At 41.0% G+C, this 60,948-nt stretch overlaps 2 protein-coding genes and 1 long non-coding RNA gene across 8 annotated transcripts in view; 2 read left to right on the forward strand and 1 right to left on the reverse strand.

Moving 5' to 3' along the window:
• The window catches only part of LOC113014567 (deleted in malignant brain tumors 1 protein-like), a 4,642-nt gene extending 345 nt beyond the window's left edge, over positions 1-4,297 (reverse strand). The window contains exons 1-3 of the mRNA XM_026156199.1: positions 4,249-4,297; positions 1,507-1,893; positions 932-1,363 (exon numbers count right to left, since the gene is read on the reverse strand). Coding sequence (XP_026011984.1) covers positions 932-1,363; positions 1,507-1,893; positions 4,249-4,297 — 868 coding nt within the window. The remainder of the gene's footprint in view (positions 1-931; positions 1,364-1,506; positions 1,894-4,248) is intronic.
• A 31,602-nt stretch (positions 4,298-35,899) lies between these two features.
• LOC113019497 (uncharacterized) lies at positions 35,900-48,996 on the forward strand. Of its 6 annotated transcripts, none has more exons than XR_003272025.1 (4): positions 35,900-35,979; positions 36,280-37,510; positions 45,462-45,803; positions 46,418-46,456. XR_003272025.1 is itself a non-coding variant. In XM_026163255.1 (3 exons), exons 1-3 carry the CDS (start codon positions 36,291-36,293, stop codon positions 46,630-46,632), a joined length of 633 nt encoding a protein of 210 aa, XP_026019040.1. In that variant the 5' UTR covers positions 35,986-36,290; the 3' UTR covers positions 46,633-48,697. The 6 variants fall into 6 exon arrangements, 1 of the variants encoding a protein (XP_026019040.1); XR_003272022.1 differs by lacking the exon at positions 35,900-35,979 and adding an exon at positions 48,967-48,996 and having other exon boundaries at positions 35,986-36,366; positions 46,418-48,374; XR_003272023.1 differs by lacking the exons at positions 35,900-35,979; positions 36,280-37,510 and adding exons at positions 44,245-44,576; positions 48,967-48,996 and having other exon boundaries at positions 46,418-48,374.
• An 11-nt stretch (positions 48,997-49,007) lies between these two features.
• LOC113019498 (uncharacterized) lies at positions 49,008-51,971 on the forward strand. Its single transcript, XR_003272027.1, has 3 exons — positions 49,008-49,040; positions 49,247-49,331; positions 51,832-51,971. It is a non-coding gene; the product is annotated as an uncharacterized LOC113019498 (long non-coding RNA).
• Positions 51,972-60,948: the final 8,977 nt, after the last annotated feature.

Raw genomic sequence — 60,948 nt, forward strand, 5'->3', positions numbered from 1 at the left:
AAAATATTTTGCAATATTCAGATTCTGTACATAAAGTTAAACTTTATCAATATTCATTTTATCTAATATCAAAGTCTCGCACTCAGTCTTTCTCTCATTTCAGTCAGTTTTATCGTTGACAAAGTGAACGGTTTGTATTACAGTCTAGTCCAATTTAACTGAATGCAACCATCTGGTACAATTATAGCTATTCTGAACTAAGCAATTTATGAAAACTATGAGGCCCATTCAGCAACTGAAGAATTTGAAAGTAAATTAAAACAAAATATAAATTTAGATTAAATAAAAAAGTTTTAAACTTAATTAAAATAAAACATGTCTTAAATTAAAATAAGTAAACTGTCATGTTTATTGCTGCCAAAAAAAAGTTAAACACATTTTGACAGTGAAGGAATGTCAGGATTCTTGCTCAGAAAAAGGATCAACATGCTCTGAGCACAAAAACCTTTTTTGTAACAAAATATCGATTTCTGCTGTCCCTGTATCGATACATTATTAGCAAACAAAATATCACGATACTACACAGTATCGATTCTTCCCCCACCCCTAAAAAGCAGGTACATGTTGGATAACATATATTTGAGTGGAGCAATATCAAGTGCTGTGGAAACACATTGAAAACTGAAAAGCCTCCCAATTTACCATCACAAAGAGCTGAAAGAAGAGGTGGTTCAAGTGCAAAGCCTGTAAAGAGTAAAAAATCATCCAAATTTGCATTTTAAATGGAAAATGATGGACCTTTGGTTGGGTTTACAGTAAGGCTTCAAGATATTGTCTGTAAATAAAATATTCAATGTGAAAGAGCTTGTGGGCAAAACAGTGTAACATAAGTCAAAGCTATCATAATCGTTGACTGCAAACCTGTCAGCTAAACATCCTGGACATATAATCAAGCAGTGGGACTTCAGTGTAAGCAGCTGCACAAATTTACCTTCACAGATGACACCAGCGTCCTCAGAGTGTCCACAGTTGTGAGATCCAAATCCTAAGTGCTGGCACTGAGTGAGATTTGATTCACTGCCTGAGCAACTGACATCATCCAGCCAGATGGGTCCGGTGCCCTGACCAAACTGAGCATTTGCTGGTGCTGAGACGACCCTGCCGCAGCCCAGCTGTCTACACACCACCTGAGCATCCACTAGGTCCCATAGATCATCACACACCGTCCCCCACTGCCCACTGTGGAAGATCTCCACCCTGCCAGAACACGAGCTGTTTCCTCCAACCAGGCGGATGCGCCCCTCCACTGCTGCACTGTTGCTCACTGCTGTTGTAGAAGTGAGCCTGACCTGATTGGCTGTAGAGGTCTGCGGTATTGGAGCAGGTGTGGTTGAAGAAAGTGCAGATGTTGTTGTGTTCACCTCTGTTTACAGTCAATACATAAATGAATAAGTGAGAGTACTGCGGTAAAGCTGAGAGCATTTTCCTTCTGAACAGTTGAATTTAGCGGCAGGATGAAAAAGATGAATTTGTTACAGTGTGATCATGCTTAGAGGGCAACAATACCTGCACAGTACGCAAGGTGGCACACAGATGGCCTCTCAAGTTTGTAGACGTAGTAGTTTCCATAGCATAGTTTGACTTGGATGGTGTGTGATGGAAACTGGCAGCAGCTTCCAGACCAGTTGTTGCACACAGTGCGAGTTACAGTTTCACCTGGCTGTGAGGGATGAGGTTGTGTTATCCACAGAGGAGCATGGGTTCCACACCTGTTTGAGTCTATACACCTCTCGGGAATACGAGCATTGGAGCTCCCCAGAAACAGGCGGTACCAGCCTTGCCAGTTAATAGATTGATCACAGTGTAGGTCCTGAGTGTTTGTGTTGTTTGTTGAACGCCATTGATCATTCAGCACAGTGTAGTTGTAACAAGGATCGACACTTTGGGAATATCCTGAAGGATGAAAAGAAGTCATCTTTACTTCAAGCAAATTCCACTGATTTACGTGAAATTTACATAAGTCATACAACCCTTTTTCTTATGCTTTAAGGATAGACCATATTCAGACAGAATGTGATCAGATAGAGTATATTCTGTCTGATCACAATACTTTTTTACCCCGGTAAAATATAATGTAATTTGCTTATATATATTCCCTAGGTAGTGATGGCCAAATTAAGTTTTCTGATGCATTTAAGCTTGTATTGAAAAACAGTTCTTCACTAGAAGCTGTTCAGTACAGTCTTTGGTGACATCTGGTGGTCACAAATATGAAGAGCAGCTTGAACCTACAAATTGGAATGCACTGCTTTATTAGGACTGCCCCCCCCCCCCCCCCCCTCCCAAAAAAAGGACTTCCCACTCTATACAGCTGAATTGACAGTGACGTGCCGAATGAAGTTTCGGACATCATTGATCACTTTGTTCAGACAAACCAAGCTTCAACACAGTGTTTCTGAAACAATGAGTTGATTTTTTTTGACACTTACACCAGAGCTTCAGCTTTAAATTGGCCATCACTACTCCTAGGCCCTAGGTATATAAATACAATATACCCTAGGCCCTAGGTTATATTGTATTTATATATCTGTTTAACGTCATTCGGTGTCCAGCATTGTATTTACCAACAGTGTTGGGAAGGTTACTTTTAAAATGTATTCCATTACAGAATACAGAATACATGCCCCAAAATGTATTCTGTAACGTATCTCGTTACGTTACTCAATGACAGTAACGTATTCTGAATACTTTGGATTACTTAATATATTATCATGCTTTTTACAACAACGTGAATGTACTATTGCTGTGTGATTTATTACTATTACTGAAGGTCCGCGACTCCGAACTGTAGTAAAGGGACCTCTGACTAATACGGCGGGGTCCCTGTCGGCTCGTAGCCGAAAAATAGCTTTACTTTGTTGTGTGGGTCAACTTTTCTTGCGAGAGACAGAGAGAGGCGTTGAAAGACTGCTCCAACAGAACTTATTGTTTTCGGAGGAAAACACGAACACGGTGTACAGTCGAGTCTTAATAGCTTACTTACAACTGGGCTCGTCAGGCACTCTTCTTGGCTGCAGTGGTTATTATTATATTTACATGCTTCCAGCTCCCGTTTTTCCTTGACGACAACTCGTACCTTTCCACTCCCCTTTTTCTCCCTCCTCGCGCTCACAGACCCATAACGTGTATGGCAGTCCATTCTCCCTGCAACACGGACTACACTGCCCATGATGCTACATTCTTTAGAGCTATGCTTGTAGCATTCTGCCTGTTAGCTTAGCACAACAACAACAACAACAACAACGACAACGAAAAGGCGCTCTCTCACCCAGGAAACACACAGTCGAAGAGAGAGAGAGAGAGAGCGTCGCCCTGTAACCATGGAAACCGTAACGCTGTAGCTGTCAAACAAAACCCAAACAGTCCTGACCCGCGACAATATGAAACAGGAAAGTACCGCAGTGTAATCCATTTATTTCAACAAAGTAACTGTATTCTGAATACCACCTTTTTAAACGGTAACTGTAACGGAATACAGTTACTCATATTTTGTATTTTAAATACGTAACGGCGGTACATGTATTCCCTTACTCCCCAACACTGTTTACCAAGGACTTAAGTTGTTGTTTAAAATTTGCAGGATGGTTGGGGTTAAAGGCTGAATGACCTCACAGGCCTAAGGGTTGCCATTTATGGTCTTTGTAATGTACTTTGTTTGGTTGTTTCATGTAACCTTGACAGGATCCCACCTGCGATACGGAGTGACTGCAACTCAGCCATGAAGTGGTTGACCACACAAAACAGAGCAGTGTCAGTGGATGGTAAATGGTACTGAAAGCAGCTGTACATAATTGTCACAAATACTTTTTCCTTGATTGGTTTTATGTGTGAAGAAATTCACGAAGTCCTTGCTAGTTAATGTTAAAGGAATGGTTTGCTCAACATAAATGACTTTTTGACAGTTTGGTTACCGTGCTGAAGAGAAGACACTAAGATTTTTTTCAGGGTAAATGAAGATCTCCTAAATACATGAATAGGACATGACTTTCAGTATAAATTCAAATGGAGAATGATCAAAGGTAAATGATCGAGGTAACTTCCTTCTGAAGAGGAGTGATTTTGGTCTTTGTGTGAGACCCAGATAATCATAACAGACACACATGCAAAATATCACACATTATTGTCAGGTCCTGATCAACCTATTTTATCACAAAGATCAAATATTCTTTTAAGGAAAAAAAATGCCGGTCAAAAACTAAATGTCACCCCCAAATGGCTTTTAATTGACTGCCAGCTGTTTTAGCTTACCTGCTGTCAGCAAGCTGAGAAGAGACAGGATGAGCAGGGGGTGGAGCATGTTGCAGAGAGCCAATCAGGCGACGGAGCTGTAAGACACACCACACACGTAGTTGGATATCTCTGATTGGATAGAAAGTCACAATCCCATTCTCCCATCATCAAAACTTGGTATTCATCCTAATATTGTACATCATCCCACAAGGTGGATGAGATGTCTGTAAGTTTCCATTTGTTTATCTAAATGTTTGAAACCCTCACCATCCAAAGAAGAAAATATAATCATTTGTGACTTGATATATGGACTGATAAATACCATACATTATTTCCTTTTGATATGTACAGTTTGCTATTTGCCTCGAGCGTAATAACTTGTGTGTGTCTTTGTGATACAGTGCGGTTGTGGGTGATAGGAGTCACTTTTTAATTCTGCTTAAAAAAGTATTACAGTTTTATTGAGTCATTTAATGGACATCTAAAGTTTGAACAAACCTGTTTATTTTTGAAGAATTTGGTACCAACAAAAATGGAAATGTGGAAGATTCCCAACAACCAAAATTTGGTTAAGACAACAATGTAGTAAAAATATCTCCAAAAGTTGATTCTGTTCATCTGGACGTAACGTTTTGTGGGAGAAACATTTGGTCACTCATCCAAGTGACTTCTTCAGTCTCAGCTGACTGCAGGTTTCCCCAATCGTATAAACAGTACATTTGCATAATGACTGAAACCAGCTCAGTGAAGGAACAATGGGCTGTGAGGTCAGTTCCTTAACCTCCTACCTGCCGTCCACATACGTGGACATCACATTTTGGGTTATTTAGACCAAAATACTCAATTTTGCTCTACAAGGGCCTGATATCCACTTACGAGGACACTATACTGCTACTGTTCTATCAAAATTTTAATCAAATATCCTTATGTGGCTCTGATTTCTCTTAAAAACAAAAATAAGGTAAAAAAAATGATCTGGTAATTCTTTGTTTTTACATTCATCGGGCCCCAATATGCCCAAATATCAAAGAGAAATTAAAAATGTATGCCATGGAAGAGTTTGGATCTTAGGAGGTTAATCTTAATTATGCAAATTCTCATGACCATTGATCAACAACCACTGACCAAAACCCACTGATCAAAGTCCACTGATCAATCGCCATGAGTCCCATTCACAGAGAGTTGGGGAATGGCTGCAATCACAGCATTGTAAGATGGTGAAAGATGTACCCTTAGGCCCCCTCCTCGATTCAGAGGTGGTCTTTCCCTTTTCACTTAAATGGCCTCCTTAACTCTGCACTCAAACCAGCGTTCCTCCCTGTCCAGGATGTGTACATCCTCATCCTTGAAAGAGTGTCCACTGGCCTTTAGGTGTAAACAGACTGCAGAGTCTCGGCCTGACACGGTAGCTCTTCTGTGTTGTGCCATCCGCTTCGCCAGAGGTTGTTTGGTTTCCCCAATGTATAAATTCTGGCAATCCACCTGGCACTTCACAGCGTACACTATGTTGCTCTGTTTGTGTCGGGGGACCCGATCCTTGGGGTGGACCAATTTTTGGCGCAGCGTGTTTTGGGGTTTAAAAGCTACAGAATGCATGTTTAGAAAAATGCGTCTCAACTGCTCTGATCCTCCTGACACATGCGGGATCACCATCTCTGAATTGAGGAGGGGGACTAAGGGTACATCTTTCACCATCTTACAATGTTACAATCAATGTTGTGATTGCGGCCATTCCCCAACTCTCTGTGAATGGTACTCATGGTCATTGATAAGTGGCCATTGATCAGTGGGTTTTGGTCAGTGGTTGTTGTGGTCATGAGAATTTGCACAGTAAAGATTAACGAACTGACCTCCCAGCCCATTGTTCCTTCAGTGGGCTGGTTTCAGTCATTATGCAAATGTGCTGTTTATACGATTGGCGAAACCTGCAGTCAGCTGAGACTGAAGAAGTCACTTGGATGAGTGATGAAACATTTCTCCCACAAAACGCTACGTCCAGATGAACAGAATCAACTTTTGGAGATTTACTTACCTGGATGATTGAGACGTAGTAAAAATATGCTGTTATAATATTTAAAATAGCAATGTTGATATTCACACAATAAATGTTCTATATGAATTCAGCACAAATTTAAGGTGTTCTATTCACAAATAAAGAATTAAGTTAATACCGTTTGCCCTATGCTCTAGTAAGTGTTGAAAGATGCAGCTTAAGAGTTCTGAAGCATGTCTTTATTAAGTAATAACATGGCACAAAACAAAGGAGACAGGGATTCCTGGTACTGAAAAACCTTGGTAACCAGACACTCGTGGAATAAGTTGATGTCTTTTGTAAAGAAAAATGTGGGTAATCTGAGACGCCATTGATATTCAAGGACTTGCAAACCTAGTTTTTGGGTAAAGAAGAAAGAAAAAGGTCTTAGCTTTTAAAGCCATATGAGAATAAGTATAAGGTGATTTAAAAGTGATCAGGACGTCATCACAATAACAGGTTTTGAGTATCTTACAGTCAATCCAATTAGGACAAAAGCACAAGAGGAGTGATTACTATGAGCCAAAAACACTGAATTTATTTTTTAAATGAAGATAAAAATAAATAGTTAAATGAAATGAAAAAAATCTAAAGTTTATGTTTGTGTTTCCTTAACTTTATCTGTTATATCTGTTGATAAGGCCTCAGAGCTGCATGTTGATCTCAAACTGTTTCTGTATGTGTATTGTCCAGCTTATGCAGCTTGTTAACAGGCATAAAATTGATGTGTGGTATCTATGCCAGCTGAGCAGTCCTGTTGGAGCAGGGGTCTCAAACTCCAGTCCTCGAGGGTCGGTGTATTGAATCTTTTCAATGTGTCCCTGTTGCAACTTACCTGAATACAATTAGTATGTCATTAGCAGACTCGATAGAACTCTACTGCATGCTGAGGTGGAAATTCAGCCATTTGATTCACGTTACAGCAGCTCATGAGTGAATGAACATGGTGCAATAAAAGTACTTTTAGAAGTACAATTTTCCAAACACTTACATTTATTTAAATTTAATTGAGTAGCGTTAGGGGTTGCCACTTCAGCATGCAGTCAAGTTCTATACTCTTGCCAATGACCTACTAATTACATTCAGGTGTGTTGCAACAGGGACACATGGATATGTTTCAAGTCACCAGCCCTCAAGGACTTCAGTTTGAGACCCCTGTGTTAGAGGAAGAATAAGAGTACAAGTGCGCAGCTCGTCTTACCTTCTGCAGCTCTGATGGAGGATGAAAGCTGATGTTCAGGAGACTATCTGGTGGATCTGCAGTACTTGGACAGATCTGTCTGTTGGTGTCTCTGTGAGGACACCACTCTGTCTCTCTTTATGTACATCCGCTCCACTCTCCACACCCAGGAGGGGTGGATACAGAGGCGGCATCTACAGTTGAGCTACCTGATAGCTCCACTATCAGAGTTAATATAAAATGCAGCACAGATGGAAGACATGCAAAAAAAAAAACAACCCCAGCTTCAGTATTACTCAACCCATAGCCAAGCTTGTACTTACATAGCCAAACCTTCTCCTAGGATAAGCCAGGTATGGAAACAACGTGATGATACCCTTTGACATTTCTCGAAGGACTTGTCCTACACAGACAAACACAAAGTGCAACCACTGTTAAAAGTCTAAATGCCACCTTCAGCAAAATAAATGTGGGAGATGCATAAAAAGAATTTATGAGATATAAATGTATGAAATAAGTATATCAGCATACCCATGTCGTACACGTGTCGTATGTGCCACCAATATCTTGACCATCTGCTATCCGTCAGGCTTTATATCCGAGCATACTGTATTAAGTTTGAACCGTCAGCTCGTTCAAACACACGTTAAAGTCCGTTTGGCTCGACACCACCGAACAGAGGCAGCAATATAACATAGCTAACATTAACAGTGCAGTGGATCCTGCTTGTGCCGTGATATTCAGGACTGCAAACCGAGCAGCATCACTGACTTTCAGCTTGTTGTGTTTGTGGATGTATGACTGACTTTAATTATCCACAAAATCGTCAGATTCTCTGTAAGATTGAGGTCGACTATCTAACGGCGTATAAAGCAAAGGCTTTAAAAACCAAGCTGACGCTGAAAGTACAAACATCACTAATGTCACATAACTTTGCCGACATGTGGCCAACAGTAATGTTTTAATGTTCTTCGTTATTAAACATCGTCGGGTCTGCCGTGATATGTTTACAGTGGGACTTCTGCTCATGAACCTCTACGCACAGTGTTAGCAGACCGGGGCTGTACGAAGTCACTTTCATCTTTACGCAGGACAACCGCAGTAGATGTGCACGGTGTGAGGTCTCGCAGCAAGCTATCAAATATGGCGCATTTCTCGGCTTTAAAAAAAACAAAAACACTATGCGTCGCCAGGTGTTTCATCGGATTTGAGGTGTTACCTCCTTTGACAGTATCACAGTATCAGCTTAAAGTACTTGTTGCAGGCTGCTGAGTTTGCATATTTTGCTGTGAAGTACAGCAAGACTTTTGACCGCTTCGTCTTGGGCATTTTTAATCTGTAGCTCTGCTCTAAAAGAACGTAGGTACCTGGACCCGCCTACTATCCTCGGAAATGTAAAATTATTGGCTAGAATCTAAAGTGTATAACAGCTCAGGAAAAAAAAGCACCGAAATAAAGCACCGAAATGTGCGCTGCTTTTCGGTCTGGTTACTACCGTTTATGTCAGAACCGGTCCCATCATGGCACCGGACACCGGTGCCCATCCCTACGCAGGACTGTAAGCTGTCGTCTGTGAGGCGTGAGCGGTTTTTGCTGGGGAATAGCTGCTCAAATACGTATGTGGATCCTGTTAAGATTAGATCATTTGCAGTGCCTCAATAATGCTATGCTTTTTATTAATAAGTATTATAAAGTTATATAGTGTAGTATAAGTGGGCACAGCCCTGAAAAATAAAGGCATTACACCATGTGTCCTTGGGGATACAGTCTTGTGTGTTATGTTAGTGTTTTCAGTTTTGTGTCTCGGTGTTTGTGATTGCTCCCAGCTGTGCTCTCCTCCTGTGTCTTGTTCCCAGATTATCCCTCTGTTTCTTCAAATCATTTTTTCTCACTTTAAAAGTATGTCAGCTAACTGCCAACAGTCCATTGAGTTTCGTTTCCAACTTTCTTCACGTGAGACATGATACGTGAGCTGCTGAGTGAGTGAAATGTCCTGGTTGGTTGTCTGTAGCCTGACAGTCCAGGATCAGGGTGATGGTCCATCACAAATACAGATGATAAGCAGATAGGAGGAAGAAGTTGTGTGTGTATATCTATCTATCTATCTATCTATCTATCTATCTATCTATCTATCTATCTATCTATCTATCTATCTATCTATCTATCTATCTATCTATCTATCTATCTATCTATCTATCTATCTATCTATCTATCTATCTATCTATCGTCAAACTCTTACCCACTTTATTCCCAGTGTGAGCGGAAATCAGCATTATGACTAATAAAATGAATTCCAGTTTATTCAATAAATATCCATCTTTAAACACTGACCTGTGTTCATTGTGGAGCTGCTCAGCTTCAGGACAAACTGAGCAGTGACAGGAAGCTGCCAGGAGGTGGCAGCACACAAAAACAACTGTGCCAGAGGAGCTTCAGTGGAGTCAAAAACAGGTGTCACACAGCTGGCAATGTGATGGCTGTTAATTTCATGTCTATTTCATGGTGAAACTGGTAAAACCAAGGTTTGGAGGCCTATCTCCACCCACCACCACTTCCCCTGCCGGTGGCGGACTCCCTCAGGTGTCGGTGTGTTGGTGGTTCTTTGTGTCTGGGGGTGGGCGTCCGGGTACACACCGGCTCACTCCTTGGCGGCCGCTTGTCGGGGCCTGGGGCTCGCTCGGGCCCCTTTGGGGGTGGGGTGCCCCCGGCCTCTCGGCCTGGGGCCCGGTCACTCAGGCGCAGCTGGGGGCCGGCGGAGCTCACGGGCGCGTCACTGCAACTCCCCCTGACTTCTGCTCCGCGGCTGCTGGGCGAGCCCTCATCTGGGACTCTCCTCAGCTCTTACTGGAACAGTGGCGCGGCTGCCCCTCTGTTGGTCTTCCATGGTCTCTTGTGTTCTGGGGGCCTCTGGATGTCTGGAGTTTTGATCTCCTCCATACCCGCTTCACACCCTGGAGGACGGGGCTGTGGCCCCCCCACACTCCCTAGCAGATCATTACATGGAGAAACCTTTGGAATGCAAGCATGCTGATCCACACAGGTATGCACACATGGGTATTCACAGACGCGGACTAAAGCTTTCTTGGCTGCTGCCTCAAAGCACACTGTGCGCTGTCTATCTTGCGTGCTGCACAATATCATTTATTATTTAGTAAATATTGATATCTATGACTAGCTAGTTTATTGTGATGGTGCTTTGTTTTCTCTATTATTATGTTGCTCTTTGTTGTTTGCTGTCTCCTCTGTTTGTTTTTTTTGTTTGTTTTTTTTTTTTCTCCATACAGGTGACCCAGGAGTTCTTTTTTTTTCTCTCTCTCTTCCCCCCCCTTCTCACCGTCTCTTCTCCCCTTTGGTTTTCTTTCTTTCTCTCATTCATTCCCCCTGTCCTATTTATTTAAAAAAAAAAAAAAAATGACAAAGGATGAACTGAAGCTCTGCCATCATGTAATGTCGCATATTGCTGTTTCTGATGTCATTTAAAAAAAAAAAAAAAAAAAAAAAAAAGAAACTGGTGAAACAAAAACCTTCCTGTTGTGTTAAAAAACCCTGCCCAGCTTTTAGTTTTTAGATGCATAAACGTCTCTTTTAAATTTGTTTATTGGACCAAGGTTTTATTTGACTTTGTCAGGAATCTCTAATTAGACAGAAAGACACAAAAAAATAGAATTTCACTAAATTATAAAATGCTCTGGTGAAAGTCATGATGTTTGTGATGAGTATGAAATGGGGATCATATCTTTGCTGAAGATGAGGAAGAACCAGAACAGCAAAGCAATATGGATGAGCATCTTCCTGAGGACGATACAGATCCACTAGTGGACAAAAATACATCTGATGAGTCTGAGGAGGTCAATCCCTGGACATAAACCTTTCCTTCGGACTGAGAATGATCACATCCGTTGTGAAACAGATGTACCAGTTTGGCTCTGACCTTCCTAAATCTTGATTAATCATTAGTGTTATGAGCAAGCGCTTTGGCAACAATGGCAAGGAAAAACTCCCCTTTAACAGGAAGAAACCTCCAGCAGAACCAGGTTCAGGGAGGGGCATATGGGCTCAAAATGTGGTCATAAATATTTTGTACTTGTAAAAAAGATTTGTGTGTGCGTAAAAGAGATTTGTATGTGTAAAAAAGATTTTTGTGTGCGTAAAAAAAATTTGTGTGTGCGTAAAAAAGATTTGTGTGTGCGTAAAAGAGATTTGTATGTGTAAAAAAGATTTGTGTGTGCGTAAAAGAGATTTGTGTGTGCGTAAAAGAGATTTGTATGTGTAAAAAAGATTTGTGTGTGCGTAAAAGAGATTTGTGTGTGCGTAAAAGAGATTTGTATGTGTAAAAAAGATTAGTGTGTGTGTAAAAGAAATTTGTATGTGTAAAAAAGATTTGTGTGTGCGTAAAAGAGATTTGTGTGTGCGTAAAAAAGATTTGTGTGTGCGTAAAAGAGATTTGTGTGTGCGTAAAAGAGATTTGTGTGTGCGTAAAAGAAATTTGTATGTGTAAAAAAGATTAGTGTGTGTGTAAAAGAAATTTGTATGTGTAAAAAAGATTTGTGTGTGCGTAAAAGAGATTTGTGTGTGCGTAAAAAAGATTTGTGTGTGCGTAAAAGAGATTTGTGTGTGCGTAAAAGAGATTTGTGTGTGTAAAAAAGATTTGTGTGTGCGTAAAAAAGATTTGTGTGTGCGTAAAAGAGATTTGTGTGTGCGTAAAAGAGATTTGTATGTGTAAAAAAGATTAGTGTGTGCATAAAAGAGATTTGTATGCGTAAAAAAGATTTGTGTGTGCGTAAAAAAGATTTGTGTGTGTAAAAAAGATTTGTGTGTGCGTAAAAGAGATTTGTGTGTGCGTAAAAGAGATTTGTGTGTGGACTTAGAAAAAAAACCCCTGCAAGTTACAAGTGCGAATTTTGACCCTATTTTTCTGCCTTTCATCTGATTGGTCAATGTCATGTCAATCACAAATGTAACAATCCAATCAGAGAACAGATGGGTTTGACTGTCGGAGGGGCGCTTTTTTGAACTGCAGGTCCTTGAAGGGAATAAATGTCCTTTTATATGCTTTTTTTTACGCACACACAAATTCTTTTTACACAAATCTTTTTTACAAGTACAAAATATTTATGACCACATTTTGAGCCCATAGGGGCGGCCATCTGACTCAATGGGTTGGGGATGAGTAGATATTACTGGAGCATTTTGCAGTGTTTTAGCACTCATAAGTAAATAATGTGACTGTTTCTTCCTAGTGGAGAGTTCACAAGGTTGAACTCTAGAACTAAGGTTCTGCACAGATGCCCAGTACAAAATAAAGGAGGATTATTTTCAGTTCTGAGTCATGCAAAGTTACTCCAGCAGAGCCAAGGAATTTTAAAAAATTATGGCAGTGGAAAATAGCGGCTTATTTTGTCGAGCACAGTGGACAGTCACAGGCTCTACTTCGAAGAGTTTTTACAGAGGATGATTGTGCTTATTTAAAGTAACGTAGCTGCAGGACTCCCAGCCCAGCAGGGGGGCAGTTTTAAACCTGCAGCCAAGTTTAGAAAGCATTTTTCTGAAAAGCCTGTAGAGGAGCAAAAACCACAGAAACCACAGCAGATGTTCTGAGGAGGAGTCACAATGTCCGTACTTTGAAAGCCTGAAACTCTCCACAAGCGTAAAGGAGCACATATAGTCTTTGTTTTACAATTTAGGAGGACAGAGGCATCATGTAAAGGAGATCTGAAGCGTAAACCCAGACTTCGGCTTCACGGGCTCAGTGTGTTGAGTCTGCAGTGTTCAGTAAAAGTAAGCAAAAGAACAAAAAAACAAACTCAAAGAGGATGTGAGAATGTGTCGCCCTGTCAACCACAGCCAGACCACAATAAGCACACGGACTTTCCATCTAACTGATGAGTGGAAAAACACTGTGAGTGCCTCTTTATTGAAAAAACAAAACTTTATTTATTAGATGAATAAAAGCATAAATATAGCATATACATATATATGTACAGTGTTGGGAAGGTTACTTTTAAAATGTATTCCACTGCAGATTACAGAATTCATGCACCCAAATTGTCACGGCGGGGTGCGCCGATGTGTGATGAAACAGGACCCAAAAGCAGATGACGACGAAGAGTAGTAAGGTTTTAACAGAAAGGTGAGGCTTTATTAGATGACTGCAGAAGTAAACCAGGAAACCAAAGTAAACTGACAAGACACTAAGAAACAAAATACTAAAACGGTACTGAGACCAAAAACTAGAACTATGACTGAGGTGAGGTAAACAGGCGACCCGACAATAGCATGCAGAAAACAAAGGGCTTAAATACATACATGAGGTGATCAGGGGAAGTGGAGACACATGGGGGAAACAGCTGACAGACATAAACCTAATGACAGGACCAGGGCCCTGTTTCAGGAAGCCGGTTTAGTGGAAAAACTGACTAAGTATACCCTGAGTTAACGAAAACTCTGGGTTTTCGGTTTCACAAAGCGAGTTCAGCTGCAGCCTGAGTGAGTCACTATGACGACACACGCCGTGAAGCTAACCTGCCCCCTAGCAGGTTTACTACAACTAACCCTGACTGTCTCCGCCCCTTTGTCGGAAACCTGACTGTAGGAAGTCTCAGACATGGCGTGCCACTTCCTTGAAGAGCCAGTAGATCGTGAAGCCCAAATTCTCCGCAGAGCTCTCCGCCGGGAGAGAGTGATCAGAGCGCGTTTGGACATTTTATCATTTCCTGATGATTTCTGTGTGAACGTTACCGTTTCTCAGCACAATCTATAATTTATTTGGATAACATCCTCAGGCCATATATTACGCATGTGACACATCGCGGACATGCTCTCAGTTCATTACATATTATTTGTATTGCACTTCGGTTTTTTGCAAACGGGAGCTTTCTGTATAATATTGGTGACGCTGAGCACGTTTCCAAGGCTACCGTCTGTCGGGCAGTCAGGAATGTTACAGTTGCACTGAAACGTCTCCTGTACTCGTTTGTGGTGTTCCCCGGTCATAGACCCACAAGATTTATCAAAGAGGGATGCCACAAAATTGCAGGTATCAGGATGACCAAAACTTAATTTATGATGTGGTGATACTTGAACTACTACTTAAATTTTACATTTATTTTCAGGGTTCCCAGGCGTGATTGGCTGTATGGATGGTACTCACATTCCAATCATTGCTCCTTCAGTAAATGAAGGAGACTATGTGAACAGGAAGTCTTTCCACAGCATTAATGTACAGGTACATAGTTCCCTGTAGCATGTCAAACTAACAAATTATTTCATTATAGTAATGGATGCTAATTTGTGTTCTCTGCACTGTGAAGATCATATGTGATGCTGCCAACATTATCACAAATGTGGAAGCCAAGTGGCCAGGCTCTGTCCATGACTCACAAATATTCCGTGAATGTACACTGAGCACAAAATTTGGACATGGTGAGTTGAGAATACTTTAAAATATATAAAGACCAATTGCTTCAGGGACATTTGAACTGAAGTGTATCCTTCTGTCTTAGGAGAGTTCACTGGCTACTTGCTTGGTGATAGGGGGTATCCATGTTTACCCTATTTGCTTACCCCTTACCCTGACCCTGAACCGGGCCCACAGCAGTGATATAATCTGGCTAATTGCAGGACAAGAGCCAGAATTGAAATGACTATCGGAATGCTTAAGGCCCGGTTCCAGTGCCTGCAAAGACTCAGGGTCACCCCAGAAAGGGCATGTGACATTATTGTGGCATGTGTGATTCTTCACAACATTGCCACAATTAGAGGAGAACACTGTCCTTCTGAACCAAACATCAGCAGTGATCCAAACCATGAACATCCTGACCCTCCCACGGACATACAAGATGGAAGAGCAGTCAGAGACACCATATGTCACAATCATTTCTTTTGACCCATCACCTCAACATGTTGAAAGAAGAATAAACAGATTTTTTGTTCAACTGGCTTTATTGGTCGCCTGTATTTCCTGTACACAAAGTATTAAAAGATGTAAACCTCATAAAGTGTCTCTGTTGCTTCCTCCTCTGTAACAGCTGTCAATGTTTCTTCATTATTTTCCTGTAGTAAAGAAATAGACAACATTGCTGTTCTACTGTAACCTCATATAATCTGTGGAGTATTACTCACAACTGCATGTTGGTCTGGCTCAACAGGAGGCTGCACCAGATGCAGTACACCATCACCATCAACTGATAGAATATGAGGTTTATACAGGTCACTTATAACTTACAAGGGACCAAATGGCAATTAACAAACATACCAATCACCTTACACTTCATTGTCATTATGCTCTCAAAGACAACCAAGGCTGAGGGAAGGCAAAATCAGTCGGAAAATAACTTCACTACAAAATAATTCATTATGGTAAAGAGTTTATCAAATGAATGAGTAGCACTGCAAAGGTGACTGTGAAGAAAGGATGTATGCACATCATGTATTATTTTGAATTTACCCCCTATGTAGGACTCAGAGGATGTCCCCACAGAGATGCCTTCGGCCACAGGGCGCCCACTGTTTTGGCTGAGGGCCAACTGCTCAGCCTCTGTGAGTGGTGGTGGTGGAGGACCCCCACCTGTTTTTCGGGCCTCCGCTTTTTTTCTGTTGGCTATAACGGGCCACATTTGAGCATACAGAGTAAGCAAATATGTACTTGTAATGTGCTCAGATAATTTCAATAAGTGCTTACAGAAAGAAAATTAATGTAGCCTCTAACTGCAATTGATTTACATGGGACAAACAGACCAAGCACTATGGCTCATAATACAATTACACCTTACCTGTTTGGACTATATTTTTATATTTCATTTTTACTTGCTGCCAGGAACGTTTGGGGCCTGTTGGGTTGCACCTGCGCTCACATCACATCACAAAATAAAATGTATAAAATAACAAATAAAATAACATATGATAAAATAACGTGTTAAATGGGTGGAAATCCCTCGATCAATGTTTAAATTAACACTCACGCATTGACTCTGTCGGCTATGTTTTGCCATGCATGCTTTTGCAGCTGTGGCTGTGTTACTTTTTTCTGCGGAATTTGCATGTTATCAGCATATGCTGCCATCAGAATTTCGGCCTCAAGCGCTGTGAAATACATTGACCGCGCCTTCTTTCCCTCCGTCTCCATGGTGACTCGCTTAATCTGTGCTCCGCTTATCAGGGCTTTATGTATCCTCGTCCGCGCGCTTCACTTGGGGTTAAAGCAACTCCGCGTTGACTGAACTAATTGTTATCAGCCTTTCTGAAACCGAATATTCCGAGTTGGACAGTTCGGGGTTACTCAACCGTGAGTGTCGTTTTTCACTCTGAGTTTTCCAAACCGGCTTCCTGAAACAGGGCCCAGGAGAGGAACGCTAAATACAATGAACAAAGAACATATGACACTGTCAGAATAAAACAGGAAACACTAAACCTAGACATGACAACACAAACTTAACAAACCTAATGCGTGATGAATAATACAAGAACCCAAAACATAGAAAACCAGAGGAACAATAAACAATAACTGCCCAAACTAAAGACAGATAGGAAATGACACAAAACTAATCACATAACAAAATGAGACAAATACAAACATGAACTCAGAGCGCTGGGTCAGAGACCCAGCCTGTGACACAAATGTATTTTGTAACGTATTTGGTTAAGTTACTCAATGAGAGTAACATATTCTGAAGACTTTGGATTACTTAATATACTGTCATGCTTTTTACAACGACATGAATGTACTACTGCTGTGTGATTTATTAGTATTATTGAAGGCTACTCGCCACCCCACTAACATTGTTAGCTGCCGTTTGCTGAGGTTAGTTCATAGACCGCTTTCAGAACTGCACATGATTATTTGCAGCTAACAGGTTGTTAATCCTATCCATCAAGTCTGACAGTCTGCAGTCTATGAACTAACCTCAGCGACACTGTCGCCAAATTGCTTGCTCATAGGAGGTTATCTGATTGTTGTGGTTTTCTCTCTTTTCTCTGTATTATTGTACAGAGAACATTCATTGTACTTACAATATAAAGCACCTAAAGGCAACCTTTGTTGTGATTTGGTGCTGCATTAATCAAACTGAATTGAAAACGTAATTGTTTTTATGCCAATAAAGGGCACTGAATATAAATCCTAAAGAAAACAGAGGTCCCAACGGTTAAGTATTCATAATAATAATAATAATAACAATAATACATTTTATTCAAAATGTGCCTTTCAAGACACCAAAGGACACTGCACAATAGGATAAAACACATAATAGAACAATGACACAATGAAGAACAATAAAATAAAAGCACAAGATAAAATGAACAAACAGTGGATTCACAGTGAATATGCAGATTTGAACAGACGGGTTCTGAGCTGAGATATAAGAACCAATGTTTCTTATATCTGGGGGTAGAGAGTTCCACAGCCTGGGAGCAGAGCAGCTGAAAGCTCTGCTTCCCATGGAGGTGAGGCGGAAAAAAGGCAGGTCAGGTGCTTAACAGGTCAGAAAGATAAGGAGGAGCAAGGTTATGAAAGGCCTTGAAGATGAGCAGAAGAAGTTTGTACACCATCCGGAGTTTCACTGGGAGCCAGTGAAATTCCTGGAGCATGGGGGTGATGTGCTGGTAGAAGGGATTTTGAACCAGTTGAAGCTTCTGGAGGGATTTTTGGAGGAGACCATGTAAGAGAGAATTACTATAGTAAATGAAGGAGGAAGGAAGAGAATGAGACTATGGACTAGAATGGACGTAGACTGGGTGGAAAGAGAAGGACGTAATCTGTTAATGTGGTGTAGATGGAAATAGGCAGAAAGGGTGAGATTGCTGATGTGAGATTTATAGGAAAGTGAACTGTCTACGATGACACCAAGGCTCTTATACTGAGGAGAAGGGAAAACTGTGGAGTTATCGATGGTGAGTGAGAAATGATTCGCCTTCAGTAGGTTGGATTTGTGCCAATAAGGAGGATTTCAGTTTTATCCTCATTGAGCTTTAGAAAATTAGAGCTGAACCAGGATTTTGTTTTAGATAAGCATTCTGTAAGAGGAGAAGGTGGGAGGGAGCAAACAGACCTGCAGGATGTCATCAGCAAAACAGTGAAAGTGAAGATCAAATTTGCGGAAAATGGTACAAAAAAGGAGGATGTAAATTATGAAGAGAAGAGGGCCGAAGACTGAAACTTGGGCACACCAGAAGTGAGCACAATATTCATCAATTAAACACTCATGGACATAAAAAGAAGAAAACAAAACTCTCTCTCTTTGGTGAGTCACATATTGATCCTAAGAATGTATTTAAGAAATTTTACGAGTGAAAAGCAACAAAAACAACTGCTATTAATGTTTTTAAAAGGATTTATGGAAAAAGCCTGACGTTAAGACCTAACAGGGGAAGATCAGGAAGCAGACATATCTTTGTACAAAGAGTCTATGTTGACTTTTCTAAGCTGCATCTCACACTTGATGCTCAGTGGTCAGTCAAACAAGTCGTCAGGCAACTTCTGTCCAGTGCAGGTAGGTGGTGCTGTTACCAAAGAAACAAGGAGCGCCTGTTGAATAAGTTAACCCCAGATCGAGCTTTAAAAATATTCGAGGGGAATCAAAGTGTTACCTTTGGCTCTGCGTCGACATAAAGACACCATGAGGACAGTGGCAATGAAGTATGGACAGAACACCAGCAGGTGGAAAGGCAGTCTGAACTCAAGCTGGAGGGAGGGGGCATCAGGGTGTGAAGCTGATCCAGGGGTGAGGGATGTAAAAGTGGGTGGTGGGGGTGTAGATGTAGGCAGGACTGTGGTTATTGGATTACCTGTAGAGAGAATCCCACCTGTTCAGTGAATATGTGGATGAAATCAGAGCTGAAATCAGAGTGAAGCTCCTCACCTGTGACAGTGATCCAGCTGGATGGAGACTCTCCATGACCGCTGATGTCACACTTGTAGAGGCCTTCATCAGACCTGGAAACATGCTGGATGGTCATGTGACCTGTAGTCTCACTCCCAATGAAGACACCATCTTTATAGAAAGCAGCTGGGAGGTTGGAGGGAGTGGTCTTCGTTTTACAGAGCAGAGTGACGTCATCTCCCTCCATCACAGGGAGGACAGGACTCTGCAGGATCACTGATCCACCTCAACACAGAGACAAACTACAGCATTTCATCCATTTACACACAGCTTCATCAACACTAACTCCACACACTCAGCTTACCAGTGACTGTCAGGTTAACCATGTTACTGATGGCACCCTCTCTGGACTCACACCAGTAAGCTCCACTGTCCCATGGGAGCGTCATGCTGATCTTACAGGAAGAATTGGACCATCTTCCCCACGTTTCTCCACAGTGACTCTTTCCTTCAAGTGTGCTCCTCCTCAGAGTCCATCCAGCAGAGTTTTCGGCCCCCTCACAGCTCAGAGACAAAGACTTTTCTTTGAAGAACTGAGAGCTGTTTGGGTTCACAGTCAGACGAACTGAACGAAACAGGGAAAAAATACTTGGATATGAGAAACTGTCAACCTGAGCACTGATCACAAAGGTCAAGCAAGTTTCCACCGTAAATATTGAATTTTTAACAGTATGTAAGTGATCCAGTTTTGGCAATCACACTGATCCAGGTACAGACTTTTAAGGTTTATCAAATCTGGATTAGCAGGACTCTATTTGGGATTACTGGCAGTGCCGAAATTCATTCAAAATAAACAATGTTTAATTACCAGTGTTAGGTTTAAAACTAAGAGGTATTTCATTAGCAAGGCATTAATTTTTTTTTACACACAGCCATGTTTACCTTGCATACACAGTGACACAGAATCGCCTGTAGGACCACAAAAGCCACAAGTCGGAGAGAAAAAGTTGCCTGCTGCTGTTAGCTAGAAGAGCTAATAAATAACAAATGCTTCCAATTCGAAGCACCAATCTTTCCAGGCTTTTGTCTTCATGCCTTTACTCCACTGGCTGTAAACATTAAGACCATATGAACAGATTCTTATCTCAACTCTAATCTACTTGTGAGCACCCTTGAATGACTTAATTCATAACACATTTTTAAATGAATGTCTTGACTTTACCAAACAGTTAACAGTTTGTCTTTATAATTCTAATGAATAAAAACTTATTTATATAAAGAAAATATTGCATACAGTTAGCATTAGCCAATAGCTTAGCATTGACCTCTCACCCAAGTACGGTCACTTCAAAGTACGATGTTCCCGATTGAAGCTAAAGCTTTAAACAGTTCACTAATCATTAACATACTGTTGTTCCATTTGACTTCAGCCATCTTTTATATACAGTTTATAGTCCCAGACTGCACAGATAAACAAGCTCTGGTCACCTGCTGATGAATTTTCTACTCTCATGCTCCGATCACTGCCTGTTTGTCTCTGTAACAGCGTCACTTCCTCCTTTTCTGCTTTCATTATCAGTGAGGCCACCAATGGGAGCTCTTGTTAAAACCATCTCCTCCCTTTGTAGCTGTTTGTTTCCTTTCCTTTTATTTTATTTTTTTCTCTTGGTACAACACGAGTTTGACCTTTTTCATGTTTTATACCATCATGTTGCCCTGTGAAGCATCGGGGTGAAGCAGATTGTATGAAATGAGAGTTTAAGCATGTCATCAGTGAGTAATAATAATCAAAACTTTTCCTTAAACCAACACCTGAATGCTTAAATTAAGTTTTTACTAACAAAGACAAAGCTCACTGACCTTGGTTTGTCGTGTAGATCAGCAGTGAGGTCAGGACTGAAGACAAATGACACTTGGGTTAGTTTTTAATTTGAGAGGTTTAACGAAGTGATCAGAGGGCAAAGTGAAAAAAAAACCACTGAAGAAAAGTCAGCAAAGGAAGGAGAAAAAGTGCTGAAAACAAGGAATTGATTCAAACGTAAAGAGAATTTAAATACAATTTCAACGTTTGTATTTGTTACGGCCCTAGCAGGACGTAACAGTATTAAAATGTATTAAAATGAAAAACATGCAAACTTCCTGTAGGAGTATCATTACGACCTTTCTGAGTAAGTCTCACAAATTAATCGTAACAAAGCCAAACATCCCTAAAAGCATTCTTCGGAGAAATGTTTTTGTTCCCTTTTGCAAGTATCTTTAACTAAACTTTGTAGAAACAGAGGGAACTTACAGAGCAGCCACAGCACAGAAACTTCCCCCATCTTCACACTTGGTAAGTTAAAAGTTTATAAGTGATCAGTTTCTATGCACACCCTCCTCTTCCTCCTCCTCTGTGACTGTGGTTTCCTCTTCACTCATCAGTACGAGGCTTTTCTATTAAATCAAAGCTCTAATATCTAATATGAAGTAAATATGAATGTGATTTTATTAACCATGAGCTCTTTGATTCCCTTTCATGGGGAGAATCAGAGAGCTTTAATGGACAATGATTGATGAGGTGATGACCTGTTATGTCAGAACATTAGGTTTTGTTTTCCTGATAGTGAGAGCAGTTCACATGAAAGGAAGTGAGATGGAGGTAGTGTTGTGCTTCTCTCTCTTTTAACCACAATCGGGTGGTTTGTAAATGTGTTATTGGCGACTGTCAAGCCTTTGAGTCGCCGAGCAGCTGAATAGGGGAATAATGTTGACGCGCCCACTGTTTAAAACGTAAGTCAAAGTTCCAGGTTAAAACTCCTTTATTTGTTATCAAATCCTTAAAATCCGTAGAAAAAACAATCAAAAACATTCTAAACTTGAACAGTCAGCAAAAGTCGACTTCCCCCATCACCCACTCATTCACAAAAATTCCCTCGGGACGTGAACAGGTCATATAGCAATCACTATTACAGACACCACGTGACCCAAAGCTATGCCTATCCACAACAGGTGTCATTAGACAAACTTCCTTATGCCCTTATGCAGTAGAGGTTTTTGATACAGGCGACATGGGCAAAAAAAAAAAATTTAAAAATTGCTGTACTCATCCTGCCCCCATGTCATGCCAGCGCATATTGGGAATGGCATAGGCACCGATCGGTTTTCTGCCGCCCATTTGCTGGGAGTAAGGGCGCCCTCCGTTTGCGAAGTGCGCCTGCTGCTTGCTGCACAGGGAGGAGAGGGCGGGGCGGCGGGGGATTCTCTGACTGGCTGAAGCAGCATCTAATAACTGTGTGTCTTTGTCCTGTTTCCCTCCCCTCACCCCCAACCAGTCACACGAAATAGCTGCCACTGAGTGTGAATCTGTCAGGTATTTCTTCCTGTTAAAAGCTAGTTTTTTCTTCCCACTGTTGCCAAGTGCTTGCTCACAGGGGGTTGGGCTGGGTTGTATTATTGTTCGGTCTTTACTTTACAACATAAAGCACCTTGAGGCAACTGTTGTAGTGATTTGGCTATGCATTAATAAAATTGAAATGAATTTCAATTTATTATTTATTGATTTATTATTTATAAATCAATAAGTTATTACTACAGGTGAATACTACTAGGCTGAGCTATGGCAGAATAATGAATGAGAAATCCATAGAAGTTGAATAATAGTATAATAATTCTGTTTTCTTTTTATGGCTAAAAAAAAAAGACTTTTCTGCATCATTTCACATGGAAAGTGTTTTAGCCCTTCAAATTGAAAAAAGTGTGAAAAGTTTTTTTTTTTTATTGTGAAATACTTGCAGGAAGTCTGAAATATGAAAAAATGTTAAACTGTGAAACATCAGGAATATAGTTTCATTCTTCACACCATAAAAATGAAGGTTTATTGACATCTAGTGGTTCAAAACAAGAACTGTAGTGAACATGTGTGAGCACTGTCAATCAATTTAATAGAACAAGTATTTTCTTAAATTAGTAATTATTATTATTAGAAATCATTTTCTGTGACAGGAAGCAGGTAGGATAGGCTGAGACTCTGCACGTGTTTCATATATCACAGTAAAGCCTGTGATATTGTAAAGTGAGGGTTCATTATGTTGATCTGAATCTCTCTGAACCAGGGGTAGGGAACTCCAGGCCTCGAGAGCCAGTGTCCTGCAGGTTTTAGATGTGTCCTTGATCCATCACAGCTGTTTTAAATTTATTATTATTATTATTAGTTTATTATTAGATTTAAATGGCTAAATTAGCTCCTCAACATGTCTTGAAGTTCTCCAGAGGCCTTGTTAAGTCTAATTGTTGAATGTTGCCATTGTGTTTCTTAAATTTGTACAGTCTTAGTTTAAGCAGTAGGATCAAAGCCATCCCTTTGATCCTGACCACCTCTCCAGCCACTTTGTGCTGGGGGAGGTTTTATTGTAGATACATCCTATCTGAAAGATCTGTTTCTTTTGATGTAAACTTTCTGGGTTTATGACCCTTTGGTCAGCAGGAGGTCTGACACACACACACACACACTCTTACAGAAGTTCACACATATACATTTACATACAGTGCCTTGTCTTTGTAACCAAAGGGAGTTGCAAGGGAAGGTGTTTTGTAAACTATTGTTTGAAGTTTGTCAATAAAAGGCAGCGAGAGGAGGCCATCATGGGGTTCTTTGTCGTGCTGGACACAGACGAGGCCTCCCTTGCGCAAGTAATGGATCGATCGACTGTCTTGTTTTCTTCATCATGAATAAGTCTCTAGAATCAGCGGGGTTTGTGGAAACACAGACCCAACATTTATTTGGTCCTTTGGAGCCGGAGCCTAACACATTGCATCCACCGAGGAGAGGGAGAGGACGCCACCGCAACGTCTGGGATGATTGACGTAAAGCCCTGGTGTTTTTGGCTTGTCACCAGGCCGGGAAGTTTGCGCCTGACCTCCCCTCGGGATGGGTGACGATTGACGGGATCCAGAGACTCTTCCCATGAACGTAAACAAACAGTGAGTACAGAAGGCCTTAGAGAGCGGCTACGTGACCCTGCGTTGACCGCAGGTACGGGAGCGCGCTAGCCGCGTGAGAGAGACGCAGGCTTCTCCGCCGTGTGGGGCGTAGAGACTTCTCCGCCATTTGGGGCGTGGAGATAACCTAGGTTCGGCGTCTCCGCCGTGAAGGAGTCCGGAATCTCCGTCATTTGGGGCGTTGGAGAGTTTTCAACAGAGAGCGCTAGCTGTGCGTGCAGACGCAAGCGATAGGCCTATGTTGTGTGTGTGCGGGCCAGACGTGGTCTGCGTGAGTGTGGCTGATTGTTGTCTTGTAATGGAGAATAAAATGTGTAAGTCTGCCTTAGAAGGAGATGTAAAATTTATGGAGAAATTTTTACCAGGCAGCACGCAGTATGTAGGTTGTTGGCGTAAGAAATGTGGATTTGAAAGGACATTAGTGGAAGTTAAGTGTAAAATGCTGGTAGAAAGAATAGCTGTAAGTGTAGCAGGTAAAACAGGGAAAGCGAAGCAGAGGAAGGAATTGCAGTTAGCAGTTATACAGACCCAACAAGATATACATACATATACATATATGTATATGTATGTGTACATATATATATATATATATATATGTATATATATATATATATATATATGGTTTTATGGTTTTGTATGGTTTTTTATAAGCTTTATGGTTTCATGGACAAAAGAATTTCTGTGGCTGCAATATGATGAGCTAAATAACCAGGGCTGCATATAAGTGGTCCACAGGTGCGTATTCGCTGTCAAAATAAAAAACACGCACAAGGGTTAGGGTTAAATTTAAAAACTGTACTTTTGTGTTAAAATATATATTTATAATTTTAATAAATGACAAATTAAAAAGGCATGAACATTTTTTTTTGTATCGAAAAAATATCGAACCGTGACACCAAAGTATCGAACCGAACCGAACCGTGAATTTTCTGTATCGTTGCACCCCTAATATATATATATATATACACATACATATACATATATGTATATATGTGTATATATATATACATACATACATATACATATATGGATATACATATCCACCATCAGGCCGGGGTCTTTCTGTGTGGAGTTTGCATGTTCTCCCCGTGTTTGCGTGGGTTCTCTCCGGGTACTCCGGCTTCCTCCCACCGTCCAAAGACATGCAGCTTATGGGGATAGTAGTGATGGGACGTTCTGTATCGAGGCTTCGGAGCGTGTGTCGAGTAATGGAGGGGGCGTTTCCGCGAAGCGCGTATCGAGGCTTGCTTCATTTATGGGAGGAGCTGAAAATGATGACGTCCGAAGACTGGTTCATGAAGTGGTTCGAACTTTGCCGCAAATAATCATTTTCCATACTGTGAAGGATATAAAAAAAAACAACAGCAATAGAATAATATTAAACACAAAGTGAACCCGTCTTCCTTCATTAAATAGGTTCTTTTAGATGTTAAGGAGGAATTGACTTAACCAGGCTGGCGGAGAATGAAGACAACCGGACACCTGCAGCAGATGGGGGAATCAGTGAACTTTTATTGAGACAGAGACAACCTCTCAACACAGCTCACATCAGGAGATTCCTCATATTTGCTGTGAGGATGGGTATATATTCTCTAAAACTTACAGGAGGGGGTTGTGAGGAAAGTGCTGCATTAGCAGAAAAACAACTCCATAAAAGGAAATCGGCCTTGGGTGTTCTAGTCTCTTCGCTTGCAGATATCTTTCGCCTGCAGGATGAGGCGATCGCTTCTTATCGCTCTCAAGGCCAAAGTCGTGAGCACACATTTTTATTACACAGTTGCACAGTAACTTTAAAGCTGAACAATATTTAAAGCTGAATAATGTTTGATCAAATTATATTTTCTTCAAATCCCCCTTTTGACCCATCTTAAATGGGTCAACACACAAAAATAAGTAACATTCAAAGGAACACAGAGACGTGTCGAAGCCTGGCTCGAAAAACTCCTCGGGTCTTATCATTTGTCTTTATCTGTCATTGCAGATGAGGAGAAAAGAGTCCAGGCACCACCCTGCCCAGGGGTCGGCTGCAAGCAGTCTCGGTTCCCGACGAAAGCAGTAACAGCTGTCCTGCACACACGGATACAACGAGTTAGTGCAACCAGGGTAGTGACACAAAATTAACAGTTCCTGTAACCCAGCAACCAAAAAACATAAGTAATGATAAAAATGTGGAGAGTACAGAGTATACTATAATAATGAGAGATATAAACGTGAAAATGTGAAAGAATAAATCAACCGTAAAATAAACTCAGAACGGTAACTGCTAAGGACATTCAAAAGTGAATATGGTAAAACGTGAGGAAGGGGTGTGGAATAAAACAATTTATATCCAGTGGTGGGAGTACACATTCGCTCAGGCTTAAGTCCGGAGACCCTGAGAACATCGCTTAACCCTCACAACCCGACCAGACACAGTTCAACCAGATATATCCTTCAAGAGGAAGTGGGTGAGGGAAACAATTAATAACAAGCCTAATACAAAACACCACAGAGAAACAACCATTCTAGAAGCATTTAAACAAGAGAAAGACGATAATGTTCGTCACCCTCACGATCAGAGTTTTCATCATCCGTTGGCGAGGAGGTAACCGTGTCTCGTTTCTTTCTAAATGGATCGGGCGTGGGCAAAACTGGAGAGGAAGTGGTGGGCAAGACCCTAGGGGCTACATTTGTCAGATTGGGACTGTCAGAAGGGGGCGAAGCTTTTGAACTTGAAGGTGTCAGAAGTGTCGGGGGCCCTTCACAGATCAGGATTATGCCAATGGGAATGAGACCCAGGGCCAGGAAGCAAACAAAGACGCAACATCTTTGCCTGCCTGTCATTTCAGGGGGAAAGGGCCAAGACATGTTTACTTAGCTTGGATGTCGTCTAATAGAGGATGATGGGGCACAGAAAGGTGGTCCAGTTCCCCCCACCTCGCCAAGGGCGTGTTCTAGGAGTTAAAGAGCAACAACCTGAGAGAGAGAGAGAGAGAGAGAGAGAGAGAGAGAGAGAGAGAGAGAGAGAGAGAGAGAGAGAGAGAGAGAGCGAGAGAGAGAGCCCCTAATGGCCAGTTAGTGGGCTCTAGGTCAAACTGTCCCCAAATTTGTTATTTGTTATTATTACTTGTTTTCATGTCACTTGTCTGTTTTCTACTGCACCCCTCTCACCAAAGCAAAGCAAACATTAGCAGCACATTGACCGTAGTCAGGCATCCTCATTCCATAGGTGCTATAAAACATTTCCTGTAAATACAGTGTAATAGCATCCCCAACTCCTAACCCATAAACACCGTTTCTTCACACATCCGCCCAGAAATCCTGTAATAGAAAAACATTAAAACTGTAACCCTGTAGGGAAGAAAATGTAAATGGTAACGCTGCGCAGTTACCTCTGTAAGCAACACAAGACACAAAAATGGCATTTACAGGTTCACTCATCCTCGAATATTTTGTCATCCTTCTACTCCTGTAAAAGAAACCCACATAAATTCATCCACCCTTTTATCCTATCTAGGTGGAGGTGGTTAACCTTGAGTCATGGTCAAGTCTTGTCATCTTTTACCAGTCAGTCCGTTTGTTTTTATTCCCAGTCTTTCATCCATTCATCCGTTCTTTGCTGATAGTGAAACCTGTCGTCGCATCTAGTTTCCACACTCAGCAAAATGACGTCATCTCAAAAAGAAACAAGAACTTGAGTTTGGATTACCTCGCTGAATCCTTTTTTAAACAGGGACTCTCGTTTCTAATTGTCCCCACAAGTGTTTCCTCCAGAACCCATTTCAATGCGGAGAAACTCACTTACAACAATTTTCTCGCCGACGTGTAATGCTTGTAATTTCCGATGTGCAGATCTGCTTAAAGAAAAGATTCACAAACAAAAATCAGTAAATATAAAACAAAATAAAATGAAAAATAACAAAAACAAAATGCAGACGCCCGGGTCTTAGGACTTGTCACTGAATATTCTTCCCATCAATAAAAATACCAACCTAAACCTACACAGAGTCAAATCAACACCACCTCAACCTTTTCATATTCATAAACCTATATGTTTTGCGTTCGTGAAACAAAATTGAACCATTAAGTAAGTTGAGCTCTTGAAATGTTTTAATTCTCTTAATTCTGCCAGTTTATTTCAACACTTATTCAATGACTTTTATTCAACTGCTACTTGGTCACTCGACTTTTACCTGTTCAAATTGCCTAGGGTTCAACAAAGTCTAGATCCCCGTTATCATGAAACTTGAACGGTGTACGATGATTTACTTACAGTAATTTAGAATCATCACTCAACCTAGCTCTACTACTGGCACTGCGTGACTTTTCTCACACTGGAAACCAGAATTTAGTACAGAACTTTAATGCCTCAGGCAATCGCGTTCAAGGGCTGCCCCCCCTTCTCTTCTTCTTTGTCCGTGTGTTCCTCCTTTATTAAATCTCCATCACAATGACGTGGCGCTCTGAAATAAAACTCACACTGTTAATTCCTCGTTTTCACTCTGCACCACTGCTCAGAGTGTTTTCTTTTCTTTTTAGTGTAGAGTAAACAATTAAGTCGAGGCCTTAAGCCCCAGATATCTCGCACGGGCATCATTTTCATAACCAAACCGCTCCGGACTCTGCTCCCCAGACCACACAAATGCCCTCTGGGCTTATTATTATAGCAAATTCTGTATTTGACTTTGTTGTGTGCAGCATTGAGCCTTTGTCAGTAAAGCATTCTTCATTGCAGCAGCTAGAGCATTGTGTGTCACTTCTTAGTAAATTAAATCAACATTTTGATTTTAGTGCATGGGTATGTATCAGTTTTTACTCCCTCAACAAGTGCATAAGTGTTCATGTGTGTGTTTCCCTTCATTCTAAGTAGGCGCATGCAGAAGTGTGTGTTCGTGTGTTGGTATATGTTTGTGTTCATCACCTTCCTGTTCTGTAGTTTAGGTAAACCAGCGGCCTGACGCATGGCCTAGGGTCCTCCCCTCCTCTTTGGGTCTGTTTTCATCCGTTGTTGCAGCTGCCTGCATCTTCCTTACTTTGCTCCACGGCCTTCTGCAGCTCTGCTGTTCGGCTCTTCTCAGAGGTCAGCATCCTTCTGCTCACCGTCCCTTTTCCTCCGGGCTTAATGCGCGTCTCGTCACAGCTCTGTCAGCTGACGCAGCCTGGGAATTTCCCCCGTGTAGTGAAACGGGCTTTAGGTTTAGTGCTCTCCGTCTCTGCTGCATGAGATCACTCTTTTGCAGCACTGTTGACATCCTCAAGTTGTTGTTGTGAGTCCAGCTGCTGTGGCCTTCAGGGGTCAAAGGGTCAAAGATGGTCGCGGAGAGGGCAACGATGGTAGAGGGGAGGGTAGGAGTCCAGGTCAGCTTCGGCTCTCAGAAAAAACAAAAACAAAACAAAACAGGCGAACAGGAAAATGATGTTGTGTTGGCTGTGCTGTGTTGGCTGTGTTATCCCGAGAGGGGAGAAAAAACGAGATCTCGTCTCCCCCCTTTTTTTTTTTTTTTTTTTTTTTTTTTTTTTTTTTTTTTTTTTTTTTTTTTCTCCATATAATCAACTCATAACCCCTCAAGTTGACAGGACAACACAGGTACGTGTTAAAATTCTTAAGATCCTGTTTAGAAACCTAAAAAGGAATTTCCTATCATTCAGTAGTCATTTGTCTTAAACAATCAACAAAAACATGTCCCAAGTCGACCCTTTTAACCACTAAATTTGTCGTGTCCTCACTTAATCCTCAGACCAGTGTCTTTGTCTTTTGACGTTACGTTGTTGTCCTGCAACCCAAAGCGTTTAATTGTCAGTAATGTATGAACTATATCATTTAAAAACAGGTGTATGTTAAGTGTCGCTACTTTAACCTTGCATGTACGTGCACATGTATGTAAGCTGTTTCTTCATTGCATGTATGGGTGCGTCTGTATATGGGTTACTTTAACTTTTTCTCAAACGAGGCATTTCTCTAACACGCACATGTGTCTGTTCCTCACCCTTCTCATATCTTTCTCTGGTTGTGTGTGGTTTTATTTGTTTCAGTGATTTACCAGGAACATCTTTTCCTTTTCTCCATGTCTTCCGCCAGAGGTTAACACTGGTGAGATTCAGGGACACAGCACCCAGAGCAGGTCAGCGAGAAAAACCTGCCTCAAACTACATTCTCTCTTTTTTGTTTTACCGGGAGGGGTGAGGACAACTCTGGTGTCCAGCCGTGAATTTTAGCCAAAGCTTGGCCTGTCTTCTGCTGCCGTACTCAGGCTTCCAGGTTAAGAAAAAACACCTGTATGAAGACACTAAACATACATTTAGTATTTGTATAAACATAACTGCCTAAATCATTGAACTCTTGAGGAGGGTGTATTTCAGAATCAGAATCAAAATCAAAAACTTTATTGTCATTGTCATGAGACCGACGACATTAAGAATGGTCCCTGATCATTGCATCATCCCTAGTAATATCAAATATAAAAAAACAATAAAATTCAATCAATAAAATAGATAGAATACTTAAAATACTAAGTATTCCCACCGTCATGCTTCAGACCGTGCATAGATTAACACAAGAGTGGCATGGTGGACATTTTTGTAGTATTCAGATGTGTTATTGCAGTTGGATAACAGCTGTGTTTGAGTCTATTAGTCCTTGCTCTGATTGCCCTGTACCGTCTGCCTTAGGGCAACAGTTCGAACAGGGAGTGGCCAGGATGTGAGGTGTCTTTTATGATGTTTTGGGCCTTTTTAAAACAGTGGGCGTTGTTTGACTCTTTACTAACTTTAAAACCCCACCATAACAATTTCTCACTGACAAACTTCTATGCATCCATTTAAACATGCGAAGCCAGCACAAAATCACACACATACCCCTACAGCAAAGCTTTAACATAACCACAATGCAACTCCTCCCTTAAACGGGAGAAATCACCCTGAATCAACCAACTCTATATAAAACGTCAAACAAAGATAAACCACAAACATTTCTACACTTCTGTGTCTTCCACGCAGCACAATAGGCAGAAAAACACCGATTACTCACAGTCTACAACAAAAGAAAAACCTGCTCTTTTCACAACTCTCACAGCTAAAGTCAAAACTCTTACCCAGTGCCTCTGAAATAATAAAAAAATCACCAAATACTCGATTACTCTTTTCACTCGCTCCCTCTCACTCCCTTCTTCCTCATACAGCATACACGCTCGCTCCCGCGGACCCGCTCGGCCCCGCGGGCTCACTCGGCCCCCACCTTTTTCCTCTCACAGAGACAGAGAGAGACCCTTTTCCTTTTTTTTTTATTTCTCCAGCACACATACACACACAGAATCCCAACTGAGAGAAAGAGGGAGAGAAGAGAAAAGAGTTGTAGAGAGGAAGTTTTTTAGCAGGAGTTTCAGATCTAACAGATTTATACAACTTATTTACACACACCGGTAATTTATGTTCTATTTATTGATTTTAAAGGAGAATTTGGGCCAGCTGGGTTTCTGCCTCTGTTAGGCACTAACAGCTGGGGCGCTGCTTTAAAGGTGAGTCAGCACTGAAATATCCCTTCAGGTGTTACCAGGCTTCTACCAAACCGGAGTCTGGCGGGTAACCTTGCCTAGAGCTTCCTGATAGGGGTGCTAGTTGGTTGTCACCTTGTTCACACGTCTCATTCACACTTCATACATTACCTGCAGTCACTCATTACCCTCCTTATGTATGTAATAAATGTGTAAAAAAATTCTATGTGTGGTGTATTATTTTAACCAAAAGAGGAACCTAGTTCCTTTAATTGTGTAATCTGTGAACAACGGAGAACCAAACTGTCCTGCCCAGTGTTCCACAGCAAGCATTCAGCGTGTATTTATGTGTGTCCAATATCAAACAGAACATCAAAACATTTAAAACACTAAAATCATCGGGGTTTTAAGAAGAGATCCGTTTTCTCCTATTGATCAAAGGGACCCCTCCTTTGGACTCCAACCAGTACTTCTCCTTTTTAAGTTTTAGAGGATCTTTTCTAATAAAGTCCTCTGGGCCTTCCTAACCCTTCTGTAGTTTAGAGAATATTACTAAAAAATATTCTCAAGGCCTTTAACCTTTTAATTTGTTTAGAAAGGCGTTACTAATAAACCCTTTCAAGGTCCCAGACCTGCACTGAGGTATGTATCCGACACCGGAGAGCAACCCGTCGGCTGCAACCGTGGTCAGACCTCAGTTCACTCTTATCTTTATTCACTTATTCACTTATTTCTTATTCACTTATCTCTTATTCACTTGTCTGATTCTCAACAAGCCTTAAGTAAGCCAGACAATTTTGGTTATGAATTACTAGGAGTTTGGACACTAAGTATTTTATAATGTTCAATATAGCAGAAATAAAAGGTCTGCTTACCTTGTTTTTGTGTGCACACAGCTTTTGTCCAAACTCCGTTCACTCAGACCACGGCCGATTTCCTCCCATCCGTTCCAGTTGCCCTGGAGCGGATCCTGTTCGTGACGCCAATTGAAGGATATAAAAAAAAACAACAGCAATAGAATAATATTAAACACAAAGTGAACCCGTCTTCCTTCATTAAATAGGTTCTTTTAGATGTTAAGGAGGAATTGACTTAACCAGGCTGGCGGAGAATGAAGACAACCGGACACCTGCTGCAGATGGGGGAATCAGTGAACTTTTATTGAGACAGAGACAACCTCTCAACACAGCTCACATCAGGAGATTCCTCATATTTGCTGTGAGGATGGGTATATATTCTCTAAAACTTACAGGAGGGGGTTGTGAGGAAAGTGCTGCATTAGCAGAAAAACAACTCCATAAAAGGAAATCGGCCTTGGGTGTTCTAGTCTCTTCGCTTGCAGATATCTTTCGCCTGCAGGATGAGGCGATCGCTTCTTATCGCTCTCAAGGCCAAAGTCGTGAGCACACATTTTTATTACACAGTTGCACAGTAACTTTAAAGCTGAACAATATTTAAAGCTGAATAATGTTTGATCAAATTATATTTTCTTCAACTGCCAGCATAAATATACACAGTATACTGCCATCACTACAATATACATGTTTTACACACTCCTTTTGTTGTTGACATTTACAGGCTGTGTGCAAAATGCCACACTCTTCAAATTCATGCCAGCTATTATTTTTACGTCCAGTAGGTGTCCTGCTAGAGCAAATGAAGCTTCATGAAGCTTCGCGTTGGGGTGAACCAATTGGATGAAAAGCTCCAGTGCTTCATGGGGCTTCATCTGCCCATCACTAGGGGATAGGTTAATTGGATAACTGGATAATAGCTAGGTTTCATTTGACGTAGACGTGACGTCGACGTAAAGCGCGAAATTTGACTGGCGGTCGGAAGTGAAAAAGATAAGCGCAAAATCACAGACAGACAGTACGCAAAATGCCTATGTCCTGTTGTGTTTACGGATGCTCCAGTAGGTCGACCCGAGAAACTGATAAACGGTATTTTAGGGTACCAAAAATAGCCCAACGAAGAGGAGAAAAATGGAAAATTCTAACCGAAAAACGTAGGAAAAAATGGATTTTAAATTTACGTTTACAGTCGGGAGGAGCAGAGTCTGCCAATGCCCGTGTCTGCAGCGACCACTTCGTCAGAGGTAATGTTATGTTTGCAAACGAACTTATTAGCATTAGGTTGTCGTTAAATTCTCGTTTACTTAGTGCTTTTAAGTTAGTAGTCTAATATTGACTTGATTGGGACTATAGGCTGCCCAAGTGCTTTGGATGACGTAGAGTCGGAGGACTGGGCTCCGACGGTCAATCTCGGCTACAAACGAAAACCCAGATCGGAATCAGTTCTCAAACGAGAGAAAAGAATGAAGCTTAAGGCAGAACAGCATCGATGTGCAGAGGCGATTTTGGATATGCAACAGACGGCTGAGAGCCCGGATTTGAGCCTACTTAATTAGGCTACTAACCCTGCCATACAATTGCAATGAGCTGCAATCACTTCTCCATCCTCCTTTGCAATTACCCAAGTCTTCAGAGGTGTCTCGTTAGACCTCTGAGAATGGTTTACCTTGAAACAAACAACTGTCACTCTAACGAAGTCCTAAGGATGTGGCATGTTTGTTGACGTTAAAGCCGCTACCGCTAACTGTTAGCGTGTTTAAGATAAAGCAATATAAGAACAAACACTCACCCTTGCAAACACCAAACTGTATCCATCACGGAGACGTTTTGTTCCAAGGTTGTGGACCCACCCGCTGACAAAAAAATTGTACGCCTCCAGACTCTTGAAAGCTTTCATTTGCTGCCTAGTGTAGTAAGAAGTCTGGAGGACCAAGTAGTTGGTGATATCCACAGCCTCGATAGTAGGCTGTGGTGTATTCGGACATTTTCAAAGAATACGGATCACGTCCGATATATTTTTTAACTATCTGTTTATATCTCTCCCGAGAAACGGGGTCTAAAGTTGCACAATAGCTGCTCTCCTGACTCTCCACAGTGTCCTCCATGTTTACTTCCGCCCTCCACTCAAAAATCGCGCTGCCTCCGCACGTCATCAGAACCACGTGACCGCAACCCAACTATTGGATCACTAGGTGTGAATGTGAATGGTTGTCTGTCCCTGTATGTTGGCCCTGCGACAGACTGGCGACCTGTCCAGGGTGTACCCCGCCTTTCGCCCTATGACAGCTGGGATAGGCTCCAGCGCCCCCCGCGACCCTGAAAAGGATAAGCGGAAGCGAATGGATGGATGGATGAAACTCTTCCCTGTCTATGTAAATTACATATTTTGGTAGAATTGTTTTTTGTTTTTTTTTTTACTTATAAGTGATCCTCTTAGTGCGGTACCTTTCTGTAAGTGCTTTCTAGTTCGTTTTGTTTGTTTTGGGGGCGGCGTGTTTTATAACTAAAGTTTGAAGAGGAAAAAACAGCGGTTTGTTTACTTCCTATTCGAACGGGAACCGCCCACAGACTTCCTGAACCATTTCCGCGTGATTAGTTTAGCTTTTTATTGGGAAAAAAAGAACGACATCAATCAGCTATTTAAACGAACCATGTTTACTTTAATGTAATTTCGGAACCTTAAAAATCTAAACGAATAAACAAATGTCGGTTAATGTATCTAGCAGAACTCTCGGCTCCTCCGCTGGTCTGGAAAACTCCAGAAAGTTCTGGAGCCGGTGTTGTGCCAAAAAGTGATTGTCTGCCAAAAACTGATTTCCGGTATTTGCCAAAAAGCGATTGCTCATATTTAAAGTGCTATAAGTAACTTGTTGGGCTATAATATGTTAAACATATGTCAAATGCATCCCTTATGGATGACATAAAGTCATCTTGAGCCACAAACAACATTCGTGTAACAAGATACAAGCCGCAATCAGTTTTTGGCAGCGACTTTTATATAACCTTTATTTATGCAGTAAAAAAAATCTCATTAACATTAAAAATGTATTTTGTAAGAGTAAGTTGCCCAACAGGACAGCAGAAATGGCAGCAAATATTACAATAGTTCTGTAAAAATATTTTAAGTGGGGATAAAGGACCGGATTGGTTATAATGTAAGTACAAGTTGTAAAGATACTTAAAAAACAGATAATTTTTTAATTCTTTATGTAACCCCTTTGTATCCCCTGTTCACTGAAGTCTATTTACGAACATACGTAAAGATATTACACATAAAAAATACACAGAAACACTGGAAATCACTTTTTGGCAGACAATCACTTTTTGGCACAACACCGGTAAAGAAGCTTCACCGGATCCGGTGCGCTCATTCAGAGTAGTTTCCACCGTGGTCGTGTTGGCTGTACGTGGCTGAGAGCTCGTGAGTAACTGACGGAAAACCTTTAAAAGAGAAACGTTTACCGGCGTCTCTGTTTTTACTGACACATTGAACGTGACCCTCGATGTTTACCGTGTTATTCACCATTAATCTGTAAAGCGCTAACGTTTAAACGGGTTCACGGTACGAGCTGGTACAGCAACGTCACATCATTTTCTGTCGTAGTTTAAAACGACGGTAAACAAACGGATATTTCAGTAAATCTTTACTGTGTACGTAAACTAACTGGACTCCGTGACTTTAACCCTGCGTCTATTCCTTCCTCATTCTTTGCTGTTTTAGGTTAAGCGCAAATGGCTGTTGTAACGTTTTCGTGGCCCTGCTGGATTCTGATGCTCGTTGTCGTCGCCACCGCGTCCACTTTCGCCGGTGAGATTTCGCCTCGGCGCCGAACCGTGTTCTGTTATTCATAACATCACTGAACACTCCAAAACAAATCACCCCCGCTGACTGTGAAAACGTCATTTTGTGTGATTAAGTATTTGAAGCCTTTTATTGGTTAAAATTTTTTCCAAAATCTTAAAGTTGTGGCGACGTCAGGTCATCGTAGATGGCGCGTTGGTCGGAGGTTTGGGAGCTGTTGATTGGGAGAGTCGCGAGTTTAAACATGAAGACTTGAGATTGTTCCCTGCGGCGCTTACTTGTCAAACATTGAGCCACAAACAACGTTCCTGTCAAAAGGGAGAAGCTGCAATCAATTTTCTGCTAATAACTTTAATAGACATACAAAAAACGCCTTTCAAGAGTGCCAATATATAACATTTCTTTAATTTTGTTCAGATGTTTTTATAAGGTAAAAAAGACGCAGGCACAAATATGCTTGCAAACAGGGCCGCCTCCAGACATTTTCTTAGCCATATGGGGGCTCGCCCTAAGGCGACTATTGTTGTGATTTGGCGATATATAAATGAAATTGAACTGAATAAGAAAACCAGATAAGATTTTGAAATCCATAATAAAATCCTCTCTCTTGTGCTCCGTCTGCCATCGCTGTAACAAAACAAAAAACAAAACTGATCCATTGGAGTGAATAGAGATGACGCGACTGATGCATTGTAGTGTATCAAATCCCCCCACGGCCGAAAAAGTAGGAGGGCCGCCTCTACAACGTCACACTGGATGCTCATATTCGCAGAATTCCAGTAAACTAGGTGCCACATGAGTTCTACTGACACGTCCAAATATCAAACTGCAATATTTACTTGGGGAGTTTACACTCCACTGATTAAAAAGGCATTTTTGAAATGTTTTTGGGAAATACATCACTTGAACCAACTCTGCAAAAGAGGAGCTCTGAGGAAAATGAGTGTTAGGGACACACTAAGTAGAAGAAAAATATTTTCATTTTGAAGGGTTTTTTGTTTTCTTTGGGTTTGTCAACCAAAAAACAAACAAACAAAAAACTGGTGCTCCAGAGCGGAAGGAGAGCAGACAGGAGGATGAGTACACCCCCCAGGACTTGGGATTTGGGCATTGAAGCCAATGGTGGGTGTGAAACATGAAGGTGTCATGGGTGAGTAGTTTGGGTTTTTTTGTAAAACAATGACATATTGTTAGCACTTATGCTCGTACTGTAACTTGTGTGTGATCTGCTGGCTCACTGAAAATGATTGTTGAATGAGGAGTTGTATAGACGAGTGTGGCAAGGCTTAATCTATTTTGTGTGTGTGGTAACCCGGATGAAGATGACGGTGTGAGTTTATACCCTTAACTCAAATTAATTTGTCCAGACAGAGAGAGCCAATAATAACTTGCTGCATTATTAACCAGAAGTGTGCTTACAGATGTTATAAGTGTATTTATGATGCACTTTTAAATAAAAACTAAACATACTGTATATATGATATATTATAATTAAAACATTGTTCATTAAGCTATAGTTTAACTTAGTGTCACCTGTAGAAAATTACCTGTTTTTGCCATGTTTCAATTGTATTGCCATGTTTTCTTTTAGAATCTTTCCTCATTGAATGAAAAAATTGCATCCCACAGTCTGACACCCTGAAGATCTTACAAGCTCGATGCAGGATCTGTGTTTATATCTCAAGTGGGTGTCGAGTTGACGTTTGTGTACAAAAGTTGTCTATTAAAATGAAACTAGGGCTGCCACGATTAGTCGACTAGTCACGATTACGTTGACTATCAAAATCGTCGACGACTAATTTAATAGTCGTTTGAAGCTTTGTAAGATCCCAAAAGACGCTGGAATAAGTAGGATTTAAGAGTGTAATAACGGACTGAAACAGAAGATGGCAGCGCTGCATGTACAAGGATGCCAGCTGCCGTTAAACCTCGAAGAAGAAGAAGAAGCTGTGTCCAGTATCCTAGCTGTGTCCAAATACAGGAACCACATCCTCCTGAGGCCGCATTACATCAATGCGACACGACGAAGGCTGTCCAATTTCGAAGACTCCGACAAATGCGGCCCAGAAATGGGTCCTTCATTTCTCCGGATTTGAAGGATGGGTCGGGTGTATCGTTCGTGGCCCAACCTATCCCAGAATTCATAGCGCAGCCCAGCCTATTCCAGTTTCGAACAATGGCGGCAGCTACTTAGTTTTAATATTACTCTTATTACTCTTTCTGCGTCACAAAACAAACTTTTAACATATTTTCAGGCGAGAATGTAGCTGTGTAAAGTTCAAATATCTGCTCGGTTTTTAAAGACATCACATATTTGCAAAAGCACTCCGACGTTTTCGGAGACATATTTTACCCACCAGCTCGATAGCTAGCCGGGGTGTTGTGATCAGAGTGCAGTAGATAATGTCTGACAGCAGTTTGAAGAGGAAATGGATTCTGTTCTGTTCTTCACTCATCACCTACCTGACAGCTGACACCTCACACCTGTTTCTCACCTGCAGGTCAGACAGGAGGACACACAGAGGATGGAGGGAAGGGATTCATGTAATGTGTAAACTCTTCTCTGTTTCCTTTTTTAGTCCAGACGAAGACAGCTGAATCTGGAAAGGACGTCACTCTGCCATGTCAAGCTCCACACAACAACTTGATAGGTGTAAAGTGGCGCAAAGCTGACCTGGGGGAAGAATATGTCTATTTGAACCGCAGAGGGCAACCTCAGCCACAAGGGCAACATCCATCGTTTAAGAACTGGGTGGATCTGCAGGACAGACAGATGAAATATGGAGACCTGTCTTTGACCCTTAAGAATGTGACGAGGAGTAACACTGGAACATACGAGTGTCTTGTCTTCGAGGACGAAACAGTCTCGTGGAAATCACTTAGCAACATCAGCCTGACTGTTGTTGATCCTCCAGGTGAGTGAGCAGAGTTGAGTGTGTGTGTGATCAGAGGTGAAGCTGCTTCCTGGTTGTTGATGTTTGTTTCTAAAGATGTTGTTGATGAGACTTTGTAGAAAGCAGCTGGTCTGAGTGATGTGATCAGAGTGCAGTAGATAATGTCTGACAGCAGTTTGATTCTGTTCTGTTCTTCACTCATCACCTACCTGACAGCTGACACCTCACACCTGTTTCTCACCTGCAGGTCAGCCAGGAGGACACACAGAGGATGGAGGGAAGGAGGATCAATCTGTCGGACTCAAAGTTGGACTGACAGTTTGTACTTTGTTGCTCTTTGCAGTCATTGCTGGGATAATTTATAAATTCGTTACATGCAAGGAGAAGAATTCTCATGACCTTCCTGCTGATCAAGATGTTTGTCTGAAGCAAACCATTTTTTCCTTTAACTCCGTGTAACGGAAAGAGACGGAGACAGATTTTTTTTTTTCTCATGAATACATGAACTGCACTCTGGGTTTGGACCCCTGAACATCAGACAAACCAGAGTTTCCCACAGCGTCATCCTGTCATTAAGATGATGACCACAGCAGCAGGATGGACACATCTCAGAGTTCCTGTAACTTCAACTTTTAGAGTGGATAAAACACATGATCAACAGGTCGTGGCGAGAGCTTCACTTTCCTGGTATAATTATAAACTGTATAAATGAAGGACTTGGACACGGTGACACCAACCTTTGGCTAGACTCCACATCTTAAAGCCTCCATGTGTGGGTTGATAAGTTTATCTCCAGCATCCAGGTGGATGTTAAAAAAATCACCCCTGTAGAGTTTGTATAAAGTAAGAAACTGTCAACAGAGAATGAACCTGTTTCTATACCTGTGCAAAGGTGGACATTTGAACATGTATTTATTTATGGAGACATCTAATCATGAAATCTGTTGTGCAGTATTTAAGATGCTAAAACATGCTAATATATGGAATTTGTTTTTTTTAATCAAATTATTTGTTTTTACATGTTGTCTAATTGTGTTAATGATTGAAGTAAATATTTGTTTTTTTTCTGATGTATTTGTCGGTTTTTTTTGTTTTTTTTTAAATGTCAGAGTCTGTGTGATGCTATATAGCCATAAGTGTGACCATTTAATGTGAACTCTGCTGGTTCAGTCTCTCACAGCAGACTGGCTTTAATTTTGAGGATGGATGAAGGAGACACGGTAGAGAAGGAGGCAGGTTTTCTTTGAATCCTCCTGTCAAGTCAGACTTTCTAATGTCCTATATCGTACAATTGATATCGGATCTCTAATCTACACAAGTGTGGGTGTTTACAGACACTGAAGTCTGTTAGGTAAGAGTTAATTATTTTTGTAATAAAATATACTAATCTGAATGAGGACAGAGGCAGCGATCACTGGATTTATCAGCTAAAAATTGTTTCTGTGACTCTATTACAGGATGTTACTGTTGTTCATGAGGGTTTACCCCATCCTGAACCCTGTACAATCACCATATGTATTTTTTATATATTTATTTAATTGTTCTAGTCTAATCAGGGAACAAAGAAAATAATCATTCTAACTGACACATAAAAACTTTATGACATTCTTACTCAAAAAGTCCATTTTGGCTTTGTCCATAATCCAGAGTTATTGTTGATAACTTGAAAATGTAAGCTAGGTAGGTACTGATTGCATGGATAAACGTCTTTTTGAATTTCTGGCTTTGTTGTTGTACTTGTGAGCACCAGGAATCCTTATATCACAGCTCCATTGATGATTGTTTAATTTAAATAATTGTGGAACAGATAACCCAACCTGCTCTCTCTATCTAAAGGGCCAGAGTTGCAGCACCTGAAGACCATTACCCTCTAGTACTCCTCTTACCAAACTTTAAAACTTAATTCTCTCAAAAGGGGATGTGCAAATATCAAGGGTGTAGAGCTATCGGAATGTGTCCTGTACATTAGATGGAAGAGTTCTACTGAAACACATCCACAGGTAGAAAGGATTTTCCGTGTCGTTCATGCGTACATTATCAGTAATCTCAGTCTCTCACTGAACGTGCTCCTGTGACTGGCCAGCATGTCATTGAGTGGGTGGGAGGTATTGTCCTTACCTTGGACAACATCCACCTCTCTGTCTCTACGTTAAGAGAGTCCAGCTCCTGACAACTTTCTGGCCTTGTGGGTCAGTCTATTGAGTTTCTTTTCATCTGCAAATCTCAACCTGCTGCCCCAGCATGCAACAGCAAAGAGGATGTTGATGTTGATGTTGATGTCCTAACTAAGAGGGTGCTGGGAGGTTTGCGTCTCTCTGCTGTCTGTCTGCATCCTGCTATACAGACTGTAAGTTTACAAACTGTCATGGTCCTGGGTCGGTTACCCAGCGCTTTTAGTTTGTTATCATTTTCTAGTTTATTATGATGATGATGATGATTATTGTTTGAGTTCTATGTGTTATGTTTGGTCTGCCTCTGAGTCTGCGTCTGTGTCTCTGTCTATGGTGTCACCCCAACTGTTTGTGAATCTGTCTGTTTAGTTCTGTGTCTTGTTTGGTTCCCTGTGTCTGAGTTTCCTGTTTTATTGTGAAGGTCTCTGTCTGATGTGAGTGTGTTCTGTTTACGTTTCCCCTGTCCCCTCAGCTCTGATTCCTCCCAGCTGTGTTGCCCTCCTGTCTCTCATCCCCTGATTACTGGTGTGTGTATTTAAGCCCTGTGTGTTCTCCTGCCTGTTGCTGGTTCGTCTGTGTTACGCCGTGTCAGTCTGCGGTTACCCTGTGTTCAACGGTGTCCTGTTCCTTGGCTGCGTCTCAGCCCTTTGTCGTATGCTTCCAGGTCTGTTATTTTAGTTCTCCCAGTTTAGGTGTCTTCAGTTATTTGTCATGCCCCACTGCTTGTCTGCCACTACACCTTTGTAAATAAACCTCATTAGCATCTCATCCACTGCTTGCATCTTGGGTCCTTCTTCCAACTCCACACGGCTCACCTCGGCAGCCGTGACACAAACCATATATGCAACATAAACAAGTCATTACCTGTACTGTTATGTAGCTAGGCTATTTTTTATTTTTATTTTTTTTAAATGTAGCCTTCAAAAAGCTGGATCAATTTTGGATAGTTGTGTCCATGAGTTTTAGAGTTTTTATTGCAACCAAAATTTGTTATAGCCTACATGAGCATTTTAGTTAAGAGTAGTGCAATACTATAGATTTGGATTATAGAACAATGATTCCAAGTAAATACAGTTTCAGTATTGCAGATACTGATATTTTTAACCCATTAGGGGAGCTTACGTTAGGGAGAGCAGTTATATGGAATGTAAATGTATCTGTCTTTAATGCACTTTGGGTCAACTTTCTCTGTTTAAATCTCATACAGGCTATAAATCAAATAGACATGTTAGTCAACACAAAAAAGGTTCAAACATTTGTCATAGTAAAGTCTGAAGTATACATTTTCATTTAAAAACATAACACAATTCAATGGGCTACATACTGATTTTAAAGGATAGAAAAAAAGTATTGCTCTTGATAGTATCGATCCAGTACTTTTTCAATTTTATTTATATAGCAAAAAATCACCACAACAGTTGCCTCAGTGCATTTCATATCATAAGGTAAAGAAGCTAGAGCAACAAAGAGAAAACAAAGTCCCATCAATCAGTCGAGAAGTAAAAGGAATGCTTTGCACAACACATTATAGCTGCAGTGATACATAGACAGCACATGATGAATATCCTCCTTTGAGTTGGAATATTTACAATTACTGTTATTTATTCTACATAAAAACATCCAGAGAACTACATCAGAGTCCGTTTATTCAAATCAACTCCACAACAGAGGTGACGAGGACAATGTAAATGAGACCCACCAAGAAACAATCGAGCTCTGATTCAGAGGTGATGCTCTGTGATGACATGAGACCACAGAGTATCTCATGTCACCACATCATTATTCTTATACAGTGGGGCAAAAAAGTATTTAGTCAGCCACCGATTGTGCAAGTTCCCCCACTTAAAATGATGACAGAGGTCAGTAATTTGCACCAGAGGTACACTTCAACTGTGAGAGACAGAATGTGAAAAAAAAATATCCATGAATTCACATGGTAGGATTTGTAAAGAATTTATTCGTAAATTAGGGTGGAAAATAAGTATAAGTAATAATAAGTAATAGCAGTTTTTTACATGGGCAACATGGGCAGTTGCCCAGAGTGGGTTCGTGGTGGGGGCCAACAAACACAAAAACGCCACACATCATGATATACACTTATAATTTGCACCGATGTGTTTTGTAAATTCTATCACAAACATATACGTGAAAAGTGAGCGTGAGGGTCCTCGGTGCACCTGCTTGCTGCTGCTGCTGTGCTGAAGTCTCATACACAACCTGTGCAATATATTTGTGTAACGTGATGTAATGTAACGTTGTAAATCCAAGCCAGGAGAACGTCAAAGCCAACAGCTGCTCAGTTTCTTCTTTAAAAAAGAAGAGGAGAAAGGAGCAAAAGATACAGGTAAGCAGATGTGTCACTGGATAATGGCAGGTATTATGTATGACATGCATCCTGAAACAAGATAACATTTATTGGTAGGGATAGTGAAAATTTCTGTTTATCTTTGTTAGCTACTTGGCTATGATACTGAACAGACAGAGAGTAGACGCTGATGTGGCTTATTGGATCTTTTGGACTGTGTTCAGCGTAATAATATTATTTCATTAATTGGAAGAGATGTATTGTTGATTTGTCTGCTATTCTCAACAAATTATAAGGACTGTTTGTTAGCCGTCTGCATACTCTCTCTCTCTCTCCCTCGATAGATAGATAGATAGATAGATAGATAGATAGATAGATAGATAGATAGATAGATAGATAGATAGATAGATGGATGTTCTCCCGGGGCACCAAACAGCCTAGGACCGCCTCTGCAGAGAGCACAGTGATGACTGACCAATCCCAGACATGCACGTGTACTTTCAACCAATATTTATTCACAGGTAGTATAAGTTGATAGAGGTCCTCCTGCTGATTCGTTTAAGTGTAAGTATGCGGAACTTGTGAAGATCCAGTTTTCACCGGTTTTCAGTGGACCCATCGACATTAAGGACGACGCACGGAGGATAGACGCAGGGAAGTTTTTTTCCACTTTTTAGTAATAGTATTTTCTTTTAAACTTCTTTATCGCGGGGGATCTATCGCATATAAAATATAAAACGTTTTATTGTCGAAGAAGAAAGACTCACAACAACGCCATGAGTGCTGGGACATATTTGGGTCTCTGCTTGAGTTTACTGGTCATCCACGTCTCGTTGGGCTCTGCAGGTAAGGCTGAGCAGGTTTTAAATGCTGCTGTTTTGTAATGATTTGTGAAGTTACAGAAACTCACAGATAAATAAGTTCACATTCTGTAAATATGTCGATGGGTGTGTTGGTGACCGGACAGGTTTAACGTCAAAAGTAAAGCTGGACTGAACCGATTAGAAACGTATGCAAATCTGAGGAGTAAACTCAGGCTTTAAAACGTATCAAACTGTTCTCCTAAAATTAGTGGAAAAGGAAACGTCTAGAAAAAATAACTATAGACCGGTCCCCACATGTGGTAACAGGTAAAATCCGCAAAGTTACCCGTGGCTCAACACACGATCACTAAAGACTAGACTATGTACATTGTTTACAGTCCTGTTTCTAATGTCACTGGTTCAGTGGACAGCTCCTGACGGCGAGTCACGGAAAACATTTAGAGTCTGTGGCTGTTCCTGTGTAAAACACAGCTATTGGGCCTAAAAATGTGAATAGTAGGAGATTTATTGGTTAGTGAGGTATTTTGGGATTCTAATTCAGAGTTTTAAATGGGAGGTAGATGACTATTTTGGAAATGCGTTTTGGTCACAGGGTAAGCACATCCTGTCTCTTAACCCTGCACTGAAGCCTTATACACACTGGAAGTGATCCCCAACAACATGGTGACTTACACCACACAAGGTCAACAATATTTGGTTGTGCAGTGCTGGCAACATAAAGTGGGCATTTTTCAGTACAAGTACAGTAGAGGGTCATCAGATGTCTGCTTAAAAGTGATTTACAGTGAGCGAATCACTTCTAGTGTTAAAGTTTGGCTCAGTAGTTTGGTGGGTGGTTCTGAACAGAAGCAGATTGGCTGCTGTGAAGGTGATGAGTCCTCACTCTGTTTTCTTTTCTTTTCCTCAGCTTCAGACCAGCAGATCTTACGACATCCTGGGATGAGTGTCAATCTGACATTTCAGGTTCCCACTGACACCACATCTGTATGGCTAAAAAGACTTGAAAAATATAAAAACAATGATAAATATATCTCCTACTGCCAAGACTCAACACCAACACGTCCCAGTGACCAGGAGGAGTCAATCAAGGGTCGGGTGGAGGGGATGGACTGTAGCAATATCAGCGGCACAGTCTCTGTAACATTGAAGAACCTGACCAGCAACGACAGTGGGACATACGAGCTTCAAGGGGTGGACCATAGTGGAAGATACTTTAATAAAACGGTCTTCCTCAACGTTACTGACCCAGGTGAGACAGGCTTATTCACAACATTACCTCCCCTGGGTATACCACCGGGTGGGTGTAGTACAAAGCTAAATGGTACAATAAATCTAGAAACACCCCTACTTTCATTTCTTGAAATATATTTTGAAGGGGACTTGTATCTCTTTCTCCTTTTTTGCCAGAGTAAAGTAATTGGACAAGCAAAATATTTTCTGTAACTGAAAAATAGAATATTGTTTAAAAATGGCAGATGATATACAGAGACAAAACTACAAACCTGACTGAATGCCGTGTTTAAATAAAAAGCACTATGTAAATGAAAGTCTTTTCCATAATTTGAAATGATTCAAATGGATAATACATGGTGGGGAATATCAGAATATCATCGTATCAGTGAAAGCAGCATGGGTTATTTTGGGGTTCAGTGTCTTGCTCAAGAATATTTTGACATATATCCGAGAGGGATTGAATCACGACCTGACGTACTCTACCTTCTGAGCCACAGCTGGTCTGAGTGATGTGATCAGAGTGCAGTAGATAATGTCTGACAGCAGTTTGAAGAGGAAATGGATTCTCTTCTGTTCTTCACTCATCACCTACCTGACAGCTGACACCTCACACCTGTTTCTCACCTGCAGGTCAGTCAGGAGGAGACACAGAGGATGGAGGGAAGGAGGATGGAGGGAAGAAGGATGGAGCCAGTAGAGAACATCCTGGGCTGGCAGTCAGTCTGTTTTGTTTTGGTGTGGTTGTGTGTGGTTGTGTATGTGCGCCAGTTGCTATAAAGTGGCTTATAAATTGCTGTAAAAAGAATTCACCCTTTTCTCCTCCTTCTAATAATGAATCTGACTGAGAAACAAAGCAAATAACATTAATAATCTGCAAATAATTCAGTGGTCTAACAATTCTAAGTGAGACCACAAACACATTCTTGTCCAAAGCTCAAATTCTACACAAACCTTTCCACTGCAGTAAAGTGGAGGGGGTTTTGAGTTTACTGCTTTAAAAACTGCATCCTCACAGCATAGAGATCCGTGTGACAGATACAGTTTGGTCGTTCTGTCTGTCCCTGCATATCTTCTCTCTGTGTACTCGAGCTTCCTCCCAGTCCAAAGGTTTGCATGCTCGCCTAAATAGCAGTCCTATATTGGCCATAGACGTGTATGTGAGTGTGAGGTTGTCTCTGTGTCGGAGTCTGATGACTGGTGCCCCATCTTTTACCTTATGTCACCTGACATAGCCCGTCCCCCCAACATTTTTTCTTTATGCAATTTGAAAGAACCCAGTGCATCTGAATGAAAAGAAACAATAGGAGTGAAGACAAGTCTCTAGCAAAGTGGGGTGACCACTACATCTGAACCCACCAAAGTTCTGGGACGTCGGCAGATGAGGAAGGCAAGCACATGCCCCAACTGAGGGCGTCGACAGATGGGGAAACGCAAGTGGGCCCCAACCTGGGATGTCTGCGGATGGGGAAACGCAAGCGGGCCCCAACCTGGGATGTCGGCGGATGGGGAAACGCAAGCGGGCCCCAACCTGGGATGTCGGCGGATGGGGAAACGCAAGCGGGCCCCAACCTGGGATGTCGGCGGATGGGGAAACGCAAGCGGGCCCCAACCTGGGATGTCGGCGGATGGGGAAACGCAAGCGGGCCCCAACCTGGGATGTCGGCGGATGGGGAAACGCAAGCGGGCCCCAACCTGCCCGTGTGGAAAACTTAAATAAATACCTATTTTAAATGCGTTGTGTATTCGACTTATCTGTTGTCGTATGTTGAAATGTTGGGCATCATGATCCAATCAAAAGAATATGCAGGGAAAAGTGATTTAGATAACTCCAATGCCAAGAAAAATCAAGGTAGCCAGCGTACCCTGCCTGGAACATGGCTACCAGGGTCCTAACCTGTAGCCAAGCCTGGAGAGAGGCTCAAGGGCGATGATCAGTTGGCCCAGCCGGGCTCAAGCTGAAGAAGCTATATGGGTCAATTCTTCTGTGGGACACTACTTTTGGATTTGTGGATCGGGCAGAGGTCCTGGTGCTCTGATGCACACATCTGCGGTGATGTGGATCGATGAGCGTCTTTCATAGAGGAGCTGGGCTCTCCCTTAGAGATGGGGTGAGGAGCTTGGTCAATTGAGAGTAAAGTTGCCGCTCCTTCACATAAAAAGGAGCCCATTAAGGTTTTTCCAGCCTTGTTCAACCAGAAGGAGGCCTCGTGTTTGACAGAGGAGATTTTGTATCATGACTAGATTGCGAGTGACTGTGTCCCCCGCATATGATCTGGAAGAAGTGGCTAGATGCAACCACTCAAATGTGTAATTTCATCTAGACTTAAAACATGAACTGTGTGTGTGTGCAGTGGTTTATGCTTGCTAGTAAACAATGTTTGGAAAAGAAAAGTGTAAAACTACCTGTTTGTTTTTCAGTCTCTTTCAGATCCGACAACATCTAGAACATGAAATCATGACAGTGAAGTTTGTATGTAGTTAAATCCTAGAACCTCAACAGGGCTAAAATAATGAAACAGGTTTCCTGAGGACGTGGGCTTCCATGCAAACCATGACACCAGATGGGCCAGGTCAACTTGGAGTGCAGGTACACCGCCTAGAGCCACCTAACAGCTGAAAGCATAATTTAGCAGGCAAGACAAGTGTAAGACTTTATAATCGTATTAAATCTGTGTAAGGAGGGGTCACATAACATGTTCCTTTTCCTTCCAATAACAGTAAGGCAGTATGTACCTTTACTAGTTTTACCTAAATGCAAATGCTTAGCCTTACTAAAGATCAGGTACGTGCAGGGGGGGGGGATGGGCTTAAGCACCTGCCCCTTTCCTGATGGATGCCCCAAGTGCCCTTTTCTTGAGGCAAATGTTTTTTTTATGTGTGTGTGCATGTAGAGTCCTGCCTGTGCCCTCAACAATAATATTTAACTATTACTATAACTATCAGATGGACAGCAAGTGGAGATGATACATGAGACGAGGAGATGAAAGGAGGAAGAGAGGCAATGAGTGATTCACAAGCAGAGCCTAGTTTATTTCTCACAGTTGGTGACACTGCTTGGAACCATTAGGCAACAAGCCTTATGGTTCCAAGCAGTGTCACCAGTCTTTGGATTTTATTATTATGTCATAAGACTTGTTTAATCAGCTACCATCTTTCCTATGGACTCTTTAATGCCTCAGATCAACACAGCCCTGTCCTCCAGCACCATCAGCAGCAGCAGCAACCCCTCAACAGCAACATTGCACCCCATCAGGTAAAACATAAACTGCGTTTGCTTTGCATTGTTCCCACCTGATGACAGTGATATAGTATGATATGATTCCATATTAGATTCTTGATAAATGTGTGTTGTTGTTCTCCAGCCTGGATCTGTGCCCCTTTTTAACTTTAAGCATCAACCCTTTTAAACATTTCTGCATGGCCCTGCTAAAGATATGTGTTCTCCTGCTCTTTCTGCAGACTAGCTGGTGTCACAGGAGTGAAGAGGCCTCACCTTTGTGTCTTGAGAAATCAACAAGAGTCATCAGCGCCTCAAAGTTTAATGGTGCGTTGTTGTGTATTTGAATCACTAAATAAGCCACACACAGAGCACTAACTAGGCTCCACCCATAAATATGCTGCAGCATACTATACTGCAATACCTGGATAATGTATGATATTAGGGGTGTCCAGATTCATAGGCTGCATCCTCCTGAGGACCTGGCCTTCGCGGTCTACGTGGGCCGGGTCCTCAGAAGGTCGGGTAGGCCAGAAGTGAGCGGCTGTGAAACTGGACGGTCTAGCCTTCAGATTTGCATCACCAGCTGTCTTGGTGGAGTTTAATAAACTCGGCCGTCTGCTCATTTCTGTCTAAAATATAACAGGATACTGGCATAATTCTCGATCATCTCACATTTCTGATAATCAGTTTTCCATTTGACTTTTATTCAGCTGTGTGAAAACTTTAATCTCAGCCAAACCGATTTACTCACAAACAAATAAAACACTGAAAAAAGCCAAATTAACATTTTTAATTTCTCTAAGTGACTTATATCATGTTTAACCTGAGTAGCGAAAGACAGCGGGGGGGTTCACTGTTATTGCCCCGGCTAGCTGTCGAGCTGGTTGCTAACAGACGTCTCCGAAAATGTCGCAGCACTTCTGAAAATATGTGATGTCTTGATAAGCCGAGCAGATATTTGAAGTTTACACAGCTACATTCTTGCCTAAAAATATCTTAAAAGTTTATTTTGTGACTCAGAAAGAGTAATTGGAGTAATATTAAAACTTAGTAGCTGCTGACATTGGCGGAAACTGGAATTAGCTGGGCCGTGCTAGGAATTCTGGAATATGGTGGGCCACCAAGGACACACCCGACCCATCCTTCAAATTGGAGGAAAAGGAGTATGCATTTGTCAGAGTCTACGAATTTGGACTGAATTGTACATAATAATATCACGGATGATAAATTAAATAGATTTTAAGTAGGTGCTTGTGCATTCTTAAAGTCTTATAGGTTGAATTGAACTTTGTGATCAGTTCAGAGCCTCCCAGTCAGTGCTGTTCTCCATGCCTGTCTGACTGTACATGATGTTATTAGCACAAACACTTTAAAGGGGATCAGTTAGGACTTCAGCAATAATACAGACAGCAATCTAGTTAGCAATAAAACAGTTTTATTTGGAATTAATTTAAAAAACAAAGAAACATCTCTGTCCTATTTTTTTTGTGTCATACAGGAAAGAAGCAGCAGCAACAGGAGATGGATATCTCTAACAAGTTGATTTGTTCACATTTTCACATCTTAATTTTTAAGTGAAATGTGCATTTTGAGTTTATACACTATATGCATATAAGGTGACAGTTTCCTTTTGCATAATTTTTGTGTGGTGCGTTTTTTCTATGTCTTAACAAAAGGGGGAACAAAGGTGCTTAATTTAACCTAGACCTGACCCTGAAAAAGGCGTATGAACCCTGTGAGTAATTGTAATTTCATTACAGAAGATAGGTCCATTTAGAGTACCCGTAGTATCAGATTTGATCAAAAAATCGGAATTGAGCATTAAGACCTGCAGTGTGAACGTAGCCTTAGAGTAGGTTAGTTGTTTTGTTTGCTCTCAGTTTGACAGCCCTATTAAAGATTAATATCAGTTTGTACATGCTTCAGATAGCTTTTCTTCAAATTCTTTAATTCTCGCTTTTGCAACTTTTTGCTTTTGCGTTACTCACAACAGCAACTCCACCTCATTGTTTGTCCATTTAAAAAAACTTGGTGGTTTTCCTCAACCGTTTGCCGCAACGTTTCAGAGAGCCGGAAAGTAAATAAACAGCAGATAGAAATGAGGCAGGTCGAATCTTCTTGCGTTTCACGCATGCGCAGTACTGGAACGTAAGAGTTTTCGTCTGTTTCAATGTTGACGCACAAATCTGTCAAAACAACTGAAAATGCTAGTGTGGATGTGGAGCGTTTTCAGATGAAAACAGTTTTCAAATCTGTCCGGGCTAGTGTGGATGTAGCTTTAGAGGGGCAATGACAGACGAGGTCTCAATATTTAATCTGTTTCTGAGAAGCAATTAGAGAAAACTTTAAAGAGCTCATGTGAGATGGGTGGCTTCTAAAAATAAATGACAGGCCTTCTTTTTGTCTTATATTTCATTCTGTTTATTCATCCTTCTGTGGGTCAATAATTTCGAATTTGTCCTTTTTTTCTTTTTTTTTAACACTTGATAAGGTGCCTGTTTAAATGAATTCACTCATCTCCCTTCATGGACTACACTTGAATAACATTGCACTCTACCTTATCTAACCAGCATATTAAGAGGCTGAGACACCCTGTGTTCAAAGGGCAGGTTCTTCCTCTGCTTCTCGTGCTTCAGCTCCGCACACCTGGGTTCATTAACTCACATACTGGTAAAGCTCTGATCAGTTGCCCACTACTTATGATGGAGGAGGGATTTCATCAGATGCTGCATTATTAGGCTCAGAAACAGTTATGGAAGTCGGCTCTTTCAGTCTAAAACTTTGCATGCTTCGGCTCATTCACCTCATCTTACCCTCTCTGCAGGAAATTGGGACCCACTGAGAGAGAGAATTCCTGTGGACCTGCCTGAACTGAAGCTTTGGATTCACTAACTGGAAATCCTTCTGTTGTCACATTCTGTTGTTACTTCACTGTAAATAAACGCACTGAACTTAATCCTGCAAGTCTGTGTTATGAGTCCAGTCAGTCCATTAGTTATGACCGTGTGGGGGAATTCCTCATCTGATTTCAATGTCTTGGTCTAAATCCCCAAATACATCAACAAGAAAGAGATTAGTAACATTCAATTCAGTTTTATTTATGTATTTATTGTATTTAGCACCAAATGACAACATTTACCTCAAGGCACTCACAACCATTTTAAAAAACTCTGTGGACTTTAATATATCTTAATGTAGCGATTGAAGAAGTTGGTAAGTAGACATGAATCCACATAAAACACCGCTCAGGATGTCGCATCAGAAATAAATGCAGTGTAAAATTATGATAATGAAAAACATTTTCCAGGCTCATGTTGGACCCCTTGTCATCACACAGCATGTTATAAAAAAGTGGCTACTCAAGAGTTTAACTCTTTAATTTGCCAAGCTATGTTTGTGACATTTAATTACTCTATTTGTGATTATCATGCCTGTACTGGTTCTTTTCATTTTAAAATGTTACTTATTTGACCTTTTTAATCATTTTTAATGCAGAGAGGGGTTAAACCATCTCTACGGAAACGTCACATTGGACTCAAACTATCTGCTTCGACACTTCTGTCAGCCATGAATCAAACATCAAAATGTGGTTATACAAAGTGGAAAAATTAAAATCTAATCAAATAGATAAATAAAATCTTTAATTTCACAAAATATACATATTTATTACACACCAGCAAAGCCAGCAAAACTATCAAAAGAGGTAGGGTTACATATGTATATTAACCAGTTATCCATACTTTATTACAACATCTTTGCTCTCCACCATTGCACATATAAATATAATATTGTTTGTGGCTCAAATCTAAGCTTTTCTCTATAAAACACATGAGTCACGAAAAGAAAATCAAATGTAACTGTATGAAAAAGAAGACCTAATAAGCAATAATATACAGCTTTCATTTTTCTCTTACCATCAAGGTTTATGTGAATATTATACATCCAGTGGAAGAAAGAAGAACGTTTATTTGAATGTGTAAAGGTGACAGGAAGTATGAGATTTTCACACATTCAGAGGAGATTGTGTTTCTGAAACAGATCAGGACATAATTGAAGAGGAGACTGTCTGCAGTGAGAAGAAATTCTCAACTGACAGCAAAACATGAAGGCAACATCAAAACCTGTGTGATGCCTTCACTGACCAGACCTGAAGGGAGTGTTTGCATTTTTCTTTTTTTTTAGAAATGTTTTTTAAAAATCAATTTAAAAATGTAGAATATATTATGGAAAGTGTTGATTTTATCATTTGTCTGTAAAGCCTGTTTTTTCATTCTTTGTGTTACAGCCTTACCAGTGAGATCTGGAGATGAATGATGAAGCCGATGTACTTACTGTTTACCACTGACCAGCAGGCGTCTGTATGCTGGGATTACACTTTCTATGGACGTGTAACAGTGTTTATGTCGTATGTTTATAGTGTATGCCAGGTTAACCACAGTATTGTGAGGGTTATTGGCTCAATAGCGCCCTCTCTCATAAGCAGTGAATAAATGCCACTGGCAGCATTAAAACATTGCCAGATTACAGGGGACAAGGTTGAAGTGAGTTGTAGATCACAGCACTCTGCATCACAGTACACTTTCTGGGACCATTACATATTGGTATTATTGCTATCACTATATGGACAATATGACCACTGTATATTGTCTGACTTTTAATAAAATAATCTCCACTGATGACTGTTAATAAGAACTAAAGGATAAGCAAGTCTCGTTCATCATTTACTACACAACACAGAGACAAGTGATGTTTTTTGAACAGCCAGCAAAGTGATTGAGCCTGGTTACAGAGGCAATATGCTAGCTGAGCTAGTAAGGATTAGCTGGCCACAGCATGTTACTCATTTATCCAAACATGGTCAGTTCTGGTCAGTACAACATGTTTGGCAGTGAAACACTACGATACTATTAAAGATTAGTAAGAAAAAAAATAATTTATTCTACAAGAAACGAAACAGCAGTTTGAAACAGATCAGCTCTTTAGTACCAGGAGAGGTTCCGGATTTAAAACAAATTTATAGTTTCTCTTCATATCTTTGTTTTTCTTCCATGGATAGGTGATCCAAGTAGTTTTGGCTCAGGACAGGTGATAAAGAAAAAGACTGCAGTACTGCTGACTGTCACAATGAAGTAATGTTTTGGACAACGGTGGTGAGTTGGTCATGTGACTGAAAATGAATACTGTATGATGAAATATGTATATATGCATTGAATTGTGCTATTTCATCAGAATAAGAACAGAATAAATACAAAAAAATTCAACAAAAATCTCAGCTTTGAATTAAAAACAGAAGCAAACCCTGAGACACAGTTCAAAGAAATACATTCAAACTTGCTAAACATAGCGGTTCTTGGGACCCACTGTCCCTATTTTTGGGCTCCTCCTCCTCCTTAAAACAGCCCATAGGATCTCCATCCCAGTCAAAGACAGCAGAGGCATGAAAAACACAGAGTGAACTTACAGAACAGACACAGCAGAGACGTTTCCTCCATCTTACTGCTCACTGATATCAGACCAACACTGATATCAATTCACTGTCACTTCAAGTAAAACATTGCTCCTCCTCTTCATCTTCTTCCTCCTTCTGTTTGACTTGGTGTCAACATTCTTGTTTTCCCGAAACCCTGCAAAAGCAGAACCTTTGTGATGCCTTCACGTACACTTCAAATAAGTCAGAGGGATGTGTTTCTGCTCTTTTTTCACAGATAAACTGAACTTAATGACTGCATTACTGAAAATATTTGATTTCTTTATCAATCCTGTTTCATATTGACGGACACAAGATTCATTTTCCTGTAGACTGCAAAAAGTGTTTTTGTCATTACCTCACAAAGCAGCTGTAGCTCTCTTCACGACAACACAGACACAGGTCGGTTCTTTGAAACGGGCGTTTATTACTTGGGCTTTCTGTCCTCAGCTTCACCATCACCAGTATGCCGATACGCCACTACATCAATACGCCGTGAGAACTGGTCAACAGTCAACAGTACAAACCAATTAGCAACGTTACAGTACACATATTAAGTCCAAACACAAATAAAAACATTTCTCAAATGACAAATACCTCATTGACTGCTTGTCCTGAAAAGAGGTCCTTAAGTCCTTGTGCTGCTTTTTCTTTTAGTAAACTTTTAGCTTAACAGGCTTCATGAGAGACATCTGCTCCCTTGCAGTCCATAAAAAGTCTCGTGTACTCTCCTTAAGGGTATTCTCACGAGAGACTAACTCTTACACTGTACACATGCACATTTCAAATAAAGACATTTTAACACAAACTATATACATATTCATGAAATTATGTAACTTATTATAAATCAGTCATCCACATCATGAAATCTACACAGAACATTTTACCAGCATTTACAGCAGCAACTTGCAGAGCTGTAAACTGAAGCCTGCACCTAAGTGCCAAAACCTGCAGTTCTTCTCATGTCCACTAGAAGCTGTCTCTAAAAGTTGTTCAATCTGCATGCTAAGCAACTAAGCTTGGCACCGTGAGCTCATAATTTACCACCCACCCCTGTCCAAATATGGTCACTTCTGCTTTCAAACAAAAAAAAACAACAACAACGTGGTGACATCATTGATGCTAAAATGTGGAGACCAAAACCAGATAGTGTCATCACACATGCTGCATCCATCTTTAAAATGTTTGTGGAACTTAACAGACGGGTCATGACAGATTTGAGGAACCTTCAGGATTCGGATCAGGCAGTTTAGATCCATTCATCTTACTCTCTGCTCCAGGTTTTTGCAGCATCACAGGTAGAAGGATCCTGATATGAGTGTCCTCAGTTGGGGTCTCTCTGTGGACATGTCATGCTCTCCACTTTCAGTCTCCATGTCTGAGTGGGTTTTCTATAGATACTATGCAAATACAAAGATGTCTTTTCTGTGCCAGTTTTACAAAATACTCTGGACTGACAGAGTCTGTCTCTTTAGTGGATCATTCCCATGTTGAAATAGTTTTTACAGACAGATGTTGCTTTTTCTTCCTGCTTCTTTGTGTTGGTGTAGCACATGTTTGGGCAACAGGGGGCAGCCACCTTTAAAAGGAAACCATTTATTTATTAAAGAGAAAGCCGCAGAGTGTTTGAAAAACAAAAAACTTCATTCATGAAGAATAAGGACACACATTTGTTAAAATTATCTAAACATCTGATGGCTATCGCAGATGTAATCACTTTGTAGAGAATCTCTAAATCTGAAAAATACGTTCCATGTAATGTGAGATTTTTCCATCAAGCAGTGGATGTTATCATGATTTCATAGAGTAAATATTAACTTCTTTCCCATGCAGAACCCTTCCTGCACTGCAACGGCACATCTGGACACTTTAGCTGTTTTGTGCACCATTATTGACAGAAATAAAGGCAGAAATCTTCCTTTTGTCTCATTTTTACTTTTACTGAGATGTTTCATTGGCATGTGATCTGAGGCCGTAAAATATGGAATAAAGTTAAGTAGAAAGGACAGGTGAGATGAGCTCTTCTATGAGGACGTTCAGGTAATGGCAAACTTTTTTTAAATTATACAATGAAGGAGGCGTACGGGGTCGAGGGCAGACTTTCAGGAATCTTACATGCTACACAACCTCCACAGCAGTGTCCTTGAGTCATATCGGGGTGTGCATGGGCCGCTTTCCTCTGAAGTCGAATACCAGTTTTGTTTGGGGTCTTTTCTGCATTCAGGAACAAGTTTCTGTTACTGCACCATCCTGTAAAGGTCTCACACCCTCCCTGTAGTCCTCCGACATGCTGCTAGTGTCTGCATCATGTTGTTTGTGTCTGTAGTGTCTGTCCACTCTGTTAACACTAGACTCCCATTGGAAATTTAAAATTCCTGCAACTCTTTAAGAAACAAAACCTAATGATCCCATATTTCATGGCTTTTCCAAAAATGGGGTTAATCATCAAATACTGAAAGTTTGGGTGAGTGGGGTCAAAAGGAAAAAAAAAAAGGAAAAAAAGGAAGTCATTTCACCTCATAGAAATGAATATGGAGCCACTTCTGGGGCCAGGTTATTGTTTACACAGATTTTAACTTGAAGGCTGCTGTTGCACGAGGCAAAGCTGGCTAGATATGATTCATAAATATATAGGGGTTTGTGGTTAAGCTGAGGATTTTGAGCCAGAGCAGAGCTGGTCAGAGTGGGGAGTGTGTGACCGACTGTCTGGAAACTGGGCAGGCTCCTGGCTGTGTGCAGGCAGGAGAGGACTCAAATGCAGACTCACAGAGGCGAAGAGTAAACTCAAAACAGCCCAGCTTTATTTGCTGGCTGGTAAAACAATACAAAGTACTTTGGGAAATGATATAAACTAAACACACACAATGGCACACAGGGAAACACAACCATGAGGGTACAGAAAGAAACACAGGGCTTAAATACCCTGAGGGCAAACAAGGAGATGAGACACAGCAGGGAGTAATCACACCTGAGGAGTCCAAGGGGAAGCAAAACTAGAAACATTGACATGAGACAAGGGCCCATCAAAGTAAAACAGCAGAGGCACGGACTAGACACTGAAGGGAACACAGAGTACAAGGACAGGAGTGACATGAGAAGCAGAGGAACCAAAACCTAAGAACTAGAAATCCAAAATAGAAACCAAAACACTAACAGACTAAACAATGAGGAAAATAAAGATGAATAATGATACAAACGTCAAAACATTGGGTCACCGAGCCAGGACCGTGACACTGACTGTGCAGAGCAGCTGGGAAGTGGACCTGAGCAGAGAGTCCAGAGTGTGGAGAACTGATCTGAGCAAATAAAGAATGAAATCCAGGATCAGGTCTGAGCAGGAGAGCTGAGGAGGTGAAGTTGACCACTGAGGCGGAGCACAGTGGAGGGTGGATGAAAGGCAGCAGGTTTGGTGATCACATGTGGACGAGATGATAAACTTTCACTGTTCTACTTTTACAGTAATATTGTTTTTAAATGTGTTTTAGCTGTGAAGTCAGTTTTAAAACAAAGACAATCAGCTGTTCAGTCTGTTTCACAGTGAGACTCTTTCTAGACTCCTACTTTGAAAAACAAAAGTTACTAGAAATAAATCATCTCTAATACTCAGATGACAGAAGACCTCTTTGTAGAAATGACAATAAATGCACAGCTTTATTTATTACTGATATAAAGTTTGCAGAGATCACCGAGACATAAAAGAGGCGATTCAGAGGTGATGCTCTGTGGTGACATCAGTGATGACATCATTATTCTCATCATTATGAGAAGCACAAAGGAAATTTCCTGTAAATATGTAGAAAGACTAGTTTACACAGGGAGACTAGTTCATCATTAGCACACTGAGTGATGAGTCAATGATTCAGTGTTACCTTTGGTTCTGCATCGATACAAAGACACCACGAGGAGAGTGGAGATAAAGTATGGACAAAACACCAGCAGGTGGAGGACCACTCTGAATGCAAGCTGGATGGAGCTGCAATCAGGGAGTGGAGCTGAGGAAGGGGGCACTGTTTCCATGGTGGCTCGCACTGTAGCTGTGGTTGTAAGTGTACCTGCAGAGAGAATCCCACCTGTTTAATCTAAATTGTATTTAATCAATTCACTGTTTCTTCAAATAAAAACATTACTCTTCCTCTTCACCTTCTTCCTCCTTCTATTTGACTTGGTGTCAGCATTCTTGTTTCCCCAAAACTTTAGAAAAGCAGAAAGCAGAACCTCTCTGCAATGAAAAGAGAACATGTTGGATTTACTTAATTCAGTAGTAGACATTGGTTGCACACAGAGGTTTTTCACCTTAAACAACTGAGTTAAATCACACAGGTCATTTGGGCCTATCCCAAATGTGATAGAGCGAGAGCCGGGGCACACCCTGGACATGCCACCAGTCTATTGCAGGGCTAACGCTGGAGAATATTTCCCAATTAAACTAACCCCAATAACTGCATGACTTTTAACTGTTGGAACCAGAGTACCCAGAGAGAACCCACTGCTAACTAGCTGGATTGCAGACTTGAACCCAGGACCTTCTTACTGTGAAGTAACCACCGCGCCACCAAGCTGTCAAGCCTGACTTCCCAAAAGTAGGAAATCTGTGGTTACAAGGCTTGATGCAGAATTTTCTTTACGTTTTTGTCCTTGACAGGTTAAACCACAATAAATAGCAACAACATACACATAGTTGTCTTCCTCTAATAACCCCAGTGATTTTCCTGTGGTTTGAAATCTCGTGTGATCTTGTGAATTTCATAAGTCCAGGCAATAAACTATTCTTACTAGATTGTATCATGTCATCGACACAAGATCAAATTAAGTTGTTGAATTTCATGCAGATCCCACATGATTTAATTATGTTGAGCATAGAAACATTAAATTGTTTTGTTCAAATTCTAAGTTAGTAAACTGTAAATGTAACAACCACCCAATTTCCTTTTCTTGAATGTGGTGCCTTTGCTTACACTTCAAATAAATCAGAGGGATGTTTTTCAGCTTTTTTTTCACAGATACACTAAAATTACTGACTGAGTTACTGAAAATATTCATGATTATCGATCATATTTCATGTTGACAGGCACACGATTTGTCTTCTTGCAAACTGGAAAAACTGTGTTTCCAACCTTTTTGTCGTGACCTCACAGAACAGCAAATTAAAATGATGAAAATGAAAAACAAAATAAATTTATTTGTTGCTGTTGCTACGTTATAAGGTCAGCTCCTTGTCAGTTTTGCTTTGGTCAAGAGTTGCTCACAAACTAATAATCCACCACCAAAGAGAATCTGGAGTACATAAAACCACAAACAATGGCAAAAATCCTCCGCTTCCTCATCTTTGTCACCTGCCACATTTTTTCACCACTCAAAGCTAAAGAACAACATGTCTCCGTTACTTAAACCACTTTTGTTTGGACTGAACTGAGCTGCAGAGAAGTCATTTACTGGTAGTTGATTTGTCTCCAGAATTGCATCTCTACAGCTTTCTGTAGTGCCAGTTCAAGTTGGCCCTTAGCCTGAGACACCTCATTACCATCAAACACATCCAGCACTGTTTCACGCAATAAGACATGAAATAAACATAATGTTTTAAGAACAGATCAAAGTGAGTGAGATTAAAGCAACAAGGCAAGGATGAAATGCTTTTATGTAACTTAAGCCAGGTACTGTACTTGTTTCCACCAGCCTTGGAAAGCTGAGGGAAAATAGGTTGAGGGTTGAATAAAAGTATAGAATTTGGTGTAGAAGGTTCTACATCAAAAGAGTTCACAGGATATAGAAGTGCTGGGCAATTTATTGAGGATTGCTTCAGCTTCACTGAACAGGATTTGGAGACCTATGTCACCTGTTTGCCGTGTAAAAGAGGAATCAGTGACCCTTAGCTTACTCCCCTCAAACATGGTATTTTACTGATGTCAACTCTTCCCCCCTAGCCTCTTTCTTAGTACCAACAAGATTAGTTCCATTATCAGACCAGACAGGCCAGATACATTTTAAAGTATTTGCTCGGATATGAACTTAAGTGGCATCTCATTCTTAATCCATATGGTTTAATATAATGTTGTCCCACTATTTTCAGCAATGGGAGCTTCTGCACTTCTGTGTAGGTTTTCCACAAGGTTTAGGAGTGCTAATGGGAATATTCGATCATGTTTCCAGAAGTGCATTTGTCACATCAGACACTGATGTTGGATGACAAGGCCTGACTTACAGTCTGCACTCAAATGGATCCCAAAGATGTTCTGTTGGGTTGAGGTCAGGTCTCTGTGCGGGCCAGTCAAGTTCTTTCACTCCAAACTCATTAATCCACCATCATCCGTGTCTTTATGGAACTTGCTTTTGTGCACTGTTAGAACAGGAAGAGGCCATCCCCAAGCTGTTGCAGAAAAGTTGAGAGTTTGAAATATTAAATTATACCCCAAAGTGGCAACATTGCTTGAAAGAAGAGTCTGAGTCCACATTACCTCTTCTTCTTTTTTTATATTT

Source organism: Astatotilapia calliptera, chromosome 3, assembly GCF_900246225.1.
Source record: "Astatotilapia calliptera chromosome 3, fAstCal1.2, whole genome shotgun sequence".
In the NCBI taxonomy this organism is placed as follows: Eukaryota; Metazoa; Chordata; class Actinopteri; order Cichliformes; family Cichlidae; genus Astatotilapia; species Astatotilapia calliptera.

Coding starts and splice junctions, on each gene's coding strand:
- LOC113019497 (XM_026163255.1), top strand. CDS start 36,291: ATGGCTGTTGTAACGTTTTCGTGGCCCTGCTGGATTCTGATGCTCGTT. Junction 36,367..45,461: donor CACCGCGTCCACTTTCGCCG/GTGAGATTTCGC, acceptor TCTTTTCCTCAG/CTTCAGACCAGCAGATCTTA. Junction 45,804..46,417: donor CCTCAACGTTACTGACCCAG/GTGAGACAGGCT, acceptor TCTCACCTGCAG/GTCAGTCAGGAGGAGACACA.